The sequence below is a fragment of the Lithobates pipiens genome, unplaced genomic scaffold, assembly GCF_037356315.1.
Source record: "Lithobates pipiens isolate NorthernLeopardFrog02 unplaced genomic scaffold, aLitPip1_a1.2 Scaffold_3, whole genome shotgun sequence".
NCBI lineage: Eukaryota > Metazoa > Chordata > Amphibia > Anura > Ranidae > Lithobates > Lithobates pipiens.
In genome coordinates this window covers 206,887,703-206,959,791 of record NW_027507790.1, presented here as the reverse complement: position 1 = coordinate 206,959,791, position 72,089 = coordinate 206,887,703, and positions in this window count along the sequence as shown.

Genomic DNA, 72,089 nt, shown 5'->3' with positions numbered 1-72,089 from the left:
AGTATTGGGCTTACCGCGACTAACGCGTTGACTGCAAAGATTGCAGATGGCAACGCTATTGTCAGCAGCGGACACGTTAAAAAAAGCCCACACTGCGGAGCCATGTGCCGGTGTCCTGGGAGCGCCAGATGTGACCGTACATGGTCGATGACTCGCTCCTGATACATTTGCAGTCTGCTTTGTCCCTGCTGTGCAATGTAAGTCATTGCTGCTTCTCCTCCCTATCTGCTGGTCCATATCTCCCTCTGAACTCCCCTCCTCTTCCTCTCTTGTGGGCACCCACGTGACATCACTAGACACGTCATCATCAACGTCACCTTCCCCACCGCTATAAGTAGAGTAGGCAGCAACACCGGGGACCAACCTCCTCCTTGGGCTGATCTGGGTACTGGCGTCAGACTGCTGAGTAGCGCTTGTTGCTACCTCCTCTTCCTGATCCAATACCAAGAGTGGCTGCGCATCAGAAATGTCCTCTTGATATGGATCGGAAAATAATTCCAGTGACTCAAGCGGAAGGTATGTGGTGGTGGTGGTGGTGGTCGTGTTGTTGGTGGTAGTGTCTTTGGGGGTGCACATAGCAGAGAGTGAAGAAGAGGGTGCAGATCGAGAGGATGAGGAGGGTGCAGAAGAGTAAGGCTGAGCGAGCCACTCAACCAAGTCTGGTGCATCCTTTAAAGTAATTGAACGCACCTTCTGCAACTTCCCACTTTGGCTCAAGCCTGTTGCTCCTGCCCTACCCCTACCACCCCTGCGGAAGGGCCTGCCTCTTCCTCTGCATGTCATTTTTTAAATGACCCTGTGACAAAACTCTTAGTCCCTATACCGCTGAAGGACTGCTGCAGTATAGGTGAGCGGTCAGCAGTGGTGCACGTCAACCCTATCTATTGTGGACCTATAGCGGTCCTTACAGAACAGCAGACTGTACCGCACTCAAGCCTATGTACCGTAGCACCCTATACCAAGTTACCAGTCCTTATAAGAACTTTTGTGGACCAAGCAGGTTGTGTATTAGTGTTTAGCAGACTGTACGTCAGTCCCTATACCGCTGAAGGACTGCTGCAGTATAGGGCAGCGGTCAGCAGTGGTGCACGTCAACCCTATCTATTGTGGACCGATAGCGGTCCTTACAGAACAGCAGACTGTACCGCACTCAAGCCTATGTACCGTAGCACCCTATACCAAGTTACCAGTCCTTATAAGAACTTTTGTGGACCAAGCAGGTTGTGTATTAGTGTTTAGCAGACTGTACGTCAGTCCCTATACCGCTGAAGGACTGCTGCAGTATAGGGCAGCGGTCAGCAGTGGTGCACGTCAACCCTATCTATTGTGGACCGATAGCGGTCCTTACAGAACAGCAGACTGTACCGCACTCAAGCCTATGTACCGTAGCACCCTATACCAAGTTACCAGTCCTTATAAGAACTTTTGTGGAACAAGCAGGTTGTGTGTTAGTGATTAGCAGACTGTACGTCAGTCCCTATACCAATGAAGGACTGCTGCAGTATAGGGCAGCGGTCAGCAGTAGTGCACGGCAACCCTATGTATTGTGGACCGATAGCGGTCCTTACAGAACAGCAGACTGTACCGCACTCAAGCCTATGTACCGTAGCACCCTATACCAAGTTACCAGTCCTTATAAGAACTTTTGTGGACCAAGCAGGTTGTGTATTAGTGTTTAGCAGACTGTACGTCAGTCCCTATACCGCTGAAGGACTGCTGCAGTATAGGGCAGCGGTCAGCAGTGGTGCACGTCAACCCTATGTATTGTGGACCGATAGCGGTCCTTACAGAACAGCAGACTGTAACGCACTCAGGCCTATGTACCGTAGCACCCTATACCAAGTTACCAGTCCTTATAAGAACTTTTGTGGACCAAGCAGGTTGTGTGTTAGTGATTAGCAGACTGTACGTCAGTCCCTATACCAATGAAGGACTGCTGCAGTATAGGGCAGCGGTCAGCAGTAGTGCACGGCAACCCTATGTATTGTGGACCGATAGCGGTCCTTACAGAACAGCAGACTGTAACGCACTCAGGCCTATGTACCGTAGCACCCTATACCAAGTTACCAGTCCTTATAAAAACTTTTGTGGACCAAGCAGGTTGTGTGTTAGTGTTTAGCAGACTGTGCGTCAGTCCCTATACCGCTGAAGGACTGCTGCAGTATAGGGCAGCGGTCAGCAGTGGTGCACGTCAACCCTATCTATTGTGGACCGATAGCGGTCCTTACAGAACAGCAGACTGTACCGCACTCAAGCCTATGTACCGTAGCACCCTATACCAAGTTACCAGTCCTTATAAGAACTTTTGTGGACCAAGCAGGTTGTGTATTAGTGTTTAGCAGACTGTACGTCAGTCCCTATACCGCTGAAGGACTGCTGCAGTATAGGGCAGCGGTCAGCAGTGGTGCACGTCAACCCTATGTATTGTGGACCGATAGCGGTCCTTACAGAACAGCAGACTGTAACGCACTCAGGCCTATGTACCGTAGCACCCTATACCAAGTTACCAGTCCTTATAAGAACTTTTGTGGACCAAGCAGGTTGTGTGTTAGTGATTAGCAGACTGTACGTCAGTCCCTATACCAATGAAGGACTGCTGCAGTATAGGGCAGCGGTCAGCAGTAGTGCACGGCAACCCTATGTATTGTGGACCGATAGCGGTCCTTACAGAACAGCAGACTGTACTGCACTCAGGCCTATGTACCGTAGCACCCTATACCAAGTTACCAGTCCTTATAAAAACTTTTGTGGACCAAGCAGGTTGTGTGTTAGTGTTTAGCAGACTGTGCGTCAGTCCCTATACCGCTGAAGGACTGCTGCAGTATAGGGCAGCGGTCAGCAGTAGTGCACGGCAACCCTATGTATTGTGGACCGATAGCGGTCCTTACAGAACAGCAGACTGTAACGCACTCAGGCCTATGTACCGTAGCACCCTATACCAAGTTACCAGTCCTTATAAGAACTTTTGTGGACCAAGCAGGTTGTGTGTTAGTGATTAGCAGACTGTACGTCAGTCCCTATACCAATGAAGGACTGCTGCAGTATAGGGCAGCGGTCAGCAGTAGTGCACGGCAACCCTATGTATTGTGGACCGATAGCGGTCCTTACAGAACAGCAGACTGTACCGCACCCAAGCCTATGTACCGTAGCACCCTAGACAGACCAAGTTACCAGTCCTGATAAAGAGCTTTGTGGAACAAGTGAGTTGTGAATGATTAGCAGACTGCAGCAGAAGGGCAGCAGTCAAGTATAATATTCTTTCTATATTTGGAAGAAAGAATATTATACGTGTACAAGCCTATTACCGTACCACTGATACCAGTCCTGAAAAGAACCTTTGTGGAACTAATAGTAACAGCAAGTCTTTAAAATTATCCTCACTGCCTGACACACTGCTTCCTGCCTGTCCCTATACAAATTGGCAAAAAAGAGTAGGCTGGAACGATTAGCTGGAACAGCTCTTTTGTGGACCTGATAGTAACAGCTAATGATGATGATGATGATGATGATGAAGAAAGACTAATCTGGCTGAGCTGTCCCTAAAATAGCAGCATACAGCGCTCTGTCCCTTTATCTAAACTGACAAAAGAAACTCAGGCTGCTGACCTAACACCTATACCAGTCCTGAAAAGAACTTTTGTGTACCAAATAGCTAGCGTTTTCTCTGTCCCTACTCCACACAGGATCCTTTCCCTACAGTGACAGAAGAAAGAATGTAAAATGGCCACCGGATCGGGTGTATTTATAGGTTAGGGGGAATGTCCAAGTGTCCATGAGCTGTCATGTCTCAATTGGTTGTCCTGTAACACATGATAAACGTGTCACGAAAGGTTAAAGTTCTTGTATACATTAAACACGTAAGTCCGCCGGGGCGAACGACGGAAAAAGGCGTTCGAACCCGCGGACGGCGAAAGTCGGAAATTCGCCGCGAAACGACCGCCGGGCGAACCGTTCGGCCATCACTAGCTCCGACCACTGCGAGTTTCTTTCGCTTCTCCATCTCCACATCCATCGTTACTATGACAGCAGGCGGAGTTCTCTGTAACCCCACTCTGTCAAATTGGAGCCAGAGCATTCTTCACACATCTTTGAATGATTTCCTGTTAACAGTGAATGGTGAGCCTTTCCGAGGGCAGTTAACCTCTCCTCTTCAGGAATATATGGTGGTAACGTGTTTAAAACTTTTTCTTTGAAATGTCACTTATTCCAGTGTATAGTTATTATAATACTTTCCTTTTACACTACTGTCTACACTTATACCTATAGCCCTATGGGCATTGTTGGGCTCCAACTCATGTGTAATAAAGTGCTTTTTAATTGAATCCAAGGTGTACATAATTTTATTTGTGAATATACACATGGACATACTTTTTGACTTTTTTCCCATAGAGCAGTGGTCCCCAACCTTTTTGGCCCTGGGGACCGGCTGAAAGAAAATTGTGCCAAGGCCCGGCGAGGGACTGGGGGTGATGTACGCACACACGTGGGGGGGGGGGGGGTAAGAGAATTTTGCGGGCAATAGCTGGTGTTCGGCTGTTGGTACTTCAGTCATCCCGGCACCATGGTTGGTATGGTGTCAGAATGATTGAAGCTCATTATTTATTATATTACATTGTAATATAAATGAAATAGTTTAACTCACCATAATGCAGAATCAGTGGGAGCCCTGAGTGTGTCACTTTCCAAGTCGCCTGCCATCAGTTGAGGAATTCCACTTGCCATGCTGCCTGCCACCAGTTGAGGAATGCCACTTGCCACGCTGCCTGCCACCAGTTGAGGAATGCCATTTGCCACATCACCTGCCTGTGCGACCAGATGAGGAATGCCACTTGCCATGTCACTTGTCTGTGCCATCAGATGAGGAATGCCACTTGCCACGCTTGCCTGCCACCAGATGAGGAATGCCACTTGCCACGCTGCCTGCCACCAGTTGAGGAACGCCACTTGCCACGCTGCCTGCCACCAGTTGAGGAATGCCACTTGCCACATCACCTGCCTGTCACCAGTTGAGGAATGCCACTTGCCACATCACCCGCCAATGCCACCAGATGCGGATTGTCACTGCATTGGTGACACTGGTTCAGTGGTCTTTGTTATATGAGGGCAGGAGAGCAGAGATGCGGGGCGAGCAGTGAGAGATGATGTCATCTCTCTGCTCCCCGCCGCACCTCCGACATTCTGTATGCTGTGAGGGCGGAAGACCGGTGATGCTAGGCGCGCAGGGAGAGATGATGTCATCTCTCTGCTCCCCGCCGCACCGCCGTCATTCCGCACGTTGTGAGGGCGGAAGAGCGGAGAGCGGGGATGCTAGGCGGGCGGAGAGAGATGTCATCTCTGCTCGCCAGCCCGCTGCTCTTATTCACCCGCCCGCTTTCCTCTCAATCCACCGGTGTCTTAGAGTCTGCCGCGGCCCAGCTGCAAAGACGCTACGGCCCGGTAGTGGGCCACGGACCGGGGGTTGATGACCCCTGCCATAGAGCACTGCATTAGTTTTCGTATATCCTGTTTTCCATTTTCCAGTAGTTGGCAGCTGCACTGGGTGTCAATTTTATTCCTATACACCCCCTATTCACTTTCAGGTGGAGCGCTTCAGGAACTTGGTGTTTGTTTCAAGTCTATTTGAGTATGATGCTACAAGCTTGGCACACCTATTTTGGGCAGTTTCTCCCATTCTTCTTTGCAGGACCTCTCAAGCTCCATCAGGTTGGATGGAGAGCATCTGTGCACAGCCATTTTCAGATCTCTCCAGAGATGCTCAATCGGGTTCAAGTCTGGGCTGGGCCACTCAAGAACATTCACATAGTTGTCCCATAGCCACTCCTTTGTTATCTTGGCTGTGTGCTTAGGGTCGTTGTCCTGTTGAAAGATGAATCTTCGCCCCAGTCTGAGCTCCAGAGCGCTCTGGCGCAGGTTTTCATCAAGGATGTCTGTACATTGTTGCATTTACTTTTACCTCGATCCTGACTAGTCTCCCAGTTCCTGCCACTGAAAAACATCCCCACAGCATGATGCTGCCACCACCATGCTTCACTGTAGGGATGGTATTGGCCAGGTGATGAGTTGTGCCTGGTTTCCTCGAGACATGGCGCTTGCCATTCAGGCCAAATCTTCAGGTTCAATCTTTGTTTCATCAGACTAGAGAATTTTGTTTTTCTAGCCACTCTACCATACACGCCTGATTGGTGGAGTTCTGCAGAGATGGTTTTTCTTCAGGAAGGTTCTCCTCTCCACAGAGAAATGCTGGAGCTCTGTCAGAGTGATCATTGAGTTCTTGGTCACCTCTCTGACTAATGCCCTTCTCCCCTGATTGCTCAGTTTTCCCAGGAAGAGTCCTGGTGGTTCCAAACTTCTTCCATTTATGGATGCGACTGTGCTCATTGGGACCTTCAATGCTGAAGAAATGTTTCAGTACCCTTCCCCAGATCTGTGCCCTGATACAATCATGTCTCTGAGGTCTACCAACAATTCCTTGGGCTTTGTTGGTAGCGCCAAAGAGGGATGAGGTTATTCATGTTATTGCGACACACTTCCGGTCCTGGAAATCAACCAGTATACCATGGCGGCAGCTTACCACTGCTTATGGGCAGATTTGCTGGGAGCTTACCTGCTGTTCACACCGAGTGCCAGGCTTTTAGGCACCCTTACATGTGAGTCTATTACCATGTTTTTTTTAATCTGGAATAAATTATTTAAACGTTGCTGCTCAATCAGGCTATTTCTGTCATTTTTATGAGGAACTTCTGCCCCAAACAATGCTAGTACATAGAAGAATGAGGCACTCCTTACTAAGTTCATTCATATGAGGAAACCACACCAGCCCACAGAAAATCCACGGGACTGCCCCACATGCGTGTTTGACCAAACTAGAAATAATTGATCCATTTGGAGGGGTGAGTTCACATCTATGTGGGGGCACTTTCTTGTGAGCACTTAACAAGCACAGATTCATATCCACTCTGTAGAGCACAAGCACTTTACTTGGGATTTGGAACTTATTGCTTCAAGGTTATTGATGTTTGCAACAAATTATCTTCATGGGACTTTTTAGCAATTTCTTTTTTCAAAGTCGCATCGGTTTCAAAGGTTTCACTGGTAACTGTGGGACCTTATATAGACAGGTGTGTGCCTTTCCAAATCATGTCCAATCAACTGAATTTCCAATAAACTGGACTCTAATCAAGTTGCAGAAACATCTGGAAACAGGAGGCACCTTAAAGCGGGAGTCCACCGGGACTCCGCATTTTTTTTTTTTTTTTTAAAGTCAGCAGCTACAAATACTGCAGCTGCTGACTTTTAAAATAGTGACACTTACCTGTCCAGCGCGCCCGCGATGTCGGCACCCGAAGCCGATCTCTAAATCGACACTCGAGTGCTGCCGCCGCCATCTTGGGTATGGGAATCAGGAAATGGAGCCTTTCGGCTTCATTTCCCGGTTCCCTACTGCGCATGCGCGAGCCGCGCTGTGCAATGAGGACGGTCCCCGCTGCCTCTGGGATCTGTGTGTTTCCCAGCAGGCAGCGGGGCACTTGCGGGAAGGGGCGGGCACTTGCGGAAAGGGGCGTAAGTTACGCCCCTTTCCGCAGAGAGCTATCCCGGAAGTGGGTGCAGTTACCTGGGTTATCCAGGTAACTGCACCCCCCTCCCCCCGAAAGGTGCCGATTGTGGCACCGGAGGGGGGGAGGGTTCCGATGAGCGGAAGGTCCACTTTAGGGTGACCTCCGCTTTAACTCAATTTTGAGTGGCATGGCAAAGGCTGTGAATACTTACCGGTATGTACATGTGATTATTTTTAATAAATTTGTAAAAATGTCAAACAATTTTTTTTCACATTGTCATTATGGGGTATTGTTTGTAGAATTTTGAGGAAAATAATGAATTTAATCAATTTTGGAATAAGGCTGTAACAAAATGTGGAAAAAGTGAAGCGCTGTGAATACTTTCCACATCCACTGTATCTGCAGTTCTTGTTACTACTTCATAACCTGATTCTAATCTCAAATGATCTTGCTTATTACATTTAAAAGTAAACCATAGAAAGTACTCAGATTTTATAGGAACTGTATGCTCACCAAAAGCTATTTTTTAGTTTTGAGCGTTGAACCCCCTGTTGGATTTTGCTGCTATCTGGTGCTCCATTACAGAGATTACCCCCCACGTTATTCTCCACCAAAAACCGTTTTACCGGAAATAAATTAAGGGAAAATCTGCAACAGAAACACAGACCTATTTTACTGGAAAAAACAATCTTGTGAACCCTCTCTAATGATGCTCTAAACCCTACAACAGGCTTTTAAAAACCCTTCCACATTAACCACTTAAGGACCGCCGCATTGCCAATGTACTTCATTACAATGGCATCGGCAGGCACAAGCACGTACATGTACGTGCTTGCCTTCCAGCAGGTGGGGGGTCCGATCGGACCCCCTCCCGCTGGATACGGCGGTCCGTTTCGCTTCAGGAGCGATCCGGGATGAGAGGATAGCCGTTGGTTTCTGGCCATCCCCTCTCGATCGCTCCTGGCGAATAAGAAGCTTCCTCCCACTGTATACACAGGCAGGGAGGAAGTGATGTCATTCTCCTCGGGGCGGTCTTTTTGACCGGACTACGAGGAGAAGACAGAAAGTAAGTGTGCACCAACACTACACTGACATGTAGGCACACACAGGCACACAACCCCCCCCCCCGATCCCCCCCCCCCCCCCAGTCACAGTGTCACTGATTGCAGTGATCATTTATTTACTGATCACTGCATTCAGTGTCAGTTGTAACAGTAAAAACTGTTAGGGCAGTTAGTGTTAGGTCCAGGGTAGCCCCCTACCACCCCCCAATAAAGGTTTAACCCCCTGATTGCCCCTAGTTAACCCTTTCACCCCCTTTTGCCAGTGTCACTAAGCAATCATTTTTCTGATCGCTGCATTAGTGTCACTAGTGTCGCTAAGTAGCTAGTTATTTTTTTAGGTTCACCGCCAGGTTTTTATAGCGCTAGGTACCACCATATACTACCCAATAATGGTTTTAACCCCCTGATTGCCCCTAGTTAACCCTTTCACCAGCGATCACAGTATAAGTGTCACTGGTGACGCTGGTTAGCCAGTTAGTTATTTAGGTTCCCCGTCAGGTTTTTATATAGCGCCAGGGACCCCCATATACTACCTAATAAAAATTTGAACCCCCTGATTGCCCCTAGTTAACCATTTCACCAGTGATCACCATATAAGTGTTACGGGTGACTCTGGTTAGTTTGCTTTTTATAGCATCAGGGCACCCACCATTTATTACCCAATAAAGGTTTAACCCCCTGATCACCCGGCGGGTGATATCAATTAGGTTTTAGAGTCAGGGTCTGCGTCGCCCCAGGCAGCTCTAGGTTAGTGCTAGTACCGCTAACACCCACACGCATTGCATAAACCTCCCGTAGTGGTATAGAATCTGAACAGATCAATATCTGATCTGATCAGATCTATACTAACATCCCCAGCAGTTTAGGGTTCCAAAAAAACGCATTGTTAGCGGGATCAGCCCAGATACCCTCTGCCCAGCCCACCCAAGTGCAGTATCGATCGATCACTGTCACTTACAAAACACTAAACACATAACTGCAGCGATCGCAGAGTCAGGCCTGATCCCTGCGATCGCTAACAGTTTTTTTTGGTAGCATTTTATATTTAAATCCGGAAGGCAGTGCTTGGTTTTCGGGGTCCCGTACGTGGCTAGGCTCCCAAAAAGTCCCCCACATGTGGTATCCCCGTACTCGGGAGAAGCAGCAGAATTTATTTTGGGGTGTAATTTGACTTATGCCCATAGCATGTGTGAGCAATATATCATTTAATGACAACTTTGTGCAAAAAAAAAAAAATTGTAAAATTCCTGCAACTTGTGGCAAAATATAAAATATTTCATGGACTCAACATGCCTCTCAGTAAATAGCTTGGGGTGTCTACTTTCCAAAATGGGGTCATTTGGGGGGGGGGGGGGGTTTGTGCTATTTTGGCAATTTATGGCCTTCGAAACTGTGATAGGTAGTGAGGAGTGAAATCAAAAATTTGCACCCTTAGAAATCCTGAAGGCAGTGATTGGTTTTTGAGGTGCCGTACGCGGCTAGACTCCCAAAAAGTCCCACATATGTGGTATCTCCGTACTCAGGAGAAGCAGCAGAAAATATTTTGGGGTGCAATTCCACATATAACTATGGCATGTGTGAGCAATATATCATTTAGTGACAACTTTTTGTAAACTTTTTTCTTTTTTTTTTTTTGTGTCATTATTCAATCACTTGGGACAAAAAAAAAATATTCAATGGGCTCAACATGCCTCTCCTCAACTTCCTTGGGGTGTCTACTTTCCAAAATGGGGTCATTTGGGGGGGGGGGTTTGTACTGCCCTGCCATTTTAGCACCTCAAGAAATTAGATAGGCAGTCGTAAATTAAAAGCTGTGTAAATTCCAGAAAATGTACTCTAGTTTGTAGACGCTATAACTTTTGCGCAAACCAATAAATATACGCTTATTGACATTTTTTTTACTAAAGACATGTGGCTGAATAAATTTTGCCCTAAATGTATGACTAAAATTGAGTTTATTCGATTTTTCTTATAACATAAAGTAGAAAATATAATTTTTTCTCAAAATTTTCGGTCTTTTTCCATTTATATCGCAAAAAATAAAAATCGCAGAGGCAATCAAATACCATCAAAAGAAAGCTCTATTTGTGGGAAGAAAAGGACGCAAATTTCGTTTGGGTACAACATTGCATGACCGCGCAATTACCAGTTAAAGCAGCGCAGTGCCAAATTGTAAAAAGACCTCTGGTCCTTAGGCTGCTAATTGGTCCGGGGCTGAAGTGGTTAAAAACTAAAATGTAAACTTTTGGCTGCATAGTACTTTAACTGAAAACTGACCTGTAAAAGATGAATTCTGATGTCAGTTTTTGCACTGTGTACAATTTTCCTGTTTTTTTCCCTTAATAAAATAATTTACAGACAGACCTTTAATTTATTAATGTAAATCATAAGGTTATGATTAGGTGAGAACATAAAACAAGGAAACTCTGACATCTTCAAATATTCTTCACCTCAAATAACACTGACATAAAATCTCATTAGTTTCCATCAGAATCGCTTACAGATAAAAGCAGGGTGTGAACGGAAAGACATTGGACATATGCCTGAATGTGATTCACTAAAACTTGGAGTAAGAAGAGTGGTCCCTGTTGTCATTTGGCTTACTCTGAGCTGTATATCTAAGGCAGGATTTTTAATATCATCATTACACTACAGAATACTGTATTCCAGAGAAAGATTTGTGGCTTGCTGTCATTTATTCCAGTCTCTTATTTTTTTATATAGACTATTTTATAATCACAAACCCAATGGTTAATTAGGAAGAAGTTTTAATTATAGATGACTTACTTCACTTAGGCCTCATGCTCACTTAGGCCTCATGTACAAGGACTTCACTTAGGCCTCATGCACCATAGGCCTCATGTACAAGGACTTCACTTAGGCCTCATGCACCATAGGCCTCATGTACAAGGACTTCACTTAGGCCTCATGCACAAGGACAGGTTTGGAGGAATACATTATATGTGCATGTGGGTTACACCAATACACAAAAGCATCAGCATTGGAAAATTACTGGGATTTTTCGGTAGTGAATTTTTTTGCCTTCAAACTGTCCATGTAGAATTTGGATTTGATTACCAATGTTTTTGGTTTGATATTAGAACAAAAATAGGTATAGGATTGTGTATATGGAGGTTTTCTATTTGTGTGTGTTTTTTTTTTTTTTGATTGGTTGGACTATGCAACAAAAACTGAAAAAAAATATAGAAAAAATATCGATTCCAGTCCTTTTACATAGGCATGTCCATTTGACCGACTCCACTTGCTCAATGGAGGATCGAACTGTTGATCCCCGGGGCGCCGGCTAACGAGCATTATCACTTTATCCAATTAAAGCACTGGATTGCAACGTTGCGCCGCAGGTCCACCTACCCTTTCCAAAAAACTTTTTTTGAACATTCATGCCAACACGCCCCAGGGTCCCCAGGCCTTATTTCGGCCATTTATGCCTCCCTGAATAGCCGTTCGCCATCAGCACCCCTCTCTTATATGACTCAATGGGAAAAGGACCTTCAGACCCCAGTAGACCCAGAGGACTGGAGCAGGGCCTGGAAAACAATCACCAAATGCTCGTTCAACACAAATACCCTGGAGGCTGCATATAAAGTAATGCTCCGATGGTATTGGGTACCTGCCCGCACAGCGCGGGCTTTCCCTGGGAGTACGGACAGATTCTTCCGCAACTGTGGACAGCGAGGTGATGTTATGCATACATGGTGTGCTTGCCCAAGGCTGGTGGGGTTCTGGTCTAGGATTTTTGGTTTGCTGCAGACACTTTTCCACCTAACCATCCGAATGGACGCTAAGCTAGCTCTCCTACATTGCCCGGTACCTGGTTTGCGGGGCCCTCAACAGAAGTTGGCTACTTATCTATTTATAGCGGCCAAGCGGACCATTGCCCAAGCCTGGAAGTCCCAACGGGTAGATTTTCAAGGTGTTAAAACCCGCATGACTGCAATGTTACTTCAGGAACGTATGTCCAGTATTGTTCATGATTCTCATGCTAAATTTCTAAATATCTGGGAGCCGTGGATCTCCTATGAGTTCCCCGCACTCCAAGCTGCATGCCTGGGCTTGGTCTAACTCCTTTTGGCGAGGCGCCCACACCCGAACGTTCCCCCTCCTTCCTTCCCCCTCTTGTCTCTCTATCTTTTCTTCTTTTGTTCCCTATCTTTCTTCACTCTTCTTTGTAATCTCTCTCATTGCTAACGAATTCTGCTGCCCCCCGTAGGAGGGGGTAGTGGAAGAAGGGCCTGCCCTCCAGAAACGACGAGGGAACGAGTTGCCTGGTTCTGGAACCAGTCTCGATACCATCCCCTACTCATATTCCCTCCTTTTCTTCTGTTTATTATAAGTATAATGTGATGGCTGGCCCTCTGGTTTCATATTCATGCTTTGTAGCCCCTGCGAGGGTGCACAAAGAGCAGATTGTAGTCTCTTGTTTATTCCTGTTTATTCAACTTTTCAATAAAAACATTGAAACAGAACTGTTGATCCCCACTGAGTAGGTGGATGACAGGTCTATCTCTGCACACTGTGCTGAGATGGACCTGTCAGAGTCCCACTCTCCTCTATGGGGAGATTGAATGAAATGCATTGCCAGCCTGAAGCAGGAAGAGTTGTTAAAAGAGAAGTTCAGCCAAAGCTTGTTTGGCCATACTCTCCCTATGGATTACAGGAATGCAGATCATTTTGCACTTCTGTGACCTGTTTTCAACAGACAGCGGGCTGAAGCCTGCTGTCGACTGACATTGCACAGCTGGTCCAGGCTCGGGCAAGATTGTCACCAAATGGTCAGGATCCACCCACATGCTTGGACCGGAGCAAGGCTTAGCCTCTCAACAAGCACTGAGAGCCTGAGCCAGATGCTCCCTCCACAGCCCATCGCTCCAGGGAGGGAGAGCAGACAGTGGTGACTCACAGTCACCATCTCTCTGCTCAGGGAGCCCTGAGAACCAAGCCATCGGCGGTGTTTGATCACTTGGTCTCAGTCTTAGAGCTGACGGGGGACAGATTCTCAAGAAAAAAAAAAACAATCCCATCCACCTAGGTAAGCATGTTTCTCAAGAAAAAGAAAACCAATACTATACTTCTCTTTTAATGTTGCATGCTGTATGGGTCTCTTTGTCTGTGTGACTGAGCCCTGACTGCATTCACACAAAAGCATTTTGTGAACAAGCACAAAATCGCATTGCGAATATGTATGTTTTAGCTTACCGTCACACTTCATATGAAAGGCAGCCCATTTATTTCATTAGGCTGCCCTACACGCAAAACAAACATGGCATAGTAGCTCATGCACCTTTTGAGCTTTTTTTCATCACTCATTTTTTGTCAGGCAAAGCAGACACACATTTTTCAAGCAATAACAATGCATTTTTAACTGCAGTTTGTCAAGCTTTTTTTGTGTAAAAGCATGCATCTTTTATACCGCCTTTGAGGTGCCACTAACAATGAATGGCACAGCAAACATGACATGCTACTTCAATGTTTATCTTAAAGAAATTTTTTATGTAATTTTCCTTTTTCACATGATATGTTGCCTATATTGTAGCATTACTAAGCAGCAAGCTGGAGCTGCATACACATTGTGCAAATAGAATCACAAATTACGGTATACCTAGCAACACACATATACCCAATCAGTAAAATCTCATGTCAGTTTTAACATGTGATTGTAATTTCAGCAGTCATTTTCAATATTTCAAAATCTTCAGCTTTTATTAAAATACCTGGTAATCCTACCATGAAGGTACTTTTTTTTTATCCACCTCTCATCCATCTTTAGAAATCAGCCCCCAAAGTCCAAGAGATATCATGTCCTGATGCTCTGATCCTCAGCTTCCGGCAGCACCAAGATGAGGATTGTTCTGGGCATCTTATGTAACATATATGCTCTATGCAAAACTGGGGGAAGGGGGATGATGAGGAAACCGGTAAACATCACCATGCCCCCCCCCCCCCCCTAAAGTGTTGGAAGACTGAAAAGAGGTAAGTATTTTTTAAACTTTCTTTATTTTTTGTGAAAGATTTGTTTTTACATTTTTCCTGCAGCAAAATTTGGCAGGATAGCAGGCCTTCCATTTTTCATGAAATGGTCTGCTTTAAAGTGTATTTCCACTTTTGCTGCCAAATTAGGATACCGCCTGCTTTATAAACTATATTACCAAGAGTATTGGGACACCTGCCTTTACACGCACATGAACTTTAATGGCATTCAAGTCTTAGTCAAAATTGAGTTGACCCACCCTTTGCAGCTATAACAGCTTCAACTCTTCTTGGAAGGCTGTCCACAAGGTTTAGGAGTGTGTCTATGGGAATGTTTGAACATTCTCCCAGAAGTACATTTGTGAGGTCAGGCACATGTTGGACGAGAAGGCCTGGCTCACAGTCTCTGCTCTAATTCATCCCAAAGGTGTTCTATTGGGTTGAGGTTTGGACTCTGTGCAGGCCAGTCAAGTTCCTCCACCTCAAACTCGTTCATCCATGTTTTTTATGGACCTTGCTTTGTGCACTGGTGTGCAGTCATGTTGGAGCAGGAAGGGGCCATCCCCAAACTGTTCCCACAAATTTGGGAGCATGAAATTATGCAAAATGTCTTGGTATGCTGACACGTTAAGAGTTCCCTTCATTGGAACTAAGGGGCCAAGCCCAACCCCTGAAAAACAACACTCCATAACCCCCTTCCACCAAATGATTTGGACCAGTGCACAAAGCAAGGTCCATAAAGCAATGGATGAGTGAGTTTGAGGTGGAGGAACTTGACTGTCCTGACCTGAACCTCATAGAACATCTTTGGGAAGAATAAGAACGGACACTGTGAGCCAAGCCTTCTCGTCCACATCAGTGCTTGACCTCACAAATGCGTTTCTGGAAAAATGGTCAAACATTCCCATAGACACACTCCTAAACCTTGTGGACAGCCTTCCCAGAAGAGTTGAAGGTGTTATAGCTGTAAAGGGTGGACCAACTCAATATTGAACCCTACGGACTAAGACTGGGATGTCATGTGCATGTAAAGGCCCAATACTTTTGGTAATATAGTGTATGTGTTTGTTTTAATTTACATACCTTGAAAAAAAAATATAAAAAAACTGGAGTTTACCTTTTTTAGATGCTTTTTTTTCTGGAAATTCCAGCAAGGAAAAATCTTACATTTCTCTTTGTTTGTGAAGGGGCTGGGCTGCTGGCTGTGTTTGCCATAATTAACCATGCCTGTACTGTGCATGCAGATCTACATTATCAGTTATAAATAGATTTGAACACCCTGTGCTAAGAAACAGTTAAGTGTTTAGTAGCTGGCCTCCTGCATTGTATCTGAAATTGTTCAAATATCCTTGCATGCAGCCACCCTTCTGAGAAAAATCTAAAAGGTAAGAAATACTGTATTAACATGAACAAAAAAAATAGGTATGTTGTGTGAATGGGAACACATAACAAACACATAGTGAGTTTCTCAAATTTGTCTGCAAAAGGGTAAATAGTCTTTAAACTATGTCCAAAAATATAAGACCTAGAGACACCGCTCTGTTGATATTTTTACTTACTTCCCTATAATTATTGATGAATCAGCAGGTTTTGGCACTGGAATATCAGCACTGTGAGATCTTGGTGCAGGACATTTAGCTGTGGTAGCTCTGGCATCTAGTAAGATAAGTAGAGATGGCCTTGCGGTTCGCCCGGCGGTCGGTTCGTGGCGAACTTTGCTCATTCGCGATTCACCAAACCGGCGGACTTCTGGGGATGTTCGCAGCGGCCATATTCGTTTACATTGTGAAGAATTTTGACCCATGACACATCCATCATGGGGTACAGGACAGCCAATTGAGACATTTCAGCACATGGACATACCCCCTACCTTTTAAATAGACCTGATCTGGCGGCCATTTTACATTCTGTCTTTTGTCAGTGTAGGGAAGGGACGCTGTGCGGAGAAGGGGCAGTCAGTCTAATCACTAGCTAGCTAATTAGCTATTACTATTAGGTCCACAAAAGTCCTTTTAAAGAGGAAGTTAACCCTGATGAGTTTACTTCCTCTTTGATTCCCTGCAAAGGTAAAGCATAATGGACTACTATGCATCGCATAGTAGTCCATTATGTGTCATTTACCTGACACAGGAGCCAGCGATGTCACCGCTATCCCCTGTAGTCCGGAGCATCCATCTTCTCGGTGGGTCTCGTTGCTCCGCTGCTGTCATTCGACGAAGCCGCGATGACATCACTCCCACACATGCGCACGGGAGCCGCCGGTCGCGGCATATTGCCATTGACAGCGGCGCGCTCAGTTAGCCTGTGCGCCGCTGTCGCTATTGACAGCGGTGCCTGTGTTTTGGCAAATATCTCCTAAACTGTGTAGGTTTAGGAGATATTTCTTGGACCTACAGGTAAGCCTTAATCATTATCGCAAATGCTTAATTGCAGTTGTTGCCGCCAGTTATTAGGTTTAGGGGGCAATTACTTTTTCACATAAAGCCAGACAGGTCTGGACAGATATTTTGCCTTAATAAATTAAACCATCATTAAAAAACTGCATTTTGTATTTACTTGGGTTATCTTTGTGTAATAATAAAATTTGTTTAATGATCTGAGTCATTTAAGTGTTGCAAAAAGGGGGCAAATACTTTTTCATACAACTGTATATGGTGCAGGGGCTTATTAGATTGCATATAAATCTAAAGGGTTGTTTAAGTGCCTAACACTACCCGATACATCTAAAGCAGCCTTTTTCAACTGGGGTGCCTTCAGATTTATTTAGGAGTGCATTGGCAAAATGCCTAAAGATTGGCCAAAAACAGTATACGAGCGAGCGGGTGGATGAAACCTGCCTTTTAGTTACACAAAACCACATGTTTTCATTGTGCACCTCTTCAACCTACAAGCCACCAGCATCCTAACAACCAATGACATCATCGGTTGAAAAGGAGGATGTCGGGTGCCTGCAGAGCATCCTTGTTTGTTCCTCCCCTGCTCCTCTCTGTCAGCACTGGGGTCACAATAGCTGAGAGAGGCAGATAAACTGAAAGAGAAAAGAAACATCGGAACATTAGTCAGTACTAGTGTGCAAAGGTATGTTTGCTTTAGAACAGAGGTCTCCAAACCATGGCCCTTTGCTTGCCTTCATCCTGCCCTTGGGGCACTATTCCTTTCTTTGATCCAAGGCACTAGTCCTTCCGCTGACATCAAAGAAGGGGCCACTATTACTCCATCTGACACCAATGAAGTCGTTTTTTTGCTCCCACTGACCACCAAGCCTATGGCATTGTTTACTCCCACCAATGCCAGGGTATGTTCCAGGTATGTTCCGCCCCCCTAATATTTGAAGTAAATTGGTTGTTTCAAAAGTTTGGAGATCCCCTCTTTAGTAGAATAAATCATCTCTAAAGTTGGGTGTCCTGTATGTGTGGATATTGCTCCATTTTCTAAAATGATTAATTTAGTTTTTTACATTTTAGAATGGGGCGCCATGAGATGCATGAAATTTAAAGGGTGCCTTGACTGGAAAAAAGCTGAGGAACACTGATCTATGGCTGAGGATACACTGCTATGCAAAACGGAAAAAAGTAGGGGTCAGGTGCATCCCTGTTCTCTGTTTCAGGGATGAATCAGGCTGAATTTTTGGTTGGATTCAGACCGGAAATGGACCAGCAGATGCACAAGACTCTTCTGCAAACCGCTCCACAGCCGCCCCGGAGCTGTATAAACCAGTATAAAAGCCGGTCACAGTCTCCTGACATGTGAATTTGATGCATCCAATTCACACTAGTGTGAACCCAGCCTAAAATATGTTCTATAGAGACAGCATTTGCAGTCTTTTTTTTTACAGCGTTTGTACAACGTTTGTATAAATGAATGATCAGAATGATCATGTAGGCTGCATTGCCATTTTTGTTGAGAGAAAAAAATTCACACGCATGTAAATTTAGTTTTTTGGCTCAATAGGGGTTCTGAGGGTTAATTACATAGATTGGCCTTAACTTCAGTGTGGCCGGGCTGTGTTAGAAGTTCTTCCTGGTCATGTGAACAGTCATGTGAACAGTGAGGGGCATATGACAGGCTAGAACTAGGCCTGGTTGGATGTTATAGGTATCAGCCTTCGGGGAACCAATCAGTGGGAGTTCCAGGGCCCGCTGAGGAGTCTGGGAAGGGGTACTTAAGACGTGTGGGTCATGTGGTTCAGGACAGAGAGGAGTTTGTGAGGACAGTGTGGTCTGTTCTGGTTCCAGGACCAGGGTAGCCCCGTGAGGGGTCCCGGTCAGGGGGTGTTCGACATCCCGCAACATATTCCTGTTAGATGCCCCCGATAGACCTGCCTGGTCTGGAGTAGGGATCCGTCTGTTCCCGAGTCTCGAAACCTGCTGGTCCAAGGTGCAGTAACTGAGGGAGGATTCAAGGTGTCCAGGTGTGCTCTCGGCTTGGGGAGGCACCACAGCTTGTGGAAGTGACTGGGGGAGGACTCTTCGGAGGATCCTGAGAAGTGCCTGGTTACTGAGCTGGGAAGGACATTGACAAATTCACGTCTTCCAGTACCATTGAGGAGACAGAGAATATTCCAGGTACTGAGGAAAAGGTTCCTGTTTGCCCTTAGTTACAATTTGTACATGTTCATAGAATTGTTTCAACTTTTGAGTCAATGTGCTGACTGCCATGATCTCTGGCTAGAGATCTGTTCAGCCTTGAAGTACCCAGCTGCGAGTGGCTACTCTCTGGGTGGAATTAGAGACTTTACTAGACCTGCAGTTCATGGTGTCTGTGTTCTTCACCCGTGCCCTCTGTTCCCATGAGAGACTGTGTTATTGGATGTTACTATTGCAAACTAAAACCTTTCAAAGGACTTTATTTGTGACAGCGTTCAATTTGTTGGGTATCAAACCTGGGAACCCCTAGACGTGGAAGGACAAGCCAAGCGGAGGTAACCGGTAAGCCCAATAAGTCAAGGCCGCCCTGCAAGGGTTATGGCCACTACAGTCAGATTGCTCATCTTATATATCTGTTTACAATCACCAAGAATATGATGATAGAGGGGAATTAAGTAAAGCTGCTGCACCACTTTTCTGGTGTTAATCCCTCTTGTTAATATGTTGCGCAAAATTCATGATGAAGCATCTACAACACTTTTGGTTCTGACAGTGACATCTGTAAGGTAGTTCTAAATGCCCTACTTTTAATATTGGCATACTTGCACCACATTCAAGATAAATTACAGACAGTTTGTCTTTTGAAAGTGGAGCAAATTAAGATCAAGTTTCTTTTGGCGTTAAGAGAGAGACTCTGGTGCAGAAAGTGTCTCACACGTATTCTAAAAGTGGTGCAGCATAGGCCGAATTCAACTACATGAATTTGACGCACGGTGCACCACTTTTAGAATGCATAGGAGACACTTTTGCTAAATCTGTCTCTACCAGTCTTTATGAATTCCAGGGACAGTCTTCAGGGTGTTGCAGTCTATAAAAACAAGTTATTCATTGCACCTTTCTTCAGTTTTAGAGACGTAACGGGTTTCTTTTTTTCCCTCCTCTGTGAATAGTGGAAGAGGAGCCAAGATTTACAACACAATGAAACTTGTACAAAAGCTGGAATGCAGCAAAAGTGCTGATACTGTAGGCGATATTGTCATGAACGAGGCACTGTGTCTAAATAGATTCAGGAAGGAAGAAGAATCATGCTGTGAACATGGTTAAGCGAGCCAAATAAACAGCTAATTAACTGTGTCGTTTTTCAAGCTTTCAGATCTGGAAACTGTTATTTAATTGACATGGCTAAGAGAATTAGCAATGCTGTCATTTTACTGTGCTTTATGCATTGTGCATTACATTCTTACATGAAAAAATTGAGGATGATTCAGTTTATTATGTATGCTCAGACTATGACTTAAAGGAAAACTAGAAAAGTTCTAGACAGTGTATTCCGATGTACAATGTTTGATAGGGCCGTGTTGTCGGATAATTCGACAGTGTGTGGGCTCCATTGGACTGTTTCCATCGGAGTATCCGACGGATCAAGTTTTCCAACTTGTCTATAAAATTTTCCGACAACAGACATTGTCCGATCATGTGTGGAGAATTCCGATCGGACAAAGTGCCACGCATGCTCAGATCAAATTCCTAGACCAAAGCTATTGGCTACTAGCCTGAACGTATACCCGTCATAACGAAATAACGTCATCACGTTAAGTACGATCGGATTTTCTGACAACTTTGTCCGACTGTGTGTATGCAACAGTTTCGGACAAAATCCGACAGATTTGGCTGTCGAAATGTCCGACCGTGTGTACAAGGGCTTAGAGTGTTAGGCCCCTATCACGGACGGATAGAATGGTGCTTTTAGCTGCGGAATTTCTAGTTTTCCATCGCAGCCAAAAGCACACAATATTTTCCTATGGCCCCATTCACACACAGCATTTAGCTGCGATTTCGTTATGTGCAGTTCGGTGCGAATAGAAAAAATAGAATTGAATGCGTCCAGGTGCGATGTAGCGCAGCTATATGCACATAACCGCAGGTAATCGCAGTCTTTTGTGTCAACTGCGGATAGCAGCGTGAAAAAAAAAAAAAAAACACCCCGGAAGCACATCATAATCAGCAGGTATACCTGGGAAATGACACAGGAAGTTGAGAGGGATAGAGGAAAGGGGAGAAGACAGCATGGCGGCAAGAGACATCTCACATGAGGCCATTATAGCACTGGTGCATGCCCGACTGGGGTTATGGGACTCAGAATGCCCAGGATATGCCGATAGAGTGCTGAAGAGAGCAAAGCGGGAGGAAGTCTACAAATATGTCACACCGAACTGGGACGAGATGTCTGCAACTGAACAGGATAACTGGGGTGAGTGCAAGGTTTGTTGTGTCTATGCAGCAGGGTACACATGCATCATAGCGAAGATTATAACCCCCTAAATGACCAGGCCATTTCATAGCAATACAGCACTGCATCACTGACAATTGTGCAATGCTGCAAACAAACTAAATTGAATGGGAAATCAAATGGTTGGGGTCTCCCCTATAGTGTTTTCTGGGTGGGGACAGATCTCTCTCGACTTTTGTCCCTAACATGTGTTATGTTTTTTATATATTTCAGGAAAGGAGGTTTATACATGTTGGTGGTCCCTTTGCGACCGGTACAAAAAAGAAGTCAACGAAGAGAAGGCTGCAGAGAGAAGCGGAGCACCCTAAACTCGTCGCAGGCCTAACCCCCATGCAGAGGCTTTGTCATTTTTGAGGTGCACCACCGAGATGCGCACGTAAGTATATCCATTTATTTTACTTAGCGATTTGTGGCCAGTATAGCCGTATTCACGTTTACTTTTTTTTAAACGTGTAATGTTGTTATTGTTACCAAGAACTGTGTCAAGTGTTCCTGCGAGAGCAAGCTCAAGGCGTGAAAGTTCATCACCATCACCATCAGGAGGCGCTGACACCAGTCAAGAAACCACAGAGAGTGTCATCCCAAGAACATCATCCATCCACTCAAGAACCTGCGGTATGTATTTTCAAAACGTCACAATCTCTGTCCACAAAAAACGTATTACTTACATATTGAAAGGGCAGCTGGTGTTGGTACAAATGTTCTTTGAAGGAGAAACAACAACGGCTTAATTTTGGGCAAAGTGTCACTTTAGTACTTGTGGCTTTGGAGGTCTTCAGTGAGATCAGGTTTTTGCGGCTAAACAAGTACCTGTGTCTGATCTATTCTAAACAGGTGCTGCAAGCTCTGACACGACTTCAATATTTGTACAAGCATCATATGCTATTCACTAAAGTGTGACCTCAATATCAGAAGCATAATCTATATATTCAAACTATTGCAGACAAATCCAGATAGGAGAGTCCGGTCTACTTCCACCACACGTCGAACATGCCTTACTCAACAAGAGACACCTTTTGAGGATTATTTCAACCATATTATTGTAGAAATGAGAAACCAATCACAAAACCAGGCCAAAGATGATGAATTCCTCAACATCTCAGACCCAGATGTTATGTTCTTGAGAATGTTGCTTTGTGTAATCAGGGAGATTCTTCCAGATAAGCGCAGGGGTGATATACATGCCTATTTAACGTATATCGTGTCCGCTTGCAAAGAGCCACGCCCATATTCAAAATTTCAGCCATGGGCTATGGGTTTTAATTCACCTAGTGGCTCTTTCAGTAGACCAATGCCCAGTCAGCAGTGCCATGACACCACACCTGCCATTAACCCTTATGCAGGACCCCCACCGCTGTATACACCTTACCCATCTAATCCTGGTTATCAAAGGATGCATGTGCAGCCACACCCAGTGTCTTCACCCTCATCTTCCCATTCAGGATCACCCGTAGATGTTGGCAGTGAACCAAGCCACTCTTCCCTGCGTAACCCTAATTATCCAGTGTATGAAAACTTATAGTTTTGTGCTTCTGATTTGCTATTCATATGACAGTCATATGACAGTTTTATTTTTCTTGTTGTGTTAATTTAATGTTATTTAATGTTATTGATATTGTTACCTACACGAACTGTTTACAACCAACCCCAGATTCCTCCATCTACACTGAACTGAATGCATGGAAGAATCTCCCACTGTCCCAAGCTTACATATCTTGCTACTCGGCCCTGTTTGCTCTGACAATACCTGAACATTCTGATTGGGTGCTAGCATTGCTTAGGTTGAGAGCCAGCGGGGCCGACTAGATACTGAAACTTGGCCTAGTGGGAGATTACCCCATCTACACAGTGCAGTGTACATGGAGACATCTTTTGCACTTTCTCCATCTAGCCAAATATTTCTGAGCTGTTTACTGCACTCAGTGTCCAGCTGTAAAGTCAAAAATGTTTAACAGCACTTCAGGAATACTGTATTTTTTTTGGGGGGGGGGGATTTTGGGGACTCGTTATCAGTCAATTTATACTTGAAACTAAAAGAAAATTTTATATATTCCAATGGAATTAAAAACAGTTTTCTATACTTGCAAGCATTCAATGTTTTCTAAGGTTTGCCTATTTTTTAGGCCCTTTGCATAGCAAAAGATAGAAACAATTTAAAATTGTAGAAAATTGTCGACTACTTTATTTAAAGCAAACAAGAAAACTGAGATGTAGAACATGAAAACTTTGAGATGTAAGGTTCATGCAACACCGGTAATAAAGACAAATTTAGACATAGTCATATTGCCATGGGAGCTGTCCATCTTCAGTCAGAAAGTAATCTGTGAAATGTTCACGTACTTGTAGGGCCTGATTACTGGGACGAGTGCCAGTAACACGACCCATGGGTTCTTTGGAAACAGGGAATTCGGTGGTCACAATCTTCTTACCCCTCAAAAAATTGTGGAGAACACGACATGCCAGAACCACATTGACCGCATGATCCACTTCCAGATGCATGGCTGTCATCAAAACACGCCATTTGGCAGTGCAAATCCCAAATGCGCACTCCACCATTCACCGAGCTCTGCTGAGTCGATAATTAAAAATTCGCCTCCTGGCAGTGAGACCATGCCTGGTATAGGGCCTGAGCAGGTGGGTAGATAAGGCAAATGCCTCATCTCCGAGCACTACGAACGGAAGATCCAGTCCAGCAGTACCAGGAAGAGGCCTTGACTGTGGCACCTGAAATTCTCCATATTCAAACCGCCGGCACATAATGGAATTTCTGAAAATTCTGAAATCTCCAGAACTCCCATACACTCCAACACCCACAGCGATGAACTTCATATTAGCATCGCTGAGTCCCAGGAGGACAATGGAAAAGTATTTTTTGTAGTTAAAAAGCGGGAACCGGATTTTGGTAGCTTAATGAGCTGGATGTGTTTCCCATCTACTGCCCCAATGCAGTTTGGGAAGTTGGTCTCCTCCCACAGACTGGATGTTGGTTCCGGCATGACTGCTGTTTTCAGTTCTTCCCATATAATAACACAGGTATCGTGCACTATGGTGGATACGGTGGAAATTCCCATGAGAAATTGATGATGGAGGGAGGTGAAACTGGCATCAGTGGCAAGGTATCTGCAATACAAAATTGATAACAATTCAGAAAATATAAAAAATATTAAAATAAAAAAATAAAAAAATAAAAAATCAATATACATAGGGAGTTCTACATTGTAACAAATAAACATCAGCACCTATGTAGCTGCTGACTTTTAACACATCGCAGCCCAAAGATAAAACGTCCCTCGGCTCATGTTGCATGTGTTGGCATCCAAACAGGAAGCCTTGTGGTGGGTGGGTCTAATAAAAAATAATTTGGTGGTACCTTGCATCATAATGCAAATTTCTGCTTTTCTGTTTAGAGCTCACCTACATAATTATAAACTACTGAAATATTATGATGTTTCCTATTTGCAAAAAAAATTCATGATTTTCACTAAAAGTAAAACACCAGAAAATAGTGAACATTTTCTTTGTTGGGATAGAAATGTTATGCACCTCCACACAGATTAGGCCTTATCACATATGGATACGATAAATATATGGCAAGGATTAGAAAAAAACTGACTCTGCAAGGCACGACAAATAATTTTCAAGGATAAAAAATAATGGTAATGGTAGTAATGCGAGAAAAATCGCTGTTGTGATATAGATTAGGCCATAGATTCATATATATTTTATGCAAGAACATATATACACATTATATATATATATATATATATATATATATATATTATATATATATATATATATATATATATATATATATATATATATATATATATACACTATTGTCAATAATATTGGCTACACCTGCATGTACATGAATTTAAGCATTTGTTCAACATATGGAAAACCTACCTTAAAGTAAGTAACAGCCGTTCTTCTGGACTAATGCTTCTTCGCATGTTGGTCGTGGTTCTGGTCAGGTGTCCTCTAACAAGTCCCAACAGTTCATCGAAGCACGCACCAACATCCTTGTGTAATTCTGGAACTTGTCTCCGTGAGTTCTCAGCTCACCGAACATGAGGGCAAAGTAGCCAATTGATAGACGCTGGGACATTAAGGGATGGACTCAGTAACGACGAGGACGGCGCCTACTCTGGTTCGCTCTTCTCGTCTTCATTCTCATCATCAGCAATATGAGCATTGCCAGCAAACTACCCATATTTGCATACATTTTTCAAAAAATCTCAGCCACAAAACTGAACACTCCTCTCCCTGTAAAACTCCAGCACACACTCAGCCAGTGAACAAAGAAACAGGTTTGAAATACAGAGGACCAAATTGCATCATGGATTCCAGGGACCAAAAACATAAATAAATAAAAAGGGTTGCTATGGGAATAACAATGCAGCTGAACGCAACCGCACAAAAACGCACGTAAACGCAGGTAATCGTACTGTACAAACGCAGCTGATCGCTGTGCCTGGAGTCTTGAATTTTGCTGAAAAAATAAACATGCTAAACTGCGGCAGAACAGCCGCCGTGTGAAAGGGGCCTTAATTGTACACATTTTCAGTACTTTACTATCTGTATAAAATCTTTATTTTCTTCATAAACAGAATACAGAGTGCACAAAAAGTGCACTGGTTTTGCAGAGCATTCTTGGTTTTATAAAGAGAGAACACAGCAGTAGCTTCTCCCTTTGAGACAGGATCTCTTATGCCGCGTACACACGAGCGGACTTTTCGACAGCAAAGGTCCGACAGAACGAATCCGTCGGACAATTCGATCATGTGTGGGCTCCATCTGACTTTTGCTGTCGAAAAATCTGACGGACTTTAGAAATAGAACATGTTTTAAATTTTTTCGCCGGAACTCAGCCGGAAACCAGTTCATATAGAGAAATCCGCTCGTGTGTATGCTAGTCCTAGGGCAGCTATTGGCTACTGGCTATGAACTTCCTTATTCTAGTCCGGTCGTACGTCATCACGTTCTAATCCGTTGGACTTTGGTGTGATTGTGTGTGGCCGTCGGAAAGACTGTCAGACCTAGTCTGTCAAAAAGTCTGCTCGTGTGTACATGGCATTAAACTTTATGTCCAGCCAAAATCTTTCTGCTTAAAGTGATTCTAAAGGCTCAAAGTTTTTTTACCTTCATTCATTCTATGCTTAACCACTTGCCGCCCGCCCTATAGGCAATTGACGGTGGCAAAGTGGTTGCATAATCCTGATCGGACGTCATATGACGTGATCAGGATTATGAGCCGCTGCGCGCCCCCGGGGGCGCGCATCACGGCGATCGTTGTTGCGGGGTGTCAGTCTGACACCCGGCAACTACGATCTCGGTAAAGAGTCTCCGACGGAGACTCTTTACCACGTGATCAGCCGTGTCCAATCACGGCTGATCACAGTGTAAATAGGAAGAGCCGGTGATCGGCTTTTCCTCACTCGCGTCTGTCAGACGCGAGTAGAGGAGAGCCGATCGGCTGCTCCTCTGACAGGGGGGTTCTGTGCTGATCGATTATCAGCACAGCCCCCTCGAGGATGCCCACACTGGACCACCAGGGAGGCCACCAGACCACCAGGGATGCCCAGCAACAGGTAATCTTCCCTAGACCACCAGGGATGCCAGTCAGTGCCACAATGGATGCCATTTAGTACCCATAATGGATGCCAATCAGTGCCCACAATGGGCATTACTGATTGGCATGCATTATTGTTTGGCACTGATTGGCATCCATTAGTACAGTATAACATAATACAATGCCGCCTATGAGTGCCCACCTGTGCCGCCTATCAGTGCCCATCTGTGCCACCTATCAGTGCCCACCCATGCCCATCTGTGCCGCCTATCCATGCCCATCTGTGCCGCCCATCCATACCAATCCGTGCCAGCTATCAGTGCCCATCAGTGCCACCTATCAGTGCCACATATCAGTGTCCATCAATGCCACCTCATCAGTGCCACTTCATTGGTGCCACATCATTGGTGCCCATCAGTGCCGCCTTATCAGTGCCCATCAGTGTAGCCCCATCAGTGCCCATCAGTGAAGGAGAAAACTTACTTATTTACAAAGTTTTGAAACTGATACAAAAAAAAAAAACATATTTATTTTCAAAATTTTCCGTATTTTTTTATTTCTAGTGCAAAAAATAAAAACCGTAGAGGTGATCAAATACTACCAAAAGAAAGCTCTATTTGTGGGAAAAAAATGATAAAAATTTCATTTGGGTGCAGTGTAGCATGACCGCGCAATTGTCATTCAAAGTGCGACAGCGCTGAAAGCTCAAAATTGGTCTGGGCAGGAAGGTGTTAAAGTGCCCGGTATTGAAGTGGTTAAAGTAAAAATCTTCTGTGTGCAGCAGCCCCCAGCTTCTCCTAATACTTACCTGAGCCTCGCCTTGATCCAGCAATGTGCACAAAAGCCTCAGCTCTCTGGGGATTCTCACTCCTCATTGACTCCTGATGCTGATAAACTCTAAAGGCGATTCAGTTCGCATTGTGCGCTATACAAGTATTTCATTCATTCATTCATTCTAAATCATATTGAACTGAGTACACAAAACACAAGCAAAGGCATACGTTATTCAAATTAACAATCAACCAATCAATCAATCAGATTCCCTGTCTCATTTGGATTATGACACCCAAATGATTTTTATGGACATGTGCTTCTCTTTTTGCTCCAGTTTTATCTGCTCTAATTTTTGGAAATCAACCTTAAAGTGTATCTAAGCTCAAAAGCAAAAATGTATATATTGCAGTTTACCAGTCCATAGATGTGGTGGCTATATTTTTTCTGATTTATTTTCACTTGGTAATCCTTCAAATAACATACATTCTGCCCTAGGGTGACAACATTCACTTTTTTGCTGTAACTATAGAGGAAGCTATTGTAGTCACCCATGCCAGACTTATCATGCTAATCCTTGTTACTGAGGGGATAAGAAGTTTACAGAGGGAAGGTGACATTGTTTTATGCTTCTTTGTCAGCTAACAGGAAGTGACAAGGACACGGCATTTCTGGCAGGATCAATGGGCATTTTTGTACTTGGTGAAAATGTGCCTCAAATTAAAAAGGAAAACTGATGTAGTCACCATATTTAATGACTGGTAACCTGCAATGCACTAATATTTGTGTTCTTGGGTTTAGATAATTTTTAAAGGATAAGTTCATGTCTTCTGTAACATGTTACAAACGTATTCAAAGTGTAGCAACGTCCTGGGGCCCCAAAGGGCTAATGGTGACATCAAGGGTTAGGGAAAGCTGACATTTTTCCTTGTAGAGTGGGTTACCAGGCATGGTGGGTATGATTCAAGAAGAATGGTGGGCGCCAGTCACTTTTTAAATACAAACAAGAGATTTTTTTTGTCTCTTATACCGCGTACACACAATCAGAATTCCTGGCCGAAAAAGACAGATGAGAGTTTTCATCGGAAAATGCGACCGCGTGTATGCTCCATCGGAATTTAGCTGTCTGAATTTCCGCCAGCGAAAACTTGATAGCATGTTCTCAATTTTCCAGACGGAAAAACTTTCTTTCAGAAATTTTTGGCATGTCGGAATTACATACACATGATCAGTGTGTATGTAATTCCGACACACCAAAAATCACACATGCTCAGATTCAACTACGAGACGGAAGCTATTGGCTACTGGCTATTGACCTTCCTTTTTCTAGTCCCGTCATACATGTTGTACGCCACCGCGTTCTAAACGATCAGAATTTGGTGTGACCGCATGTAGGCAAAACAGCTTGAGCAGAATGCCGTCGGGAAAACCATCAGCACTTTTCCAGACGAGAATTCTGATCATGTGTACACGGCATTACACAACTGTGGGAGACAGGGTTAGGGCCAAAACACCATTGAGTAGATGCAATGGTAATTGGCAGACTTTGAGACTTCTATAGGTAGACAACTATACAGTGGAAGTCTTCCAGCCGGAAAACATTTTATAGGTAGGACCGCTGTCTCCTATAGCAACTAATCTTGCAATAGTCACTAACAGTTAAATGCTTAATTTGAATTATATAAAAATTATAAATGGATCATATAATTGATAAATGCATGGAAAAAACACAAATAGTGATCACCTGTGTCAAATCACCTAGTAAGGCCTAACAAAAATCTGCAAATGCAGAAAGATGAATAGCACAAAATTTATAAATATCCCTCGTGTAATAAAACATATAACACCATAATAAAGACAAAAACAAAAACAAAATTCAATTCAATTAAGAATAAAAATAAACAGGAGAAAGAAAAGAAATTAGTCCATTAAAGTCCCAAAAGGTGATGTTAATCAGCAAATGGTGTTAATTCATTCAAAGTGGGAATGGAGAACTGACACCCACGTCACTTTGTGAGGAAAGCGATTTGGATTTATCAATTATATGATCCATTTATAATTTTTATATAATTCAAATTATGCATTATTTGATATTCACGTTCACTTACTTAAATTTTTTGCCATTGATTACTTATGTTTCTAACTGTATTTATTTATTTAGAACACTTTTTTTTTGTTTTTCTAGCGCAGCTCACCTTTTTATGTTTTTTATGTGGAGAATCATGTCTCCTGGTGCTGTTAGACCTCAGTGCAGTGTTTGATACAGTAGACCACAATACTCTACTCACCCGCCTCACAGAAGTTGCAGGAGTCAAAGGCTCAGATCTTCAATGGTTCACCTCCTTCCTAGGAAATCATTCACAGTCAGTAAAACTAGGCAAATTCACCTCTAAATCCCAGGCAATCGCTTGCGAAGTTCCTCAAGGATCACCCCTGTCGCCAGTCCTCTTCAACATATACATCCGCCCTCTCCTTCAAATCATCAGATTTTCAGACCTCTGCTGACGACACACAACTTTACCTCTGTATCACCGGACAAAGAGACCATCAACAACTAGAAAATTGTCTCAATTTAATAGAAGACTGGATGACCACCAAATCCCTCAAACTCAACGAATGAAAAACAGAGCTTCTTATCCTTCACGCAAACCACAATCCCCGAACCAAGACCTCCTGGACACCACCCACCATCTTTGCGCAGACCATCTCCCCAAAGACTAAGGCCAAGAGTCTCGGGGTCATCTTTGACTCACAAATGTCAATGGATGCACAAATAGGAGCAGTAGTCAGTGGTTCTCACCATCTGCTGCGCCTGCTACGCGGACTCATCCCTTTTATCCCAAAGAATGACAAAGCAGTGGTAGTTGGATCAGTCATTAACTCACGACTTGACTACGCAAACTCACTGTACATAGGATTACCCCAATATCAACTTGCGCGATTACAACTTATCCAAAACACGGCGGCAAGGCTGATAACAGGAAAAAAACCCTGGGAATCAATTTCCCCTTCCCTGAGGAACTTACACTGGCTAACCGTAAAGAATCGGATCACTTTCAAGACACAAATGCATGTATAGAGATGCTCCTCAATACCTAATTCAGAAAATAAAACACTACACACCAAACCGCAGTCTTCCATCATCTAACAAAAACCTCCTCGTTCCAAAATCTTGGTACAAATCAAAGGGGGAACGGAGATTCGCTGTCCAAGGACCACGGCTATGGAACGCGCTACCAACCAACGTCCGCCTGGAAGGAAAACACCAGACCTTTAGGAAAAAACTCAAGACCTTCCTCTTCTAGAAGTTGGACAACTAAGCTCTTCACAGCACCTTGAGGCGATTCAGTTCACGTTGTGCGCTATACAAATATTTCACTCACTTACTGAGCTCCCAGTCTCTCACTAGACTTCCAGATCCCAGTCGTCACTGAATCCCCTGAGCTCTTCCACAGCTATCCTGCTGTAAACCTCTCAAGCATCACCCCCGCTATCCTGATGGGTCCCTGGCTTTGTTACTTGCTGATGCTTTCCCACTTCTTCACCTTGGTACTTGCTTCTGCTTACACACAGTAGTCTCAGGTAACAAGGTGGATGGTCCCTTAGTGGCTTCTCCTCTACCTCCGACACTGATTCCCCATCCGACAGAAACTTCACTACTCGGTTGGACTGCAATCCTGCAGTCCCAAACCCTACGCTGCTTCTTCTGCTCCTGGATAGGCCTCAGGCAGCCTAGCAGCCAGGTGTCCCCAGGATAGGCCTCAGGCTTCCGGCCTAGCAGCCCGGGATGACATAACACACTTCCACCTAGACAGTCGTCCAGGTGGCACAGAACCTCGATCACCTGACTCCACCCAAATAAATAGGCTCTCTCAGCAGACCAAGGGACTTAAATAAATCCTTGCCTATTGGCTTAGACACCCCACCCATTCATGATCTGTCCTTGCTATGCCCTTGTCTATCTAATTTCACTAGCCACAATGCCACCTAGTGACAGAAGACAGAAGTGCAGCAATTCCAGAATTATGGGGAAATCAGTGCATCTCCTTACAATTAACCAGGACAAATACTACCTGGCAAACTAAATTAGAATGGGATGGGGGGGGGGGGGGGGGTAACAGGGAAAGATAAACAAACAACAATACATGTGGCGTACCACATGAAATAGGTATACATTGCATTAGTACTGAGACAACTAATCGATTATGAAATTAATCGATTAATCGGCCAGTAACATAATGGGGTTAAAAAAAAAACTAAGATGAGCCCTTTATAGTACAAAAAGAGCAAATAATCGCTACTAAATATTACTTTTTACAGTTCTAAAAAAACTAACCCCTTACAGTAGTGATCATTTGTTGTTGTTTTGTGCTTTTTGTTTGAACTATAAAGGGCTAATTTTAGTTTTTTTTAACCCCATTATGTTACTTAGGGTCCTTTCACACGGGGCGGATCAGTTCTGATCCGCCCCGTGGATATCCGTTTGCTCAGCGGGGATCACTCCGCCGATCCCCGCTGAGCAGGGAGATGACAGCTCCGTCTCTGCACACTGCGCAGGGACGGACCTGTCACAGCGCCGCTCTCCCCTATGGGAGATCGGATGACGACGGACCGCAGTGCCCGTCGTCACCCGATCCGATCCGCAGACGGATGGAAAAATAGCTTTTTCCTCCGTCACACTTTTTCGGATCGGAGCGGGTCGGATGTCAGCGGACATGTCACCGCTGACATCCGACGCTCCATAGACCTCTATGGAGCACCCGTTCAGGTCCGCCTGAAAAACTGACAGGCGGGCCTGAACGGGACGTTAGTGTGAAAGAGGCCTAAATGTCTTAGACCTGGTTCACATCTATGTGTTTTTTGGTGCTTTAAGCAGAAACGCACTACAGTTCATTTACATGGTTTCCTATGGGACACGTTCACATCTATGCTTTTTTTCAGCCGCTGCATATTAGGAAAGGGTCAGGCTTTTTTTTTTTTTTTTTTTTTATGCAAAACTGTGCTTTTTTGGTTAAATATATTTTAGTGGAGAAGCTGTACAAAAGTATGTAATGTGTTTTTACAACAATTTTTGTTTTTTGTTAATCTGCCCAACAACAAATTGGGCAAAAAAAACTGCAAATCGCAGCAAAATCACGTGCTCAAACATCAAAACGCACAGCAAAAAGCACTGCAGAAACAGATCAAAAGCAAACTGCATAGGTGTTTACCAAGCCTTATGCTGGTCACACGGATCAATTTTCAGACAAGAATATTCAGATGAAAAATCTTTGTACATTCCCTGAATGAAAGAACGTTTGACATTTTCACTTGTTTTTAACATTCTGTTTTTAAAAGGAATGTAATTTCTGAACCAAAACCACATACACTGTCGGAAAAGACCTTTCACCAAGAAGTTTTCTATTATTTCAAAATTTTCCCATCACTGTGGTTGAAAATGAACGTCAATTTGACCTCACTAACAATTAGAAAGTCAAACGAACGTTCTTAAAATACATTTTTTTTTGAAGAAACACATTGTTTTTGTTTTTTAATAAAAAAAATTTGATCTCTAAATCTGATGATATTTACCAGATTCACCCGCTAATACTATATACAGTATATCTCTCCTCCACTAGTATATACAGTATATCTCTTCTGTGTTATTCTCAGAGTGGATTAGATATTTTGCTTCCTAACCATATAGTTGGTTATTTATATTTACCAATGCATATAGATATTTAAGAATAGATTGCTTTTTTTTTAAACTTTACATATTTACTAAATTATACACCACATTTTTTAAGGTTATTAGCCGAATAATCGATTAATCAAAACAATAATCGGCAAACGAATCAATTATACAAATAATCATTAGTTGCAGCCCTACATTGCATATGTACATAGGCAATTGGCAGTTCACACAAGGGCAGATAAATAGAAGATGATATTTACAGTTTTACTTGTGGCATACCACCCAAATAACAAGGGAGAAATACAATAACAGTAATCTTATATCCTAACTTTAGCGCTGGCTCCTGATGAGCATACGCTATATGTTTTCAAAGTTAATTCTCCTGAAACCACAGTTGGGTTTTGGGGATAATTTTACTAAATTTGTGGTCTCAGTGCCAGTCTAGCTGGGTTGCACTAGGTACTCCTTGACCGCAGGTGTCGCTGTCACCCCCGGCTAGCTGGGTGTATTGAATGCCATGTTTTCTTTCAGAACCAGCCCAGTGGGAGTATTCTCCTGCTGTGCATTCTGGGAGGTGGTTTTTAAGGTACTGACATGACGTGGTCCGGGGTTCCGGTCCAGAGTGGTTTTCTGTCTGTTTGGTTCTGGTCCTCCTGACCAACCCCTATGGCCCTCCTGGCCTGGGGTGCGGAACCATGCATTTCCAAGTCTCGGGGCTGGCTGGGGGAAGCAACTGCAGAGACAGGCCTGAATGGATATCGTGGTCCTATTGATTCAAAGGTGGTCCGGTGCCGTCTCATCTAAAGGAGAGGCCCAGCAACTGGAGAAGCAACCAGGGGAGGACTCTTCAGGAGAAGGTCGTGCACAAGGCTGGCTTCTCTGAAGGAGCCTGGAGGCTCAGTTGAAGGACACCTCATGGATCTACACTCATATGGTATCGCCGGATCGGCTGAGAGATACTGGTATTGTATGATAGATCTTTAAATTCGCCCAGCAAAAATCCAATGGAGCATACACATGATCGCATTTTCCTACCAAAAGCCCTCATCTGTCTTTTGCTGGCCGAATTTCCGATCGTGTGTATGCGGCATAACAGTAGTTGTAAATAACTCTTGGTAACACAGAACAATCCAGTACTTATCTCACAGTATCCAACTGTAGAAATTCACTCACTGAGCTCCCAGTCTCTCACTAGACTTCCAGATCCGAGTCATCAAGGGATCCCTTAAAGTGGTTGTAAACCCTAGGGCAAAAAAAAAAAAACAACCTAAAAGACAAAGGCGTAATGAGCTAGTATGCATAGTTTGCATGTGCTGATGACATCGGCACATGCAAATACAGGGGATATCTCATAAGCCGTTCAGGTTTAGGAGATATACAGGGTAGCTATAGGTAAGCCCTATTATAGCAAAAAGTGTTTTGTAAGGGTTTACAACCACTTTAAACTCTTCCACAGATCCTGCTGGGTCTCTGGCTTGGCACTTGCTGATGCTTTCCCACTTCTTCACCTTCTCCGGCTGGTGAGAAGACTGCTTTGGTACTTGCTTCAGCTTACTCACAGTGGTCTCCGGTAACAACTTGCTACAGCTTACTCACAGTGGTCTCTGGTAACAAGGTGGATGATCCCTTAGTAGCGACAGCTTCCTCCAACTACACTGACTCCCTGTCTGGCAGAACCTTCACTACTCAGTTGGACTGCAATCCTGCAGTCCCTACACTGCACTGCACTGCACTACACTACACTACACTACACTACACTACACTACACTACACTACACTACACTACACTACACTACACTACACTACACTACTTCTCCTGCCCCTGTATAGGCCTCAGGCAGCCTAGCAGCCAGATGTTCCCGGGGTGGGCCTCAAGCTTCTGGCCTAGCAGCCCGGGGAGACATAAAACACATCCACCCAGACAGCAGCCCAGGTGACACAGGACCCCGATCACCTGAGTCCACCGAGATAAATAAGCTCTCCCAGCAGGCCAAGATTTGTCCATGCTATGCCCTTGTCTATCTAATGTCACCAGCCACAATGCCACCTAGTGACAGAAGAGAGAAGTGCAGCAATTCCAGAATTAGGGGGAAATCAGTGGATCTCCTAACAATTAACCAGGACAAATACTACCTGGCAACTAAATTTGTTAGCAACCCTGCCTAAACACCAGGGTGCTAAATATGTGTAATGTTTCTAAAGCAGCAGCCCCGCATCCTGCCGATCCCTCATTGTGACCATGGGCGGGGGATCCTCTCCCTGCACCCTCTGTTACAATTTAAATACAGTGCAGCTGTGCATCATTTATTAACAGCAGTCTATGACTGAATGAACTACAAGTACGGTCTTCCATCGTGGCAGAAGACTTGTAGTTATCAATGAACTGTGAGGACACTGGTAAGCACAATGTAGTTCATTAATACTTCCTGCTCTCCAGTAATGCCCCATACACACGGTCAGACATTCCGACAACAAAATCCATCAGATTTTTTCCAACAGATGTTGGCTCAAACTGGTCTTGCATACACATGGTCACACAAAGTTGTCAGAAAATCCAATTGTTCAGAACGCAGTGACGTGACTCCAGTTAGACGGGACTAGGGAAGGAAGTCAATGTCGCCACCTCCATCAGCGAGATTGACACGTTGCTAGCCCCATCACCTGGTACGGATTTTAAGAGGAAACCCCTACGCCGAAAAAAACAGGCAGCGTGCCCTCAACCCAAAGCACCTTGCCCTCATGTTGATGAGGACAAGGGCCTCTTCTCGACAACCCTGGCCGTTGGTTGTCGGGGTTTGCGGGCGAGGGGCTTATCAGAATAAGGGGGCCCCCAGATTCCGGCCCCTCACCCTATGTGAATGAGTATGGGGTACAATGTACCCCTACCCATTCACCTGGGGGGAAAGAGTGTAAATAAAAAACACACAACACAGGTTTTTAAAGTTTTAGTCAGCTCTGGGGGTCTTCTTCTGACTTCGGGGTCTTTGGGGTCTTCTCACCGGGCTCCTCCGCTATCTTCTGCTCTTTTGCTAGCGGAGATGCCTGGCTTTCTCGTTCGTCGTCGTCGACGACCGGGGGTCTCCTTCCGACTTCGGGGGTCTTCTTCTGACCTCTCCCGCTCTTCAGTTCTTCTGTCGGGCTTCAACGTTATCTTCTTCCAGCTCTTTTTCCCAGGGGGGCAGTGATATCATAAGGGTCGGGGTCACCATGTGACATCACCCGGTGACCCCGCCCCTTATGCCTATATAAGTTGCCAAGCAACGCATCCCTGGCATTACAGCGTCGTGTCAACATCAGAAGAAGAGAAGAAGGCAGTGACGAATGAGAAGACCAGGCCAGCGCTAGTAAAAGATCTGGAAGAAGATAGGGTTGGAGCCCAGCAGAAGAATCGAAGAGCGGGAGAAGTCGGAAGAAGACCCCCGGTCAGCGACGATGACGAACGAGAAAGCCGGGCTCCTCCACTAGCAAAAGAGCAGAAGATAGCAGAGGAGCCCGGCGAGAAGACCCCTGGAGCTGACTAATAAACTACTTTAAAAACCTGTGTTTTTTATTTACAATTTTTTTCCCCCAGGTGAATGGGTAGGGGTACATGGTACCCCATACTCATTCACATAGGGTGGGGGGCAGAGTCCCCTTATTAAAGGGGGCTCCCGGATTCCGATAAGCTCCCCGCCCACAGACCCCGACAACCAATGGCCTTATCCTCATCAACATGGGGACAATGTACCCACCTCCCATGTTGAAGGCATGGTACGGGTCAGGATGAGGGGGAGCTCGCTCTTCCCCACCCCCTTTCCTGACTGGCTGGGCTGCGTGCTCGGATAAGGGTCTGGTATAAACTTTGGGGGGACCCCCACACTGTTTTTGCGGCCTAGGAGTTCCCCTTAAAATCCATACCAGGCGACGGGGCTAGCAAGGTGTCAATCTCGCCGATGGAGGAGGCAACATTGACTTCCTTCACTAGTCCCATCATACTTCAAGTCACGTTCAAAATGAACGGGCTTTACTCTGTGTGTGGGCAAGTCCGTTCATTTGAAAAGTCCGGTGGATTGTCCGCCAGACCTAGTCCGCCAGAAAAGTCTGATCGTGTGTGGGCAAGTCCTCTCGTTCGGAAAGTCCGGCAGACCTCCACTGCAAAGTCCGGCGGATTGTCCGCCGGATAGTCTGACCGTGTGTATGCGGCATTAGAGGCTTCTAAGATAAAAAAAAAATGTATTGTTTAAAAGTAATATATTATTTGTTTTTTTTTTTAAGTGAAATTATCCTTTAATAGATCCAGTCAATTTACTGTATATACTGTTCATTTTTCATAACTTGTGGTAAAATAAGGAAGTGACTTTAACTTGAGCAAGCATCCATAAAACATACACTACATAAAACATCATAAGATCCAAATGTTGAGGAAACTTGTGAGACAACAGCTGAGCTGTCTGGTATTGTGTAATAGCAAAGGTTATTTTAAGGACAAATAAGAAACAAAAGCTGAACTTTTTTGCTTACTCTGCAGCAGGCTTCCAATTACAAAGTATCCTTAGCTGCACTATTTGCAAAAACTGGTTTCCTTAAAACTTGACTTCACCTAATTCTCATTTGTGTGTATGTTCTACTACAATGTATAGGGTTCTTGTAGCGCTTTCCATTAGTTTAAATATCTCACTATAGTGCAATGATGTAGCAAAAACAAATTACCTAGAGACATGAATGATTTAGCCGTCAGTGCGGGATCTGACAGATCAATAATAATTGGACAAACATATGAAGAAAAGAGGGTGGGCATACTTTGACAACCTTTGGTAGTGACCTACCCTAAAGAAATACATAGTGGTTGGCCTGTAAAAATCCATCCCAGCCAGTTGACTCCCCTACCAAGAAGCATTGGTCAGGGAGTTTTAAAGACTTGACATTGTGTCAACATTATCAGTTCTTATATAAATGGCTGGATTAAACAATTCTGTAATAGCTGTAAGTACCTTTAAAACGGTTGTATACCGCACCTAAAAAAAAAAAACCTGTAAGGCAAAGGCTCATCATGAAATACTTATCGAGGCGTCAGCATCGGATCTTGGTCACTGCCGAGGGAGATGACATTTTCCTGTCGGCGTTTCTTCTGAGTTTGCAGCTCTGGCACTGTGAGTGGCTGGAGCCACGATGACGTCACGCCCGTGCGTGCAGGAGACTTCTTTCCAGCAAGGTCCTGCAGCATCTGCTGGACCCTCAGAGAGAATACGCCGGTGATGTCAATGGTTGCATGCAAGGTGAATATCTCTAAACCGTATAGGTTTATGCTCCATGAACACTGGAGCTCATAAACTGCAATTTATTGGAGTTTGGGTGTTTTTTAAAAGCCCATAAACTCCACTCTATGTTAGTCTATGTGTCCATGCACACATGGACGTTTTTTAGCTTTAATGAGCAGTGGAGTTTATGGGCTTTTTTCTGAACGCCAGAAATTTGCATTCAAAGTGCAGTTTTTCACCACCAAAAAAGTCAAACGCCGATAAACACGCATTAATTAGTGTTCGGCATTCTATTTTTCCAATTGTGGGAGTTGGGAATGTACTGTGGGATTTTTGGAGTGTCCTCTGTGTATTTCTATTGAAAACACCCATAAACGCTAGTACAAAACACTATTAAAAGCACGTTTTTCAACCAGCGTTTTCTGTCAGCAATCTGGCGTCCAGAAAAAGCTTTTTTTTTTTTTTTTTTTTTAGCTTCAGTTTGCATGGAGCCTAAAGAGATATTCATTTTACTTAGAGGGAAACCTTATCATAGGCTTACCTATGTAAAAATAGGGTAAACAACCACTTTAATTGACAATGCTAATGTGAACTGGAAATCTAGCAAATGTTTCTGAAAAGTTAATAACACATTGATGTGAATACCATTATCTACTATTGTTCACATTTTCCCTAAATGGTTTATGTACTCTAAAGAAGAGTACATGGTGTTTAAAGCTGGTCATTCATATTAAAATATGCATTTCATGTCTGTTTTTTACCAAAACAATTGAGAAGGCACACTTATTCAGTTCCTACATGTATGCATGTAAGGTGGTTCGTTTACTTAGTTTTATCATTGTAATGCCCCATACACACGATCAGAAATTCTGCCAGCAAAAGTCAGATGTGAGCTTTTGGTCAGAAATTTCGACTGTGTGTATGCTCCATGGGACTTTTTCTGGCAGAATTCCAGCCAGCAAAAGATTGAGAGCATGTTCTCTATTTTTCGGTTGGAAAAAGTTCTTATCCGAAAATGCATTTGTCTGTATGCAATTCGGACGTGCAAAAAATCACGTATGCTCGGAAACAATTTGACGCATGCTTGGAAGCATTGAACTTAATTTTCTCGGCTCATCATAGTGTTGAACTTCACTGTGTTCTTTCGGTTGGAAGTTCAGAGAATTTTTGTGTGACTGTGTGTATGCAGGGCAAGCTTGAGCGGAATTCCGTTGGAAAAACCAATTTAAGTTTTTCCTGATGGAATTTCTGATCGTGTGTATGGGGCATTAGGGTTGGTGCAACCAGACCAAAAATGTGTCCTTAAAGGTTGTGTAGTCAGGTGTATATAGAGCAGAGGTCTCAAACTGGCGGCCTTCCAGCTGTTGCAAAACTACAAGTCCCATCATGCCTCTGCCTGTGAGAGTCATGCTTGTAACGGTCAGCCTTGCAATGGCTCATGGGACTTGTAATTTCACAACAGCTGGAGGGCCACCAGTTTGAGACCCGTGATATAGAGAAATGATCTTAGACCCCAAAAAAATGTCAAACTACCACTAAGTAAACTACCACAGAGAATCCAACATAAACACCAAAAATTTTTAATCAAAAATTAGGTAGCTTGCAGCCATGAAGTCAAAACCACCTCTTTACTACATACACAAGTAAACCTGAAAGCATTATATTTGTGTATGTAATAAAGAGATGTTTTTGACTTCATGGCTGTTACCTATTTTATTTTTTATTATAAAAAGCTACCTATTTTTTTTTTTTATAAAAATAATTATGTGTTTATGAGGAATTTTCCATTGTAGTCCATTTAGTGGTAGTTTGATATTTTTTGTTTTGGTCTGTATAGTTTTGAGACCCTGGGACTCCGGAGCATTAAATCAATAAAAAGGGGTTTGCAGGCCCTTTTGGGAATTTTTGAAGAAGAAGCTTCTGATTACAGACTAATTACCTGGGCAGAATAGGCCTAAAACTGCTTCAGGGGCTTTATCAATAGAGGGTTAGGCCCTTCCTGTTCTGATCAGCAGGGAATCAGCTCACAGATCCCTTGCTGATTGGAGCAAAGCCGATAGATGATAATGATTACACCCAACTACCCTACGATCTGCTCCGCCTAAATGGAAGAGGACAGATTCCCTTACATTTTTTGTTAGCGTTATGTAAACTAATACAAGTCTGTTTACCCCTGCCTCTTGATAGGGAATAATGGACCTCCTGATCAGGTACTCCTGAAAAACTGACAGGCGGACCTGATCAGAACAGCAGAACAGCAGGGTGAAAGTCCATTCTTCGCCATACTGGTATACCATTCCATAGAGTTACATATCCTTCTATAGATAAAAGATATGTATAGATACAGGCTGATGGTCTTCTTACATTTTTTTACATGTTCAAAAAGTGCCACATCCCATTTAAAAATTATACAAAGGAAAGGGAATGAGAAGAGGAGGGACTGGAGGGCAACCAACCCCCGGGACTTTTTTGACAGCACTAAATATGCTTAAACCATATATAAAATCATTGAAATTTTTATTTCGTGTACAAAAAACATTTATCGAACAAAATAGACAGTTACATCCGTTTAACATACAAAATACAAGGTACATATATAAAGAAGTTGGTATGTGAGCTTATATAACTCCATCCATTACCACATTCATATATGATTTAGACTGCATTGTTTCTTTCCTACATGTTTCGCTCTTCAGAGCTTCCTCAGGACAATTGCAGCATACAGCAAACAAAAAAAACAGAAATTATACAAGAAGATTTGTTTTAATACAAATACACAGTATTTCTGTACACACAATAAGCCCAAAACAAGGGCATGAGACATGTCCACCTAAATGGTTTGACATATCTGATTCAATCAGTCTAGTGGTGGATTCGCTCCAGTCCGACAAATCGGCCCCAACAGCAGCGAAACCATCACCAAAAGAAATTTTTTTTCAAACACAGGGACATAATTGACATATCAATGATGGATAAACAAATTAATTGTTAGAAAGGGAGCAACTAAACCATTTCCATGAATGGCATCCCCAGATTAAGTACATAGGTAATATATTTCTCCTATTAAGGAGATTGCAAACAGGGTTATAAAAAATCTGAATTAAAAAAGAAAAAATGAAATATAAATGAGCAACTGGACTATGAAATATACATAATACTCAACAAAATAACATCTTACCCCATGTATCTGGTAAGTTGCTTTTATTGTTTGTCGTTGTTATCATATGTTACGTATATCAATTAACACTGAAATGAGGACAAATAGTCTTTTCCTCCTTTATTCATCAAGCCAGCGGACCGCGATAAGAGCCCCTTTTAGGGATCCCTCATTCCTATCCCCAAAAGGATCTGCAGAGGCACGAGAAACACGTATATAGTATATCTCAGCCATTGGAATATATTTATCAAATGGCACAGTCCATATTCTAGATATACCTGATAGTACGGTAACAAAGCAGTAAAAAAATAGAACCAGTTCAAACTGCCCGGTGTCCACGTGTACCATATATTGTCAGATAGAGATTGGATAAAGTATGTTGCTAAACACGAGAAATTTCTCTGTGCTGATCTCTGAAACAGAAAAATAAACGAAGAAACCAAGTCTTCATCAATTTTCTATAGCCATCTCAAAAGTAAAAAATGCATGGTCCTAAAATTAGGACTTCAGGAATATCCAATTAGTCCAGTAAAGACATGTTTGTCCTACCTGTTAGGTAAAGCACCGTGGTCTACTCGGGGAAATTTCAAAGTTTAATCCGTCCGTTTGGCGGCTCCACGTGTCAGCTCCCAATGCTGACTTGGATAACACTGACCGGGAGCCGCGTATTTAACTCGTGCCTCCAGCCCGGCGGCGTCTGACGTCACCGCCGGGCTGCGGGCACACCTATTGGGAGGATCCCCTTCGTGCGCATGTAGATGTCCAATGCGCATGCGCGAAGGACGCATTTCACGTCCATACAGCGCGTCGGCCATTTTGGATTCTGGCCGGAATCAGAGATTTTGCCAGTAGTGACCCATCAAAGCCTGTACTATGACCAAGATCTGCCATTTGGTCAGAGACAGGTAACCTTGATGGTTAAGGGCTGTATGCCCTGGTTTTGAATTCGGATGGGTCATAATTCAAGTACATAGGGACAAAGGTACCCCGACACGAATGTCGATCGCCATATGTCTCTGGTTTCGAAAGATGGGAAAAGAAACTGTTTTACTTGCAGCAAACCGGCAAAACCAAAGAAGGGGAATGTCCCATATTAGAAACGGGGCGGGCTAACCAAACCCTCAACTGGTTGAAGAGGGTTGTAGGTCAAACCCGCCCCGGGGTGCCCGTACAGACCAAAGGGGGCAAAAGATATTTAGAGGGTCCCTTTAAAAGCATAGAGCCCCTACCACAGTCCGCTGGTTTTTGAATACCCCATTGTTTTGTGGCTTTCGAATAACCACCTTTTTATTGTCAAGTCTCTAATTATGTTACTGTCCAGTGCGCAAAAAAAAAAAAAAAAAAAATAATTTTTAGAACCTCTCTTTACCTCACGTCTCTTTCCTCCCTACCTATGCAAGGAAAGGTTTAAAACTAATTGCGTCATTGAGTCCCGGAGATCGGGTGGCCCCCAAATTATGTATCCATCGAGTCTCCTGTTGTAAGAGAATATGATTATAGTCTCCCCCTCTTTCTCCCGGAGGAACATATTCCAAGGGGAAGAAATGCATGAGGTTATCATTGAACTGATGGTATAAGCCAAAATGACGGCTGATTGGGGTTTCCATCTTCCTCCCCCGCACCAGGGACACATGGTCCCTGATGCGGTGGAAGAAGGGACGCTTCGTCTTCCCAACATAAAAAGCATTGCACTGACAGATCATAATGTATACCACTCCCACTGACTGACATGTTACAGCAAATTTAGGCTTGAAAATGTGGCCATTTGGCAAGCGTATAGATTTTGACGCATATAAATATCGGCAAAAGCCACATTTGTGGCAAGGGGTGCATCCTACTTTGGAACCCACCTTCGAGGGAGGAGAGAAATGACTTTGTACTAGAGAGTCCTTCAAAGATCGCGATCTCCTATATGTGATACCCGGATATTCCGGGAGATGTTTAGCTAGGGTGGGATCCCCCCTTAAGAGATACCAATATCTCTGAAGGATCCCCTTGACTTGCTGATGTTGTTCATTGAACGTGGTGATAAATCTCACCCCTTCAATGTTTCTAGGCGGTCTATGACTATGTATTAAAGAAGCCCAATTTTGTTTTTTGGCTTGTGTATAGGCCCTTTTAAGGCTCTTGTTACTGTAGCCTCTTTGACGGAGGCGTAGTCTCAATTCCCTAGCTTCCAAATTAAAGTCCTCATGATTGCTCCGTCTAAGCCGGAGATATTGTCCGTATGGGATACTCGCTATCAGAGGGGACGGGTGTGAGCTCGATGCATGCAAAAGTGAATTTGCCGCAGTTGCCTTCCGGTGGAGAGTTGATTGAATCCCCCCTCCCAGATCAGTAAAGATTTGCACATCAAGGAAAGTTATCCTGGACAAGCTCTTTTCCATGGTAAATTTTAAATTAAAAGTATTCAGATCTTTTTCATCACCCGTCCAGACAAAAAAAATGTCGTCAATAAATCTTCGCCACATTGGTATTAGATCGAAGAATCGTTGTAGATTCTCCTGGCGAAAGATTTGGCGCTCCCACCCCCCAGGTAAAGGTTGGCATATGAGGGGGCACATTTGGTCCCCATAGCAACCCCCTGCACCTGGAGGTAATGGGAGCGCCCAAACATAAAGATATTGTTGGTGAGAATAAAGTATAAGAGGTCCAAAATAAACTTCCTGTAATTGGGAGGGATGCGCCCATCCTCCACAATAAAACTTTCAATCGTCTGAACCCCTAGATCATGGGGGATCGAATTATATAAGGCCTCTATGTCCAAAGTGACCAACCAGGTCCCCTCCGATAGCGAGATCCCACCGAGAGCCCGCAGCAAATCAGAGGTGTCTCGAAGATAAGATGTTAAATCCTCCACATAGGGGCGTAAAAAATCGTCGACTAGAGCACTTGCATGCTCAGTCAAACAACCTCGTCCTGACACAATGGGACGGCCCGGGGGTTTCAAAGGGTGTTTATGCACCTTTGGAAGGGCATACATTGTTGGAGTTTTGGGATTCAGAACATGTAAGTATTCCCAAGTTTTTTTCGTGATAGTTCCCTGTCTGTAGGTTCTCGCAATCAGTTTGTCAAACTGGACACGAATGTGACCAATATGGCTCGCTGGAATTTTTCGATACCATTGTTTATTTTGCAAAACGTTTAGTACCATCTCTTCGTATTGAGTGACATCCATTATTACAAGGTTGCCCCCTTTATCTGCCGGTTTAATTATTATGTCTGTATTTGATTTTAACATAGATAAGGCCTCTTTTTGTTGTTTCGTGAGATTGGGTGGTTGTACGTCCTTCCACTTAGTTTTTGTTATTTCTTTGGTCACCTGTTGTACAAAAGCCCATATATTAGGATTATTCTGTAAAGTGGGGAACTTGTTGGATCGAGGTTTGTACTCTTTGACTACAGATGAGGAGTGTGATCTCGAGGTTACATCCCAAGTCCCCCGACCTATCTCTTGGTCAGCGAGCATTATAGATGCCTCCTCGAGATCTGTGGGATTAATACCCCCTTCATCCCATAGTTCCATTAGGTCTTCGATGGCCCTAATCTCCGAGAGACTAAGGCCATCGAGTGAAGTATTAGAAGGTTGTAAGTCTTGTTTTGAATTTGATGATTTGTCAAAAATGACTTTGAACATAAGTTTTCGAGCAAATAGATATGTGTCCTTAACCACTTCAAAAGTGTCAATAGGTTGTGTGGGGCAAAAAGAGAGGCCCAGTCTTAGTAAAGAGATTTGGGCTTCAGTGAGTGAAAATGATGAAAGATTAATTATTTCGAAGGGATTTTGTTGTGTCTCGAGTGAGTCGTGGTTTGATCTGGTGGTTTGGGGACAGGCTGACTGAAAATCGGGGCTGTGCGAAAACCCGATTCAGTGGTGCCCATAGACCGCCCCCCCTCCGTTTGGGGCGAGACCATGGGCACCTGTGAATCGGTTGTGAGGTTTGAATGTGAAAGAGGTGAAGTGTTAGATTTAGTCGCAGAAGCCACTTTGGCTGCTGCGGCTCTAGTATGAATAGATGTGTTAGGTGTGTGGGAAACGGATTTCATTTGAGAAATACCTTCCTTTTCATTGACTCGTTTAGGGTGACGTGTTTTCTTGCCCGACGCTGTATTTGCTGTGGCCTGTGAGGAGGAAAGAGAAGAGGAGGAAATGGAGGAGTTAGAAGACATATCTGAATCCATTGGCTCTACAGTATTAATTCGAGTTTTCCCTTGTCTGGGCATAAATCTAGCTTTGTTACTTCGATTAGACGTCCAATTATAGGCCTGGTTGTTATCGTAAGCTAATTTATCTCGCATGTATTTTTTCTCTTTGTTTAAAATCAATGTGGCAACATATTGTTCCAAGTTGGATTTTAAATTCAATTCACGATCCACAAAGGATTCATGAGAAATCACTTGGGTATTATCTTCATATAATTTTTGAATTTCGTTGTCAGTAGTGTTCAACTCGTTAGTATAGTGGGAACATAATATCTGCATCATCGCAGTGGAACACTGCTGAAGATTAGCTTCCCATTGAAGTTTGAAAGAAGACTCAATTTTATAAATAGTGGGAAAAATTTGTATTCTTAGGCCCCAAGGGGACATCTCATCTTCTATATACTTAAGGAAATACTGTTTGTTCCAATATATTCGCGATTTTTTTTTCCAGCATTCGCTGGAGTCTTATAAAGAAACGATCCATACTTAACCACCTGTTGCCACACCTTGGGAGTGATGAAAAGTATTCATAAGTCCATCAAATTCACTGCCACAAAATTTAGCCATCTTAGAAGAAGGAGAAAGAAAAAAAAAAAAAAAAAGGCAACAACAATCCTGTTTACTTAACCACTTTAAGACCGGACCATTTTGCTGGTAAATGACCAGAGGTCTTTTTACACTTTGGCACTGCGCTGCTTTAACTGGTAATTGCGCGGTCATGCAATGTTGTACCCAAACAAAATTTGCGTCCTTTTCTTCCCACAAATAGAGCTTTCTTTTGATGGTATTTGATTGCCTCTGCGATTTTTATTTTTTGCGATATAAACGTAAAAAGACCGCAAATTTTGAAAAAAAATGATATTTTCTACTTTTTGTTATTAGAAAAATCCAATAAACTCAATTTTAGTCATACATTTAGGCCAAAATGTATTCAGCCACATGTCTTTGGTAAAAAAAAAGTCAATAATTGTATATTTATTGGTTTGCGCAAAAGTTGTCACATCTACAAACTAAGGTACGTTTTCTGGAATTTACGCAGCTTTTAGTTTACGACTGCCTATCTCATTTCTTGAGGTGCTAAAATGGCAGGGCAGTACAAAACCCCCCCAAATGACCCCATTTTGGAAAGTAGACCCCCTAAGGAAATTGATAAGAGGCATGTTGAGCCCATTGAATATTTTATTTTTTTGCCTCAAGCGATTGAATAATGACAAAAAAAAAATTTTTTTTTTTTTTTTACACAAAGTTGTCACTAAATGATATATTGCTCACACATGCTATGGGCGTATGTGAAATGACACCCCAAAATAAATTCTGCTGCTTCTCCTGAGTACGGGGATACCACATATGTGGGACTTTTTGGGAGCCTAGCCGCGTACGGGGCCCCGAAAACCAAGCACCGCCTTCAGGCTTTCTAAGGGCGTAAATTTTTGAGTTCACTTCTCACTACCTATTACAGTTTTGAAGGCCATAAAATGCCAAGATGGCACAAAACCCCCACAAATGACCCCATTTTAGAAAGTAGACACCCCAAGCTATTTGCTGAGAGGCATGTTGAGTTCATGGAATATTTTATATTTTGCCACAAGTTGCGGGAAAATTACAAACTTTTTTTTTTTTTTTTTTTTTTCACAAAGTTGTCACTAAATGATATATTGCTCACACATGCCATGGGCATATGTGAAATGACACCCCAAAATAAATTCTGCTGCTTCTCCTGAGTACGGGGATACCACATATGTGGGACTTTTTGGGAGCCTAGCCGCGTACGGGGCCCCGAAAACCAAGCACCGCCTTCAGGCTTTCTAAGGGCGTAAATATTTGACTTCACTCCTCACTACCTATTACAGTTTTGAAGGCCATAAAATGCCAAGATGGCACAAAACCCCCACAAATGACCCCATTTTAGAAAGTAGACACCCCAAGCTATTTGCTGAGAGGCATGTTGAGTCCATGGAATATTTTATATTTTGCCACAAGTTGCGGGAAAATTACAAACTTTTTTTTTTTTTTTTTTTTTTTCACAAAGTTGTCACTAAATGATATATTGCTCACGCATGCCATGGGCATATGTGAAATGACACCCCAAAATAAATTCTGCTGCTTCTCCTGAGTACGGGGATACCACATATGTGGGACTTTTTGGGAGCCTAGCCGCGTACGGGGCCCCGAAAACCAAGCACCGCCTTCAGGCTTTCTAAGGGCGTTACAGTTTTGAAGGCCATAAAATGCCAAGATGGCACAAACCCCCCCCAAATGACCCCATTTTGGAAAGTAGACACCCCTAAATTTAGGGGTACACTAGTGAGACTAGGTAATAAATGGCGGGTGCCCTGAAACTATAAAAAAATAACTAACCAACCAGCGTCACCTGTAACAGTTATATGGTGATCACTGGTGAAAGGGTTAACTAGGGGGCAATCAGGGGGCTTTATGCGGTAGTATATGGGGGTCCCTGGCGCTATAAAAAGCTGCGGCGAACCTAAATACCTACTTGCCTAACTAGCGTCACCTGTGACACTAATACAGCGATCAGAAAAACGATCGCTTATTAGGCTGGGTTCACACTGGAGCGATGCGGGAACGCCACGAATGCGCGGCGGGTTCCCGCATCGCATGCCTCCCGGCGGCAGTTCACACTGCCCTATGCGAACTGCTGGGAGTGTCAGTGAAATGTTACTGACACCCCCAGATCAGTTCGCATATCGCAGTGCGATCTGAAAACTCGGATCGCATGGTGTGAACACCCATGCGATCCGATTCTGCTGCGGGCCAAAAAAAGGGTCCCGTGCGAATTTGCGGCGGGTGCGGCGGGTGTGGCGGGTGCGGCGAATGGCTGAACTCGAATCGCACAGAGATCGGATGTGATTTGCACTGCAGTGCGGTGCGAATCACATCCGTTCTCAAACCGCTGCAATCTGAACCCAGCCTTAGTGACACTGGCGACGGGGGGTGATCACGGGGTTAAACCTTTATTGGGGGGGTTAGGGGGGTACCTTAGAACTAAAGGGGGCTAACCCTAACTGCCCTAACAGTTATTAGTCACAAATGACACCCGCCGGGTGATCAGGGGGTTAAACCTTTATTAGGTAATAAATGGCGGGTGCCCTGAAACTATAAAAAAATAACTAACCAACCAGCGTCACCTGTAACAGTTATATGGTGATCACTGGTGAAAGGGTTAACTAGGGGGCAATCAGGGGGCTTTATGCGGTAGTATATGGGGGTCCCTGGCGCTATAAAAAGCTGCGGCGAACCTAAATACCTACCTGCCTAACTAGCGTCACCTGTGACACTAATACGGCGATCAGAAAAATGATCGCTTATTAGGCTGGGTTCACACTGGAGCGATGCGGAAACGCCGCGAATCCGCGGCGGGTTCCCGCATCGCATGCCTCCCGGCGGCAGTTCACACTGCCCTATGCGAACTGCTGGGAGTGTCAGTGAAATGTTACTGACACCCCCAGATCAGTTCGCATATCGCAGTGCGATCTGCAAACTCGGATCGCATGGTGTGAACACCCATGCGATCCGATTCTGCTGCGGGCCAAAAAAAGGGTCCCGTGCGAATTTGCGGCGGGTGCGGCGGGTGCGGCGGGTGCGGCGAATGGCTGAACTCGAATCGCACAGAGATCGGATGTGATTTGCACTGCAGTGCGGTGCGAATCACATTCGTTCTCATAAACCGCTGCAATGTGAACCCAGCCTTAGTGACACTGGCGACGGGGGGTGATCACGGGGTTAAACCTTTATTGGGGGGGTTAGGGGGGTACATTAGAACTAAAGGGGGCTAACTCTAACTGCCCTAACAGTTATTACAGTCACAAATGACACCAATGCAAAAAAAAAAAAAAAAAAAAAAAAAATGACATTGGTGTCACTGTGACTGGGGGGCAGGGGTAATTGGGGGGGTGATCGGGGGGTAAAGGGGGGGTGTGAGTGTGCCTGGCATGTTCTACTGTGTGTGTAGAGTGTTGGTGCAACTCACCGATCCGCTCTCCTCCGTGTCGGAACGGAAAATACCGACACGGAGGAGAGAATACATCACTTCCTCTCCTGTGTTTACATTACAGGAGAGGAAGTGATGTCACGGGGGATTTCCATTCGTCGAGAGCGATCGCGAGGGGGTGGCCATGAATGAATGGCCGTCCCCTCATCCCTGATCTCTCCCGAACGAATGCCGACCGCCGCAGGCACCGGGGGGGGGCCCGATCGGGCCCCCCACCCGCGGGCAGGCATGGACTTATATATACGCCAATATGCCTGCCCGTGCCATTCTGCCGACGTATATCGTCGTGCGGCGGTCGGCAAGTGGTTAAATCTTGTCATCTAATATTCAATTCATTTACAAGGGGAGCAACCTTCCCCAAGTTAATATACAGTCAACAATTGAGACCTTAATTTAAGCCTTATCTAGGATTGGTGACTGGGCGAATAACACCCTAATTGTACTATAGATAAAAGATATGTATAGATACAGGCTGATGGTCTTCTTACATTTTTCTACAAGTTCAAAAAGTGCCACATCCCATTTAAAAATTATACAAAGGAAAGGGAATGAGAAGAGGAGGGACTGGAGGGCAACCAACCCCCGGGACTTTTTTGACGGCACTAAATATGCTCAAACCATATATAAAATCATTGAAATTTTTATTTAGTGTACAAAAAACATTTATCGAACAAAATAGACAGTTACATCCGTTTAACATACAAAATACAAGGTACATATATAAAGAAGTTGGTATGTGAGCTTATATAACTCCATCCATTACCACATTCATATATGATTTAGACTGCATTGTTTCTTTCCTACATGTTTCGCTCTTCAGAGCTTCCTCAGGACAATTGCAGCATACAGCAAACAAAAAAAACTGAAATTATACAAGAAGATTTGTTTTAATACAAATACACAGTATTTCTGTACACACAGTAAGCCCAAAACAAGGGCATGAGACATGTCCACCTAAATGGTTTGACATATCTGATTCAATCAGTCTAGTGGTGGATTCGCTCCAGTCCGACAAATCGGCCCCAACAGCAGCGAAACCATCACCAAAAGAACATTTTTTCAAACACAGGGACATAATTGACATATCAATGATGGATAAACAAATTAATTGTTAGAAAGGGAGCAACTAAACCATTTCCATGAATGGCATCCCCAGATTAAGTACATAGGTAATATATTTCTCCTATTAAGGAGATTGCAAACAGGGTTATAAAAAATCTGAATTAAAAAAGAAAAAATGAAATATAAATGAGCAACTGGACTATGAAATATACATAATACTCAACAAAATAACATCTTACCCCATGTATCTGGTAAGTTGCTTTTATTGTTTGTCGTTGTTATCATATGTTACGTATATCAATTAACACTGAAATGAGGACAAATAGTCTTTTCCTCTTTTATTCATCAAGCCAGCGGACCGCGATAAGAGCCCCTTTTAGGGATCCCTCATTCCTATCCCCAAAAGGATCTGCAGAGGCACGAGAAACACGTATATAGTATATCTCAGCCATTGGAATATATTTATCAAATGGCACAGTCCATATTCTAGACATACCTGATAGTAACAAAGCAGTAGAAAAATAGAACCAGTTCAAACTGCCCGGTGTTCACGTGTACCATATATTGTCAGATAGAGATTGGATAAAGTATGTTGCTAAACACGAGAAATTTCTCTGTGCTGATCTCTGAAACAGAAAAATAAACGAAGAAACCAAGTCTTCATCAATTTTCTATAGCCATCTCAAAAGTAAAAAATGCATGGTCCTAAAATTAGGACTTCAGGAATATCCAATTAGTCCAGTAAATACATGTTTGTCCTACCTGTTAGGTAAAGCACCGTGGTCTACTCGGGGAAATTTCAAAGTTTAATCCGTCCGTTTGGCGGCTCCACGTGTCAGCTCCCAATGCTGACTTGGATAACACTGACCGGGAGCCGCGTAATTAACTTGTGCCTCCAGCCCGGCGGCGTCTGACGTCACCGCCGGGCTGCGGGCACACCTATTGGGAGGATCCCCTTCGTGCGCATGTAGATGTCCAATGCGCATGCGCGAAGGACGTATTTCACGTCCATACAGCGCGTCGGCCATTTTGGATTCTGGCCGGAATCAGAGATTTTGCCAGTAGTGACCCATCAAAGCCTGTACTATGACCAAGATCTGCCATTTGGTCAGAAACAGGTAACCTTGATGGTTAAGGGCTGTATGCCCTGGTTTTGAATTCGGATGGGTCATAATTCAAGTACATAGGGACAAAGGTACCCCGACACGAATGTCGATCGCCATATGTCTCTGGTAAGATTCTACATAAAACTATATTGAACAAACCGCTCAAACAAGGTAACAGCACCATTTAGCATCAGTTTTGGATGGATATGTTGTATATTTTTGAGGTAGACTTTCCACAGCCTGTGGCAATCAACTAAATTGCTTCTGAGTCAGTTCAGCAATGCAATCATAGCTGACTCACGGTTAACGTACATAGAACACATGGCAGTGTAACAAAATATGGGTCTGATAAAATAAGCCTTGTAGTGTTAGGCATTAGAGAAAAAACACTTTAATAAGATATTATTTCTGATTATTCTCCATGATTCATTACTTAAAAAAAAAAAAAAAAAAAAGTTTCTTGTGTGAATGCACCAGGAATAAAGGCTTATGCCCATTTTGGAGTAATTGCCCTTCGCTTCTTGTCCCTGGTATGACTCATTATGCAGGAAGTAAGGGAGAAGCTCCTCAACAGGGAGTTATAAGAACCAGATGTTTTGCTTGTTTTATTTATTGCTCTTTATGTTTTCACTGTAAAGATTTCACCAGATTTCCTGTGCTGATGATATGACAGGAAGTAAGGCAAAATCATGTTAATAGGGACTTAGAAAACAATCAAAACATTACTGTAGCATGATACAGGTTATGAAAGATGGACTATGCCTTTAAAGTGCTACTAAAGCATATTTTTTCATCTTAAAATAAAAGATGTTATACTTACCAAGTATATACTTACTTATACTTACATTGCACAGAGCAGTTTCTTACTTTCTGTTTGGAAGTCCCCAGCTAATGCTGTCTGCTTCTCCCTGCTCCAGGTGAGTCCTTAGCAAGCCAGGTGCTAAGGGGCACCCGTGTGCTTGCTTCTGAGCTGGGCTGTGTGCAGCCATAGACAAACATGGCACCAGTAAGCCACGCCCAGGCTCCCTCCTCACAGAAGCCTATGGGTCCCGCTGCTATTTGTCTCCTGTGAAACCAGGCAGTGGAGGAGCGGTGTTGCAGTTGGGGCAGTACTGGAGCAGTGTGGGAAGTCAGGTAAGTGTTTAGGGCCAGAGGGGGGTAGAAGAGGTAGTGTGGCTATTTTTTACCTTAATGTAGGGAATGCATTAAGTTAAAATACATTTTGAATTTTGAACTACTTTAAGCTCAAATGGGATAATAATGCAATTTCCCTTTAAAGCTGAGTGGCAGACAAAAACATGAAAACTCTGTTAAAATACATACACTATAATGTCAAAAGTATTGTGACACCTGCCTTTACACACGCATGAACTTTAATGGCATCCCAGTCTTAGTCCGTGGGGTTTAATATTAAGTTGGCCCACCCTTTGCAGCTATAACAGCTTAAACTCTTCTGGGAAGGCTGTCCACAAGGTTTAGGAGTGTGTCTATGGGAATGTTTGACCATTCTTCCAGAAGCATTTGTGAGGTCAGGCACTGATGTTGGATGAGAAGATCTGCACTCTAATTCATCCCCAAAGGTGTTCTATTGGGTCAGGACTCTGCACAGGCCAGTCAGGTTCCTTCCCCCCAAACTCATTCATCCGTGTCTTTATGGACCTTGCTTTGTGTAGTGGTGTGCAGTCATATTGGAACAGGACGGGGCCATCCCCAAACAGTTCCCACAAAGTTGGGAGCATGAAATTGTCCAAAATGTCTTGGTAGGCTGACACCTGTTCAGTAAGGTTAGGGAGTCTTCAAACAAGACCTTTCAGGTGAGATATTGAGTCCAAATTGATGAAAGAAAGGTGCATTTATTCACTGCAGTGGAGAAATACAGTAAACAGTAACTCAGCTCATATGAACTGAGTGAAAGTGTCTTTCTGCCATTACAACTACAGGCTATACAATTTATAGTCATGAATATGCATACGATCTAGGCTTGTTCTAGGCTGTAATCTAGGTGTGATTGTATAGTTAGTACAATCGGAGTCCATTTCTTCTTAATAGTAAGCTACCAGTTAAATGGTTGTTCACGTCATGTGACCGACAGAAATTGAAACCTCAGTCACCATGACAGTTGCTGGCTCAAATTGGTTTGATTAGAAAGTCTATTCTTAGAATTTTATCAACAATCCATGTCAGCACAGGCTCAGAAGTTTAATTTCTTGTGTAAAGAAAAAACAAGTGCAGATATAAGCACTTAAAGTGACAGGTTATATATATATATATATATATTGTAAGGGATCTTCCCGGGGTAGGGTGTGTTTGGACACAGTTCACAGCAGACTTGGAATTTGATAAAGCAGATCTTGGCGTTTATTCGTGGTACAAACAGTCCAGCAAACAAAATATACAGCAACACCGTGCTTTCTAAGTACAACAAAAATAAAAGTCCTAGCCCGGCTGGGCGCTTACTAACAGGTTCTGCTCACCTATCTGACACTTACAAACACAGCGTCTTTCGCCTGGATATCGCAGGGTGAGTTTTAGCTCCAGCAGTGGCTGTGCTTGCAGCTTCCTTCAACACACAGATTGTTCATTCCCTGGCTGAGAAGCAATCACCTGCAGACCCTACAGAGCCTTTAGCTTCCCAGGCTAATTAGGATCCAAGCTCACCTGATCCCAAACCCAGAACTGGATCGGGGGATGTGGAATGACAGGTCCCTCTACCAAACCTACCTGCCATTCCATATAAACCCAGGCCCGGCAAAATTAAATAACAACTCAGCAGCATATCGCTGCTGAGAAACTGATCCATCCTGGATTTACCATCTCACACTGTGTAGCAACCTAGGTGAGATGTACACCCCCTCGATCACTTCTCCAGTGACATGTCTACATATCCCCCCCCTCTTTTTCAGACCGGAGGGCTGAGCCTTTTGTCCCCACAGACAACTTACCCTTGACAATGCGTCAGCATTTGCCTGTAATTTCCCTGGCCTGTGTTCCACAGTGAAATTAAAGTTTTGTAGGGAGAGAAACCATCTAGTCACTCTTGCATTTCTCTCCTTGTTTAACTTCATCCATGTTAGGGGGGCATGGTCTGTCACCAACTTGAATTTCCTGCCTAGCAAGTAATACTTTAAAGATTCTAGGGCCCACTTCACTGCCAAACATTCTCGCTCCACAATGGCATAATTTTTCTCGGCCGGGGTTAGTTTTCTACTCAAGTACGTCACCGGATGCTCCTCACCATTCACTACTTGTGAGAGTACTGCACCTAAGCCTGTGCTAGAGGCATCTGTCTGGACCAGAAATTCTCGCCTGAAATCGGGGGTGACTAACACAGGTGGTTGGCACAAGGCAGACTTAAGGCTTTGGAAAGCCTCCTCGGCCTCTGGGGTCCACGTGACCATTGCTGTCTTTCCGCCCTTTGTCAAGTCAGTTAGCGGAGCAGCAACTGAGGCAAAGTTCGGCACAAATCTACGGTAATAACCCGTAATACCCAGGAAAGCTCTAACCTGTTTCCTTGTCAGGGGTCTAGGCCAATTCTGTATCGCCTCAATTTTATTTAGCTGTGGCCTAACCAATCCTCTTCCAACAATGTAGCCCAGATATTTGGCCTCTTCTAGGGCTAGAGCACACTTCTCGGCATTTATGGTCAACCCTGCATCACTTATGGCATCCAACACGGCCTGTACCTTACAGAGGTGACTTTCCCAATCAGGGCTAAAAATGACCACATCATCGAGGTAGGCGGCTGAGTAATCACGATGTGGTCGCAGAATCAAGTCCATCAACCTCTGGAAAGTTGCAGGCGCTCCATGTAACCCGAACGGCATCACTACATACTGGAATAGCCCATCAGGGGTGGAGAAAGCAGTTTTCTCTTTAGCCTCGTCAGAAAGTGGAATCTGCCAATAGCCCTTTGTGAGATCGAGGGTGGTTATGTACCTGGCGTTACCCAACTTCTCAATCAACTCATCTACCCTGGGCATAGGATACGCATCGAACTTGGAGATCTCATTCAACTTTCTGAAATCGTTACAGAACCTCCAAGTTCCATTGGGCTTTGGGATTAGCACAATTGGGCTGGACCATTCACTCTGTGACACCTCAATTACCCCCAGAGCAAGCATACGTTTTACCTCGGCAGATACGGCTTCCCTACGTGCCTCGGGTATCCTATAGGGCTTAAGGTTTACTCTGCTTCTAGGCTCAGTTTCAATGTGATGATGGATGAGGTGTGTACGCCCTGGGAGGTCAGAGAACTTGTTTTTGTTTTTCTGTAAAAATTCCTGAGCCTCCTGTTTCTGTGACACTGATAGAGCATCACCTACCTTGACTGGAGGGATTGGTTGTGACAAATTATTAACAGTATTTGTCGCCCCCAAGGATTCCCTGTCTTTCCAGGGCTTGATCAAGTTTATGTGATAAACTTGGAAAGGCTTCCTTCTACCTGGTTGGTGCACCTTGTAGTTCACCTCACTGATCTTTTCAACAATTTCATAAGGACCTTGCCACTTCGCCAAGAATTTACTCTCAACAGTGGGGACTAGTATAAGGACCCTATCGCCTGGGTTGAATGTCCTGATTCTTGCGGACCGGTTGTAAATTCTACTTTGGGCCTCTTGAGCTCTCTGGAGGTGTTCCCTTACCAGGGGCATTACAGTGGCTATACGGTCCTGCATTTGTGCTACATGCTCAATAACACTCTTGTATGGGGTGGACTCATTCTCCCATGTCTCTTTTGCAATGTCTAGTAGACCCCTAGGGTGATGACCATAGACCAACTCGAATGGTGAGAACCCTGTGGACGCTTGGGGCACCTCCCTAATAGCAAACATGAGGTAGGGTAATAAATGATCCCAGTCACGACCATCTTTTGCCACCACTTTCTTCAACATATGTTTCAAAGTTTTATTAAATCTCTCCACCAATCCGTCCGTCTGGGGGTGGTACACAGAGGTACGGATGTGTGAGATTTTAAATAGTCTGCATAATTCCTTCATTACTTTCGACATAAATGGCGTACCTTGGTCAGTTAGGATTTCTTTGGGGATCCCAGTCCTAGAGAACATATAAAACAACTCACGTGCAATTGTTTTAGATGCAGTGTTTCTTAAGGGTACAGCCTCAGGATAGCGGGTCGCATAATCCAGGACTACCAAAATATACTGGTGTCCTCTAGCTGACTTTACAATGGGACCCACTAAATCCATGGCAATACGCTCAAAAGGCACCTCTATAATAGGGAGCGAAACCAAAGGACTGCGAAAATGTGACACTGGGGCACTAACCTGACATGTGGGGCACGACTCACAGTATTTTTTAATGTCATCATATATGGCCGGCCAAAAAAACCTCTGGAGAACCCTCTCTCGCGTTTTGTCAGTCCCCAAGTGTCCCCCAAGAACATGGTTATGTGCCATGTCAAGCACCTGACGCCGGTACGGCTTAGGTACCAGAAGCTGTTCCACAATCTCATCCTTAACCTTATTAACCCTATAGAAAAGATCATGAGTCACCGAAAAATGTGGAAATCTTTTTTCAGCATCTGGTTCCTGAGGTACCCCATTCATTACAGCAACCTGCTCTCTCGCATTTTTGAGAGTGGGGTCCTGTAATTGTGCAGCCCCAAAATTATCTCTAGACACCTCTAAGTCTAGTATATTTTGCTCAGTGGGAGGAGCCTCCTCCTCCCCAGCCAGGACCTCTCCACAAGGTTGACAAGTTCGTTTGCATTCTTAGGATCACCTTGTCCCACCCAGCGTTGCAAGTCAGTAGGAAGGGCTCGGAGGTAGCGATCCATCACGACCTTCTCTAGGATTTGTGCAGGAGTAGAAGTGTCTGGCTCCAACCACTTTCTTGCCAAATGGATTAGGTCATACATCTGGGACCTCGCTGATTTGTCCAGACTGTAGCTCCAGTTGCGTACCCTCCGGGCACGGACTGCAGTAGTAACTCCTAGTCGGGCAAGCATCTCCTCTTTTAGCCGAGTATAGTCCTTAACCTCTTGCTCACTGAGGTCATAGTAGGCCTTTTGAGGTTCACCTGTTAAATAGGGCGCAATTACCTCTGCCCACTCAGCGGCTGGTAACTTCTCTCGCTCAGCCACGCGCTCAAATACTGTTAGATAGGCCTCAACATCGTCCTCAGCAGTCATCTTTTGCAGTGCTTTCTGCACAGTCCTTCTCCCAGAAAAAATCTCTGGAGCGGCTCCCATCACCACAGGCGCCTCTCGATTTGCTATCAGGTGCTCAATAAGTTGTTGTTGTGCAGCCATGGACTGTTCATGTCGTCTATTGGCCTCTATCTGAGCCTGCTGTTGTGCAGCCATCATCTGCTGTTGTTCAGCCATGGACTGTTCATGTCGTCTATTGGCCTCTGTCTGAGCCTGCTGTTGTTGCAAACTCACTTGCATAAACTGCTTCAGCATCTCCTCCATGTTGCTGGACTGTTTTTGGAGTGTAGTTGCAGCTTTCACCCAGGACATCAGCAGCTGTAGCCAAGTCTGTCCACACCGTTGCCCCTAGCAACCGCGTTGCCCGCATTCTCCACCAATTGTAAGGGATCTTCCCGGGGTAGGGTGTGTTTGGACACAGTTCACAGCAGACTTGGAATTTGATAAAGCAGATCTTGGCGTTTATTCGTGGTACAAACAGTCCAGCAAACAAAATATACAGCAACACCGTGCTTTCTAAGTACAACAAAAATAAAAGTCCTAGCCCGGCTGGGCGCTTACTAACAGGTTCTGCTCACCTATCTGACACTTACAAACACAGCGTCTTTCGCCTGGATATCGCAGGGTGAGTTTTAGCTCCAGCAGTGGCTGTGCTTGCAGCTTCCTTCAACACACAGATTGTTCATTCCCTGGCTGAGAAGCAATCACCTGCAGACCCTACAGAGCCTTTAGCTTCCCAGGCTAATTAGGATCCAAGCTCACCTGATCCCAAACCCAGAACTGGATCGGGGGATGTGGAATGACAGGTCCCTCTACCAAACCTACCTGCCATTCCATATAAACCCAGGCCCGGCAAAATTAAATAACAACTCAGCAGCATATCGCTGCTGAGAAACTGATCCATCCTGGATTTACCATCTCACACTGTGTAGCAACCTAGGTGAGATGTACACCCCCTCGATCACTTCTCCAGTGACATGTCTACAATATATATATATATATATCACAGCAGTATTAGACCCCTGTAATTTTACTTACATCTAAGGGGCCAAGCCCAACCCCTGAAAAGCAACCCTACATCATAATCCCCCCTCCACCAAATGATTTTGATAATATAGTATAAATGCACTTTGTGTGCACCAAACGACTTTGGAAACCCAGATATTACTTTGTAAAAGTAGAGGTGACATCATCACTGTGCTGCCAATAACTTCAGAGGCCAAAGATGTGGGAGGGACCTGACTGGCCCCACCCACTTCAAGCAACCTGCATAAAGGTCCAGGAGGGGACAGATACCAGACCAGTCACCCTTCACAAGAAGAGAGAAAGCAGCAGTGAGCAGTCTTTATTACAAGAAGCTCCTGCACAGATCTGGAAGAAATACACAAAGCACTCCAGATCTGGAAGAAATACACAAAGCACTCCAACATTCAAATAAGAATACACATGGCTCTTGTATTTAGTCAATATTTGCTTATCCTGGAGTCCAGCTTTAAAGTACATTTATTTACCAATAGGAAGACAAAAGAGAAGTGATGGTTTTATGCTGCATACACACGGTTGGATTTTCCGAAGGAAAATGTTCGATGGGAGCTTTTTGTGGGAAATTCCGACTGTGTGTAGGCTCCATCGGACATTCTCCATTGGAATTTCCGACACAGAAAATTTCAGATCAACAAAATCCGTTTTCGGAAATTCCAATTATGTGTACACAATTGGCTATTGAACTTCAATTTTCTCAGCTCGTCGTACGTCGTTGCGTCCTTGACGTTCAGAATTTCCGACAACATTGTGTGACCGTGTGTATGCAAAACAGTTTGAGCCAACATCCGTCAGAATGTGCAATCATATGTACGTGGCATTACTATAGCATGGACCCACATGAGTGAAGGCTTGTTACAGCACTTCACCATCAGCATTATTTCCCCTCCTTACATAAGTGCTTACTTTTCAGATACAACACATTTACAGATAGGTTGGAGTTGATTGAGGTATTAAAGGTATTGACAGCATTATATGAAAAGCATAACTAATGGTGATATGGACTGTCTTCTCAGAAATAACATCCGCACATTAGTGTTTGCTTCGTACAAGAATAAACGTTTCTTATCAATCAGGATGAGTATTAATTATTAACTGGGCTTTTAGACTATCCAGATCCTTCACATGATGGAGTCCAGAGCTGATAATCCACTCACAGTTTTAAAATCTTGAGCACATCATACCAACATTGGTTATAGACAACTAAAGCTTATCTATAGCCAAAACATTTTATTTTTATTTTGGATAGCGTAAGAAAGTGTTAAAACACGGTTTTGGGTATCAGCTTCCTCTGAACCAATCAGTGGGTGTGCCGGGCCCCGCTAAGGAGTCTGGGGAGGGGTATTTAAGATGTTGAGGTCACGTGTTATGGGTGGTTCGTTCCTGAGGCCCTAGCAGTCTGTTCCTGTTTCCTTGACTGGGGTAGCCCCGCGAGGGGTCTTGGTCACGGAGCATTCGATGCTCCGCAACATGCTTCTATTGGTTACCCCCGATAGACCTGCCTGGTCTGGGGGTAAGGATCCGTCTGTTCCCGAGTCTTGGAACCGGCTGGCCTGAGGCACAGTAACTGAGTGAGGATTCAAGGCGTTCTGGTGTGCTCTCGGCTTGGAGAGGCACCACAGCTCGTGAAAGTGACCGGGGGAGGACTCTTCAGAGGAGGGCCAACAAGCTGGCATTCTGAGAAGTGCCTGGTTACTGAGTTGGGAAGGACATTGACAAATCCACGCTTTTTCCAGTACTCTCAAAGAGACAGAGAACGTTCCAGGTACTGACGAAAAAGGTTCCTGTTCACTTCCAGCTACAACTTGTTCAAGGTCAGAGAATTTACAAGTTCTGAATCCAAGTGCTGACTGCCATAATCTCTGGCTAAAGATTTGTTCAGCCTTGAAGCGCCCAGCTGCGAGTGGCTACTCTCTGGGTGGTACTAGAGACTTTGTTATGTCTGCAGTTCAAGGTGCCTGAGTTCTTCACCCTTGCCCTCTGTTCCCGTACGAGACTGTGCTGTTGGACGTTACCCCTGCAAAATAAAACCTTTCAAAAGGACTTTATTGGTGTCAGCGTCCAAAGTTGTTGGGTATCAACCCTGGGAACCCCTAGACATGAAAGAACAAGCCAAGCGGAGGTAACCGGTAAGCCCAAACTTAAGGCCACCCTGCAAAGGGTTGTGTCCGCTACATGTGTATGGCCAGCTTTAGTTGCTACTTGAACAGGGGTCACAGCTGGAAAAATACCCTCTATTTCTATTCCATTGACTATAAAATTCTGGTCTTCATCTCCCTTTCTGTCCCCATGACAATGATCACAAGAGAGATAACAAAAACCCAAAATAAAAAAGCCTTGTGGCTTCACGGCCTGGTTCCCTACTGCACATGTGTGAGTCACGCTGCGTGATATCACTGGTCCCTGCTGTCTTCTGGGACCTGTGTGTCTCCCAGAAGACAGCAGGGGGGGACGGAGGAGGCGTCGGAAATTGCGTAGATATCCGCGGATTCTGCGGCTATCTATGCCCGGAAGTGGGAGCAAATACCTCCAGGTTTTATTGTCAAAGCTTAATTGAACAAGCTGAAGTTAAAAGCTGATTGAATACCATGCACAGCTGAATCGTATTCTGAGGGCTCCAGTTTTAGGAAATCAACCCCACTGTTATCTCTCTAAACAAATATGTAGGTAGATGAACATTTTCTATTCAAAATACTTTTGGAAACTCCTTTTACTTAAGGTCTTCAGCAATCTGACTACAAGATATCTCGCTATTTTCCTCTATTCTGGTATTGGAATTATATGTATCTAGGACATCGTATTGCTGCATTCTTCACTATATTTCTTTCAAATATGTCCCTTTCTGCTCTAGTTCTCAGAAACTAGCTTCAAGGCCTATTTAGGGTATTTTTAAGAGACACAAGAAGCTCTAACCTGTGGGGAATAATCTCTTTAAGTGCAGTTTCATAACAGCATATACTGTTCTCTTCCAGAATTGTATGTACTTTTAGATGTACAGTATTTAGAGCATAGCTAGCTAAGAAATGACTGATTTTAACTCTAGTAACTGTATATTTCTGCTGAATGAGATTGCCATTCTGGCTTTGTGGCTTTCACAAAATCGGCTCATATCCCAGCAACAGAGAGAAAGCGTTAAAATGCGCTGTAAGATCAAAACTCTCTCAGGAGATAGGAAAGAGATAGCCTGGGGCATCCTAGGCAATTGCATTTCTCTGCTACTGAGAAATTTAAAGAAGAACTAAATGCCAGAACAAAAATGTAATATACTGCAGTTTGCTAGTTCATACAGTATCTCACAAAAGTGAGTACACCCCTCACATTTTTGTAAATCTGGAAAGTTAACTCCGGAAGCTCCCTCTATTCAGTGCTGCTGTGTCTCCTGTTGTGTGGGTTGGTGACAGTGGCGGAGGCAACCTGTACCCCCCGCATCCCCCATAGCTACGCCACTGATTCTAGATCTCTTAAGTCTAGCAGTCAGAGGCAGCAGTGCCTTAGATCTCTCAATGCAGATATAGAGCTAGGAGGCTGTAGGTACAGGAGTGCCTAGGCACCCTCGCATACCAGTAACTTATGTGCACTGCTAATTTTCAGGAGGAATTCCAGACAAAAGAAAAATTAGTTGATGTACTTGTAAGGCACATTTACCATTTATAAATGTTCCCTTAAAATTTTCAGAGAAACATAGAAGGTGCTATGTCTTTTTATTCTGTAAAAGCCAGCTGCCTGGCTGTCTTGCTGACCATCTGGCTTCAATAATTTGAGTTACTGACCTGGAACAAATATGTACATAAGGATTTTCTACTTTACCCCACATACTTATTGTATGTGATTAGAATGTTGTTGAAGTATAAAAAAAAAAAACTCTAATACTCCCGATGTTAATGGTGGTATCACATACATGTTATTTGTTGTTTGTACTCGTAGTAAGGCTCAGACACAAAAGTGTGCATTCTTCTTTTTTTTTCCTACCTACACGGACACTAACCTTCATGAAGCTCTGACCAGGGTACATCATCTTAATTATTATTTATTGTTTACATGCTTAGCAAGAAGAAAAAGATGTACATTGAGGGGAATTGATCAGTATTGGATCAGACAGCATCTGGAGCAGCTGTGCATGGCAACCAATCAGCTTCTATCTTTTATTTTAAGAGCTTAACTGAAAAATCTGAAGATAGAAGCTGATTGGTTGCTATGTACATCTGTTGCAGATTTGATCAATTCTCTGCATTGTATTGAGTATGGAGAAAAGATACTAAGGAGGAAGTTACTAAGACTGAAGTAGTTTTACATGGAAATCAATCAGCATCTAGCTTTAATTTTCAAAGCTTAACTTGTAAACAGATGCAGTCTATTTTCTCCACTGTAGGTGGCACTCGACCGCAGTTATATTGCAGTTGGAGGGGAAGTAAAGAGAAACATGGTTTCCTGGGTCCACTGGGGAAGATATCTGACTGGATGCTGCCACCTCATGTGACTTTGATAGCCATTTTGGGTCAGGCGGAACCTATTTTAGGCCCTAACTCCCAGTGTTGGCGCACATTTCATGTATGGGTAGTAAAAAGACCGTTCACCTTTCTGATGGGGCCAGTAATTAGCAGCAGTGGTTCCAGTTCCAGAAGAGTAAAGAAAAGATAGGGACATGCCATCCTTCCTGGACATCTCCCCGCTGATACATTCTATGAGTGTTCCCGGTCAGGCGCCTTCCTGAAGAGTTTGTTGTGAATTATTGAACTTTGACTTTAATACAAGTTCTGTTCTCTGCAACCGGGTACCATGCTGCACCTCCACACAAACTGAACTAGGTGATGATAGACGGTGATTGGTTACTATGCACAGCTACTTCAGCTTTTGGCTGCTCCGGTTTTAGTAAATTCCCCTCAGTATATCTTTTTCTTCATTCAGAGGAGAAGGAGTGCAGGGGGGGGGGGGGGGTTACAGCTAGTGATCTCTGTGATAGCCAATCACAGACTAACACGGTGATCATGTGATCAGGAGCCGGTCCTCCTAGGTCTCGATCAATCATATGAAACTCGGAGCTGTCAGTGACTGGGGGCATGCCATGGAGTGTGCTTCCAGAAGAAACCTAGGTAGGGATATATGCACACCATGGAAAAAGACGCACTTCTGTAAAACCGCATGTATGGGTGATGTTAACGGGTTAAATATAAGCAGAGTACAAAGAGAAGGTTTCCATACTGAATTTAAGGTTATCAGAAACACAGAAAGCTTTCTGTAGTGGAGTAAGATTGTGATCAATATGTATCACATAACCTGCAAAACAGGAAATCTAGGCCATTTTATCAGTTCAGCATTCCTAATGCCAAATTATAATAAATATGATGGAAAGGGCAAGACAAGGCTTTATACTCCAGAACATAATACCAGTACAGATTTTATACATTTAATTTGCAATGCTTAGTGTACAATGTGCATTATCCTGATGGAGTATTATTTTTCATGCAAGTCTGCTCTAGTCAAATAAAACTCTAACATGATACAAGATGGATTGCAAACCAGAGCACATTTGTAAATGCCATCTGTTGGTCTAACGGTCTGACCTAGTTGTCTGACCTGGTTGTTGTTTGGCTTTACCTTGTGTTACCTCCTTCATCTTATAGACTAAAGTGTTTTAGCACTATAAAGTTACTGCTAGTGATGGCCGCTGTTTGCGATTCGCCCGATCGGCGGACTATTGCCGCCGTTTGCCCAGCGGACTTCCGTGTTTACTGTGTAAAAGAACTTTGACCTATGATGACACATCCATCATGGGGTACAGGACAGCCAATTGAGACATTACAGCACATGGACACTTGGACATTCCCCCTAACTTATAAATACACCCGATCCAGTGGCCATTTTACATTCTTTCTTCTGTCACTATAGGGAGAGGTTGCTGTGTGGAGCAGGGAGAGATTGCAGTGACCTAAATCGCTAGCTATTTGGTACACAAAAGTTCTTTTCAGGACTGGTATAGGTGTTAGGTGTATATAGGTTTGCTGTGCTACTGATTGTTGCAGCAGCCTGAGTGTCTTTTGTCAGTTTAGAGAAAGGGACAGGACGGTGTGTCTGCTGTAGGGACAGTCAGTTTAGTCATTAGCTGTTATTATCGGGTCCACAAAAGTGCTATTCCAGTTAGGCCGCGTACACACGCGGGGACTGTTCGCCCAACTTTGTCCGCTGAACAGTGTTTCGGCGGACAGTCCGCCCGTGTGTGGGCTTTCAGCGGACAGTTTCAGCGAACAGTCTGCTGAACAAAGTTTTTCGGAATTTCCGAAAAACTGTCCGCTGAAACTTGGTTTCAGCGAACAGTCCCCTCGTGTGTAGGCTTGTTCGTCAAACTAAGTTCCGCGCATGCTCAGAAAGGATTTACACGCCAAAAGTTGTAATGCAGTGTATAGGACGTCGTATTTTCCGTCCCGTCGTACGTGCCGTTCACGTCATCGCGCACGGTTTCAGCAAACTGTTCGTTCGTCGTGTGTGGGCAAGTCCGTCCATGCTAATTTTGAGCGGACTGTTCGCTGAAACTGTTTGACGGACAAAGTTGAGCGAACAGTCCCCGCGTGTGTACGCGGCCTCATTGTTCCAGTAGCCTCCGTTTTGTCAGTTTATATAGGGACAGGCAGGAAGCAGTGTGTGAGGCAGTGAGGGTCAGTTTAACCACTTCAGCCCCGGACCAATTAACAGCCTAAGGACCAGAGGTCTTTTTACAATTTCGCACTGCACTGCTTTAACTGGTAATTGCGCGGTCATGCAATGTTGTACCCAAACGAAATTTGTGTCCTTTTCTTCCCACAAATAGAGCTTTCTTTTGATGGTATTTGATTGCCTCTGCGATTTTTATTTTTTGCAATATAAATGGAAAAAGACAGAAAATTTGGAGAAAAAAATTATATTTTCTACATTTTGTTATAAGAAAAATCGAATAAACTCAACTTTAGTCATACATTTAGGGCAAAATGTATTCAGCCACATGTCTTTAGTAAAAAAAATGTCAATAAGCGTATATTTATTGGTTTGCGCAAAAGTTATAGCGTCTACAATCTAGAGTACATTTTCTGGAATTTACACAGCTTTTAATTTACGACTGCCTATCTCATTTCTTGAGGTGCTAAAATGGCAGGGCAGTACAACCCCCCCCCCCCCAATGACTCCATTTTGGAAAGTAGACACCCCAAGGAAGTTGTGGAGAGGCATGTTGAGCCCATTGAATATTTTTTTTTTTTGTCCCAAGTGATTGAATAATGACACAAAAAAAAAAAAGTTTACAAAAAGTTGTCACTAAATGATATATTGCTCACACATGCCATAGTTATATGTGAAATTGCACCCCAAAATATATTCTGCTGCTTCTCCTGAGTACGAGGATACCACATATGAGGGACTTTTTGGGAGTCTAGCTGCGTACGACACCCCGAAAACCAATCACAGCCTTCAGGGTTTCTAAGGGTGCAAATTTTTGATTTCACTCCTCACTACCTATCACAGTTTCGAAGGCCATAAAATGCCAAAATAGCACAAAAACCCCCCCAAATGACCCCATTTTGGAAAGTAGACACCCCAAGCTGTTTACTGAGAGGCATGGTGAGTCCATTAATTATTTTATATTTTGCTACAAGTTGCAGGAATTTTAAAAATTTTTTTTTTTTGCACAAAGTTGTCACTAAATGATATATTTCTCCCACATGCTATGGGCATAAGTCAAATTACACCCCAAAATAAATTCTGCTGCTTCTCCCAAGTACGGGGATAACACATGTGGGGGACTTTTTGGGAGCCTAGCCACGTACGGGACCCCGAAAACCAAGCACTGCCTTCCGGATTTAAATATAAAATGCTACCAAAAAAAACTGTTAGCGATCGCAGGGATCAGGCCTGACTCTGCGATCGCTGCAGTTATGTGTTTAGTGTTTTGTAAGTGACAGTGATCGATCGATACTGCACTTGGGTGGGCTGGGCAGAGGGGCAAAACGCAGGTGCCAGCAGGTATCTGGGCTGATCCCGCTAACAATGCGTTTTTTGGAACCCTAAACTGCTGGGGATGCTAGGATAGATCTGATCAGGTCAGATATTGATCTGTTCAGATTCTATACCACTACGGGAGGTTTATGCTTTGCGTGTGGGTGTTAGCGGTACTGGCACTAACCTAGCGCTGCCTGGGGCGACGCAGACCCTGACCCTAAAACCTAATTGATATCACCCGCCGGGTGATCAGGGGGTTAAACCTTTATTGGGTAATAAATGGTGGGTGCCCTGATGCTATAAAAGCAAACTAACCAGAGTCACCCATAACACTTATACGGTGATCACTGCTGAAAGGGTTAACTAGGGGCAATCAGGGGGTTCAAATTTTTATTAGGTAGTATATGGGGGTCCCTGGCGCTATATAAAAACCTGACAGGGAACCTAAATAACTAACTGGCTAACCAGCGTCACCAGTGACACTTATACTGTGATCGCTGGTGAAAGGGTTAACTAGGGGCAATCAGGGGGTTAAAACCATTATTGGGTAGTATATGGGGGTACCTAGCGCTATAAAAACCTGGCGGTGAACCTAAAAAAATAACTAGCTACCTAGCGACACTAGTGACACTAATGCAGCGATCAGAAAAATGATCGCTTAGTGACACTGGCAAAAGGGGGTGAAAGGGTTAACTAGGGGCAATCAGGGGGTTAAAACCATTATTGGGTAGTATATCGGGGTACCTAGCGCTATAAAAACCTGGCGGTGAACCTAAAAAAATAACTAGCTACCTAGCGACATCAGTGACACTAAATAAATGATCACTGCAATCAGTGACACTGTGACTGGGGGGGGATCGAGGGGCGATCGGGGGGGGATCGGGGGGGGTTTGTGTGCCTATGTGTGCCTACTTGTTAGTGTAGTGTTGGTGCACACTTACTTTCTGTCTTCTCCTCGTAGTCCGGTCAAAAAGACCGCCCCGAGGAGAATGACATCACTTCCTCCCTGCCTGTGTATACAATACACAGTGGGAGGAAGCTTCTCATTCGCCAGGAGCGATCGAGAGGGGATGGCCAGAAACCAACGGCCATGAACCTAAAAAAATAACTAGCTACCTAGCGACACTAGCGACACTAATGCAGCGATCAGAAAAATGATCACTTAGTGACACTGGCAAAAGGGGGTGAAAGGGTTAACTCTAGGGGCAATCAGGGGGTTAAACCTTTATTGGGGGGTGGTAGGGGGCTACCCTGGACCTAACACTAACTGCCCTGACAGTTTTTACTTTTACAACTGACACTGAATGCAGTGATCAGTAAATAAATGATCACTGCAATCAGTGACACTGTGACTGGGGGGGGGGGGATCGGGGGGCGATCGGGGGGGATCGGGGGTGGGTTTGTGTGCCTGTGTGTGCCTACTTGTCAGTGTAGTGTTGGTGCACACTTACTTTCTGTCTTCTCCTCGTAGTCCGGTCAAAAAGACCGCCCCGAGGAGAATGACATCACTTCCTCCCTGCCTGTGTATACAATACACAGTGGGAGGAAGCTTCTCATTCGCCAGGAGCGATCGAGAGGGGATGGCCAGAAACCAACGGCCATCCCTCATCCCGGATCGCTCCTGAAGCGAAACGGACCGCCGTATCCAGCGGGAGGACGTCCGATCGGACCCGCCACCCGCTGGAAGGCAAGCACGTACATGTACGTGCTTGTGCCTGTACATGCCATTGCAATGACGTACATTGGCAATACGGCGGTCCTTAAGTGGTTAATCAGTAGCTGTTACTATATTAGGTCCACAATGGTTCTTTTCAGGACTGGTATCAGTGGTATGGTAATAGGCTTGTACACGTATAATATTCTTTCTTCCAAATATAGAAAGAATATTATACTTGACTGCTGCCCTTCTGCTGCAGTCTGCTAATCATTCACAACCTACTTGTTCCACAAAGGTCCTTTATAAGGACTGGTAATAACCTGGTGTAGGGTGCTATAGTACATAGGATTGAGTGAGATACAGTCTGCTATTCTATAAGGACTGCTATAGGTCCACAATACATAGGGTTGAGGTGCACTACTGCTGACCGCTGCCCTATACTGCAGCAGTCCTTCATCGGTATAAGGACTGACATACAGTCTGCTAATCAGTCACAACCTACTTGTTCCACAAAGGTCCTTATAAGGACTGGTAAGGTATAGGGTACTACAGTACATAGGGTTGAGTGAGGTACAGTCTGCCATTCTATAAGGACTGGTATAGGTCCACAATACATAGGGTTGAGGTGCACTACTGCTGACCGCTGCCCTATACTGCAGCAGTCCTTCATCGGTATAGGGACTGACGTACAGTCTGCTAATCAGTCACAACCTACTTGTTCCACAAAGGTCCTTATAAGGACTGGTAACTTGGTCTGTCTAGGGTTCTACAGTACATAGGGTTGAGTGAGGTACAGTCTGCCATTCTATAAGGACTGGTATAGGTCCACAATACATAGGGTTGAGGTGCACTACTGCTGACCGCTGCCCTATACTGCAGCAGTCCTTCATCGGTATAGGGACTGACGTACAGTCTGCTAATCAGTCACAACCTACTTGTTCCACAAAGGTCCTTATAAGGACTGGTAAGGTATAGGGTACTACAGTACATAGGGTTGAGTGAGGTACAGTCTGCCATTCTATAAGGACTGGTGTAGGTCTAAAATACATAGGGTTGAGGTGCACTACTGCTGACCGCTGCCCTATACTGCAGCAGTCCTTCATCGGTATAGGGACTGACGTACAGTCTGCTAATCAGTCACAACCTACTTGTTCCACAAAGGTCCTTATAAGGACTGGTAAGGTATAGGGTACTACAGTACATAGGGTTGAGTGAGGTACAGTCTGCCATTCTATAAGGACTGGTATAGGTCTACAATACATGGGGTTGAGGTGCACTACTGCTGACCGCTGCCCTATACTGCAGCAGTCCTTCATCGGTATAGGGACTGACGTACAGTCTGCTAATCAGTCACAACCTACTTGTTCCACAAAGGTCCTTATAAGGACTGGTAACTTGGTCTGTCTAGGGTTCTACAGTACATAGGGTTGAGTGAGGTACAGTCTGCCATTCTATAAGGACTGATATAGGTCCACAATACATAGGGTTGAGGTGCACTACTGCTGACCGCTGCCCTATACTGCAGCAGTCCTTCATCGGTATAGGGACTGACGTACAGTCTGCTAATCAGTCACAACCTACTTGTTCCACAAAGGTCCTTATAAGGACTGGTAAGGTATAGGGTACTACAGTACATAGGGTTGAGTGAGGTACAGTCTGCCATTCTATAAGGACTGGTATAGGTCTACAATACATAGGGTTGAGGTGCACTACTGCTGACCGCTGCCCTATACTGCAGCAGTCCTTCATCGGTATAGGGACTGACGTACAGTCTGCTAATCAGTCACAACCTACTTGTTCCACAAAGGTCCTTATAAGGACTGGTAACTTGGTCTGTCTATGGTTCTACAGTACATAGGGTTGAGTGAGTTACAGTCTGCCATTCTATAAGGACTGGTATAGGTCCACAATACATAGGGTTGAGGTGCACTACTGCTGACCGCTGCCCTATACTGCAGCAGTCCTTCATCGGTATAGGGACTGACGTACAGTCTGCTAATCAGTCACAACCTACTTGTTCCACAAAGGTCCTTATAAGGACTGGTAACTTGGTCTGTCTATGGTTCTACAGTACATAGGGTTGAGTGAGTTACAGTCTGCCATTCTATAAGGACTGGTATAGGTCCACAATACATAGGGTTGAGGTGCACTACTGCTGACCGCTGCCCTATACTGCAGCAGTCCTTCATCGGTATAGGGACTGACGTACAGTCTGCTAATCAGTCACAACCTACTTGTTCCACAAAGGTCCTTATAAGGACTGGTAACTTGGTCTGTCTAGGGTTCTACAGTACATAGGGTTGAGTGAGGTACAGTCTGCCATTCTATAAGGACTGGTATAGGTCCACAATACATAGGGTTGAGGTGCACTACTGCTGACCGCTGCCCTATACTGCAGCAGTCCTTCATCGGTATAGGGACTGACGTACAGTCTGCTAATCAGTCACAACCTACTTGTTCCACAAAGGTCCTTATAAGGACTGGTAACTTTGTCTGTCTAGGGTTCTACAGTACATAGGGTTGAGTGAGGTACAGTCTGCCATTCTAAAAGGACTGGTATGGGTCCACAATACATAGGGTTGAGGTGCACTACTGCTGACTGCTGCCCTATACTGCAGCAGTCCTTCATCGGTATAGGGACTGACGTACAGTCTGCTAATCAGTCACAACCTACTTGTTCCACAAAGGTCCTTATAAGGACTGGTAAGGTATAGGGTACTACAGTACATAGGGTTGAGTGAGGTACAGTCTGCCATTCTATAAGGACTGGTATAGGTCTACAATACATAGGGTTGAGGTGCACTACTGCTGACCGCTGCCCTATACTGCAGCAGTCCTTCATCGGTATAGGGACTGACGTACAGTCTGCTAATCAGTCACAACCTACATGTTCCACAAAGGTCCTTATAAGGACTGGTAACTTGGTCTGTCTATGGTTCTACAGTACATAGGGTTGAGTGAGTTACAGTCTGCCATTCTATAAGGACT